Raw genomic sequence first — 60856 nt, 5'->3', positions numbered from 1 at the left:
TCTCCCTTAGCACTGACCAAAGCAGGGAACAGTTACAGAGCTCCATTCTGACTTGGCAAGACAGAGTCACGTCTTTTCCATTATCTATGCCTCAGTGGACTGTGTAACTCTCTTGTTTATTTGCCTTGAAATTCAGTGATCTGCCATCTGAATGGCTTCATTGTTATTTAGTCAGGTTGGTATGGATGCCAAAAAATGGTGGTGGGTGGTGGCTCTTAGGGTTGCAGGTGAGTTATAGATATGAGCAGTGTGCCAGAAGGACATGACTGAGCAGGGCATGGGACAGCCAGCATTCCCAAAGGAATTCTATGCACTGCAGCATGAAGTTGTCTGCACTCTGTTGTGGGCGCTTCAGCTTGTCCCCTCATGGGATACCCAATCCGAAACAGGATAAATATATCTGATGGGATTCCTCACTTACACAAGTGAGTGCTAACATATGCCCATATGATCAGGATTTATACTGTATGTCTTTGTGGGCATAGTATCATTTTCTCACCTTAAAAAGGTGTGTTGAGGGGATTAATTACATCTAGGGAACAAATACTGTGGAACTAAAATTAAAGACTTATATCAAAATAATATCTGATGTGTTGTACTCAAAATGTTTTGGTAACTCTAATCTAGCTGTAGGAGAAGTATTTATCCAAGAAGATTGTGGTCTAATTTTTTACTATGCATAAGTTACATTTTCAAGTTTCCTCCTCCTAAGGCCGCAAACATTTATGCTGACATTTTTCTTGTTGTGCACCTACTTCAGGTGACAATAATTCCACTTTACTTCTGTCAGGGTTAGTTTTTCTTCTTTTTTTCATTTTTTCCTTTGGTGAATGGATTTTATCTTTTCTGATAATGTGGAAAATGCTAATCTCTCCTTTTCATTTTGATCTGTGGTGTGAATTTCAGAATCATTCTTCCGAATTTTCAGTGCTTTTTTTCACTGTTTTACATTTAGTGCATGTCTAACTTGCAGACAGTGAATTTTCGCTCGGTGTTTTGCTCTGTTGTAACTTCACTAATTTCACAGGTGACTTAGCATGGCTCTTAGTCCCCTCCCTCCTCCCTTCTACAAAGATGCCGGGAGAGATGTTCGGGGTCAGGCGTCTCTCCGCCACCTTTGAGAACGGCTCTGCGGGCTCGTCCCTCTGTCCCAGCGGAGCCGGGGCCCGTGCCGCCCCGGCAGGGCTATGCTGGGCTGGGCAGGGCAGGGAAGGAGGCCCTCTCGCCCCCCGCAGTCCCGGCTGCCCGCAGCAGGTGGCCCCGGCGCTCCGGGGCTGCGCTGGACCCGCGGGCGGAGCGCGGGGAGCGGCGGGTGCGGGCGGCGCGGCCGCGGTGAGAGCCGGTGCACGGGCGCTGCCGGGGGACGGGCCCCGCGGGAGGGGTGCAGAGGAGCGGGGGGGTCAGGCCGGTGTGGGGCAGCAGCGGCAGGGACGGATGGCCAGCGGAGTGGGCGCGGGGCTGAGGAGAGGAAAGGGAGCCTGCCCGATGGAGAGGGAGCGAAAGGTTCTCTAAGACCTCTCCTGACCCGCTTAGGGAAGAGGCGGCGTTGTCCTGCAAAGGTGCCGCCTTTCCCCAGCAGCTTTTCCCGGCGGGGCGGCGTTGTCTGCCCCCGCAGCTCTGGGGTCTCCGCGTCCCCTCGGAGAAGCGAGGAGCAGAGCGGGAGCGGGCGGCGGAAGATGCTGTGCCTCCCGATAGCCTTCCAGATGTTGCTCTTGCTGGTGCTGTGCAGCCAGGGCACAGAGAGGTGCCCTTCAGCCTTCTGCGAGTGCTCCGACTGGGAGGACTACAAAATCACTTGCAGGGACATCCACTTTATTCCCAGCCTTCCGGAGGACACCCAGACCCTGTGAGTACCTTGGGATGGTTTAGGGGAGGCACTACCCAGTTTTGAGCATTCGTACTTTTCAGGCAGGAGAAGTTCTGAGCTTATGACCTGTGAGATGAGGAAGTTGTGAGCAGGGGAGTGCTGCAATTTACTTGGGCCCTACAGCACAGCGGGAGCGGCAGTGTGCGGACTGTGTGTGTGACAGGAAGAGGTAGAAAACTCAGCCCTTATAGAACTGTGAAGAGATGATTGCCCACTGGGTCTTAAGAGTTCTGTGTAAAATATAGGAAAATTAGTAACTGGGCTTTTAATGGGCAAACTGAGTGGAAGGCTGGATTCTGTGTGGAAAGTGCCTAGAGGGTGAGGTGTAAGAGAAGTAGATCAAGCACAATTTTGTAATTAAAAAAATAATAGGAATTGGATATGCCACCTCACAAAGAATTCCACAAAATCTTCTATGCATTTTCAGCTTCTTTGTCAGAGCCAGAAAAAAAAAAAATCCATGGGAATTGAGAATCCCAATACACTGTCTTGGAGACGAAGTACTTCAGATAAACAAAAGTGTGGAGTGTGGGATAAAGCAGCAAATTTGGAGCTTGCCAAAGTCATACAGTAATTCAGGTACCTAAGCCTAAGTGGTACCATTACAGGCACAGTAAAAAATTTTGTCTGTGTTCCTGCTGCCAGTCCAGATGAGTATCTTGTGTCTTGTCTGTCAGATAAATACTGCAGGGAAACTTAAATGGCACCAGTCACCTAAAACTAAGATGAATCATTCCTGGCTTTTACTTTGCTTATGAAGTACAAACTGTTTCTAGTCTCCAAGAGAAGGTTTCTGATAAAGTAAACAAACTCAGTTGATTTAGTTGCAAGATAAAACAGTAACAGGTTGATTGGTTTATGTCTTTATAATGATTCTCAGTATATTTTGGAAAATATGAACCATTAAGTAATTTGAACTTCTCAAGATTCTTTAACACCTGAAAGTAAAGGCTTAGCAAATTGATCACTAAAAGAAAGAAAAAATATTTATGTTATTTTCATTATTTTTACATGCCTTTATTTTTTTGATGATTAGACTGCAGTATTTCAGTTAATAAGGTTTTAAATTATACAGGTTTTCATTTGGTTATTATACTTTTATATACACAGTTTATTTAAGTTGAAATTGCAGTAATGTTATAGTATGTAACAAGTAGTATGTTCTTTGAAATCTACCATGACAAGTTAGAAAATAAAGCAGTTTCAGTTTATAGGAGAAATATGCCTTTGTACGGGCATTTAAAATAGTTAATAGAAACAATGAGATCACATAATGAAATTGGATACTTTTCTTGAAAAAATGCTGGTATGATGGCTGGGAAGTACCTCTCTACGTACAGCTTCACAAATAAGCACTTTGGCCACTGGAGTTCTAGTGTTTTAAACACCTGTATTAATGAGGGCTCTAAGATCACTATTTTTAAAAGATAAAAATAATCACTGAAGATCTTATTTCCATGGGAAAATAATTAAGAAAAACACTGAGAAATATTTTTCTGTTTATTTTGGGTGGAATTAATCATCTGTACCAACTAGAGTGACCCTTGCAAACTTCTCAAGACATGTACTCCCTCCCATAGACAAGAAAATATTCCAGGTAATGACAATTGTGATTTTATAGTGTATGGTAGAAAAGGTAGAACATGTGCTGTATAATCTTTTATTTGAAAATAAATGGGAAAATTATTTGAGGAAATAGGGAAAACAGAGTTTTTTGCTCACACAAAAAAGCCCTGAATGAACAACCAACCAACCACAACCTAAACAAAAAACCAGCAACTAAACCAAACAAAAAAACCTAACAAAAATATCCCACAACATTTTTTTACTTTAGTTTTCAGTGTTCTCTCTGGATAAAGTGTGTATATTTATTTACCTTCTATATTATTACTTGAACTCCGGTGGACTAAATCTGATTCTGTAGTCCCTTGCTCTCAGCAAATGACCTCATCTTTCTTTCCCTCCGTATGTTAAATGGGACTCATAACAGTCACTTATATGTGTCTGTTGTTGAGAGTGCTTTCAGGTGCTTCAGATTGGATTACTTGCATGTGGCAGATAACATAGCACACAGAGTTTTTCTAAGAAATTGCAAAGAATGTTCCCCTGATTCCATCATGCTTTGCATCCTTCTGCCTTACAAGTGGCAACAGTTCTGAATTAAAGACAAAAGATTCCAAAATAAGTTTCTGCCAACCTTAGAACAAATGAACACTTCTTTGAGGTGAAGTATGTAGCTGTATATATCTGCACATTGTGTATTGAAACTCTACAATTTTCCCCAATTCCAGCAACTTTGTTACATTAGGCAAAGTAATTCTGCTTGGTGGTGGTAATATGTGAACCTCAAGATTGCCAATTTTAAAACTTTCCTATGTGGCTATTCAGTTTTGTAGGGTTGTAGAACTAAGAGGCTGGTCAGACTAAGAACACTTTGCCAGCTTTTGGAGATGATGAGCTCTTTTCAGTCCACAGGATCTTGAAACTCCAATTAAAATTTCATTCTGACGAACAATCGGGACTGTTCTCATTTCTTTACCCTACTTTAAGAGAATGGGCTAAGCCTTTTTTTAACAAGCTATGCTTATAAAAAATTCCAGAATGCCTGAATTCACAGATATTGATCTTGGAGATGTCCTTTTTTCAATACAAGTTTGGTTTTTTTAAAAATTTCCATTCCTGGGGAATAAACAAATTAAGGAGACAGAAAAAGTTTTGTGTATTATAGGTAGTTCTTGTCTTGTTGCCTGAAGTTAAGGGTTATATAATCCCTACATAATATACTCATATCATACTATGGCAGGAAAGCAGTTCTAAGTGGTATTGAAATACAGTACTAAAAAATATGAAATTATATATCAATAATTTTGTTGCATCTATAGTATATTTTATACTTCTCTCTGCACAGCTGACACCTTGACTTGGTCTGTTGCTATTTTACCCCTGCCAGGTCCTCCTCCTTTGCTTCTACCTTTGCCTACCCTTGACTCCAGTACTCCTTCATGCTGTCACAGGGGCACTACATGCAACGGTACTGAGGAGATCTCTGTCCCAACCCTTGGCTGGTAGTGATTTTCTCTTTCACCAGCAAAGTGCTGGAGCAGAGCAGCAATTGGTGCTCTAACCTCCTCTCTGTTTGGTGGAATATACCAAGGGAGATTCTAGTCTTTCAGTTCAAGCAGATCCACTAGGAAGGGAGGGTTAATGACTGCAAATAATTACTTACACTTACAGATTACCAAAATCTCAAGATACAATCATCATAATGCTTGAATTATTGTAATACCCTTCTTGGCATCATTATGATGACATATTCAGATGGTATCACTATCCCAAATTCATCTCAATGCAGTTCCCAATGCTTTTCATTTTATGAGTGTATTATTAGTTGCTTTTTATTATTTTTCTTTTGGCAATAAAACTAATAAAATTTTGCTTCTTGTTCATTTGTGCACTACATCTCCTGCATTCACTTACTAAAATAATTTCTGCTCTTTTCCCTTTCTCTCTCCTTTTCCTTTTCAGAGAGGATGTTAATAAGTTTTCTGTCCTGTACCCAGGTGCTCTTTTCACATCAGTTTAATCGAATCTGATTGAAATTGAACAAGAGGGAATTTGGAAGGGACAGTGGAACTGGCATATAAATAGGCACAAAACCAGTACAGTCTTTGAAAATATGCTCTTTACATTAGGTATTAAGCTACAGTTCTGCATCTGCTCCAGGATATTGGCCATAGGTAAGATACTGCTTTTGAGCTCAGCTTTCAGGGACAAAAACCCCTGACATATGTCATGTTTACTATGCTGGTAGGGGTGAGCATGGGGATACCAGGATAACAAGATGTATTGAAAGAGCTGGTCTGTTTAGTTCCCCATGTTGTTGTCAACTTTTGATAAAGGACATATGGAAACTGTGTAATATCTTCTATGTATTTACAATGTAATACATTGTAATACATTACAATGATATTTAGAAGTAGCAATTATATGTCAAATATTCATAAATTCTTATTGATAAAAATGGGAGTTTTTTTAACTGGAGAGCAAAATACTTAGGGACTTAACTGTTTTACCTGTAATAACTGCATCACTGGCATCCACATTTTTTATATCTGTGTGTCGTGGTTTTGCCCTGGCTCAATTTACTTTTATACTCCCACATATAATTATTATCAGTTGAGAGAAGGTTTATGCAGACAAAAAGAGACTGAATTAAAAAAAAGTATGAATAAGTATGATAAGTACTTTAAAGCATTTTGATTTACAGAAGCTATAAGTAGAACTGAAGGAGATGGTGCCTCTAATTTATATTCAAAATAAATTAAACTGATTTAGAATATTTCCCCAAACCTAAGTCCTAGGAATTTTCTGAAATTCAGAGATATTCTGACTTCAGGTAATTCTAATAATTATCTTTTTATAGACTTCATTGCTTCAGAATTAAATATGGATCCTCATAAATACATCTTCATAAACAGCCTTGCAACATAAGCACATAATTATTATCCTTATTTTAATGATGAAGTACTGAGAGTCTAAAAGAACAGGAAAAACACTGACATGGTTAGAAAGGTGAAGGAAGCTAATAGGGTATCCTTCAGAAAATGGAAGTCATGCCCAGAAATGGAAATTTTTGGAAAATTGAAGTAACACAGTAAAAAAATATTTTGAAGAGAAACTTGTAATATCATGAAAACTCAGTATAACCTTTAAAACACATCAAATAGTAAGCCTGAAAAACTTTTACCAAATTAAAGTGTCAGTATGAAGTTTGTTTGAAACAAACTGAAAAATTGAATAGATTTAAATAGTCTGAGGCAAATAATACTTATATAAGAGTTCCAAAGGCAAAAAATTGCTGCATTGCCTACTGTAGTATGTAACTCACCATTTAATTCAGCCATGGCGATGAAAGAATGGAAGGTCACAGGAAAAGCATAATTCTTTTTAAAAAGTGTTTTAGAAAATACCTTAAGAACTAAATGCTTGTAGGTCTTTCTTCTTTGGAAGATTCTGAAAAATAGGAAGGAATCCATCTGATTGGATGAGGTGTACTGTTTGCTGGGTCAGTGACAGTCAGATGATTGGGTGGCTGGGCCCAAGAGTGATGGTGAATGGAGTTACATCCCGCTGGCAGCTGGTGATGTTCCCCAGTGACCCAGTGATGTTCCCCAGGACTCAGTGTTGGGGCCCGTCCTGTTTAATATCTTTATCGATGATCTGGATGAGGGGAGTGAGTGCACTCTCAGCAAGTTCACACATGACAGCAAGTTGGATGGGAGTGTTGATCTGCTAAAGGGTATGTAGGCTCTGCAGAGGGATCTTAACAGAGGTGATGACAAGCTCATGCAGCGCTACAGGCTGGGGGAAGAGTGGCTGGAAAGCTGCCTGGATGAAAAGGACCATATATTCTCTAAATTCTGGAAGTAATATAAAATGGCTACATTTTATGAAATAATGTTTTAGTTGCAATTAGTTCATTTTCCAAACAACATGGAGTTGTTTTCAGTTGTAGAAGTATTTAGCTATTTCTAAAGACAAAATCAAGTTTGAGCTTTCTTAAAATTGTTAACTTTTTTTTTTTTTTTACCAAACACCATTATATTTACCAAATCCATGAAATCATTTTATCAATTGTCTTTCAGGTAATGATTTAAATAATTCTGTGTGTACACTTCAACATAAAATGTTTCCTAAATACTGCATTTTACAAAAACCTATGCATTCTTGCCAAATCTGATGCATGTTATTATATTTACCTACACGTTTTACTTGGAAAGGCATAATATTACTTCTACAATCCTACTGCTGACATAAAAAATCCTGCATGTTGACATACAGTAGGTCCAATACACTAGGTCTAAAAAATTAGTATATATTATCCTTTCAGTTAAAATGAAATGTTAAAGTGAAAGAATTTGTTCATAATCACAATGGTAAGTTGGAAAAAACTTACTAAGGGTTCCAAAAGTTACTTACAAACTGTGCACTGCTTTACTGTACACACACCCCAACTCAAAGAAGTGAGTAGATGAAGAATAGGAATGAAGAGTAGTAGGGGACCAGAGAAACTACTGAAAATATTTTTTGAACATTAAATAAAGTATTTTTTTCATTCCTTATCAGTCACTCTATCAGTAGCATTGTATCAGTAGCATTTGGAACATTTAAATTTCCAGTGTCATGAGGTAAAATGCATACATAACATTCCCATCAAATGCTGGGAACTGTACAAGCACAAATAAAAAAGCCATTCCCATTCCTAGTAGAATGAGCATTTCTTCAGCTTTAAATACACACATAGCTTGCTCAACAGAAAAGCAGAAGTACTGCAAATAGTTCTTTTGTAGATGCTATGTAGAGGTTAATCTCAATAAGAATATCGACCTTTTTACAAGAGACACTGGTGACATGGCAGTAGAAACTTTAATTTTTTCTTTGTCTGTGAAGATCATGAGTTTTTATCGACTTAATAGCAAAAAGGTGTTTTACACAAGAGTTAAAAAACTCTATTTTTGGAGATGATTTCAACAATAGTCTAACAGACTGATTCTGTAAGTGTTACACTCCACTGAATCTTGAATTGCTACAGCAGTCAGTTTTCATTACATTGTTTTCTTTAGACATTGAATTTCCAACCCATTACACTTCAGAAGCACACAACAGCCTTCTCTTGAATTGAGAAACAGCATATTGATATATTTGTAAAATGAAAGAAAAAGCTCAAATTTTACAAAAAACCCCCCTGTAACTACTAAGCAATAGTTTACAGAGTATATAGCAAAAAGCTATTAATACCATGTTTTCTGTTAGTTGAGAGGACAACCTTACATTAATCTGACTGATACTGACTGTTTATATATTTGCAAAATCAATGGATATTTTCCACGACTTGGGTTTACAGAACCTCAAAACAGTCTAAGAGAAGGTGACTATATTTTGAAAACTGGTCTATCTCAGGAAGTGTTTTAAAAATTCTGAATGATTTGCCTTCATTACAAACTGTGACTGAACCTTCTCACGTGCAGTTCAGATGCTGATCTGTTAAAACAGGAATGAGAAAAATGAGGTACAGTCTCAGTTTTTCAAAAACTCAACTTCAAATGTGCTTTTGTGTTTTGCTGGACTCAGCTCTTACATATCCTTATGTTCACATGATACACATTAAAGAGTCTCAAAAAACCTAACAAATTATGTTGTGAAGCTACTAATAGCATAGCAGCTTGTTAACCACCCTTAGGTGTCTCCTAACTGGTAGCCAGAATTTAGAGAGTAGAAAATGTAGCTTGCTTTACTCACTTCAATGAGAAGTAACCCATCTGCAAAAAGGCCATTTTATGTCAACAGCTTCCATTCTGTTCAAAATTGTTCAATCCATCCAGTGCCCTGATACCTTACCCAAGTCAATGGGAAACAGTAATACTCAGGATTTTGCAAAATACGATGCTATGGACGCTGGTAGAAGCAATGATAGAACCTACAGTAGACTTGTTGCAATTTAAACTTCAACACAGACAATGAGCTGCTGACAGATGCTAAAGTAGGACTAGTTCTCTTTTGATCTCAAGTCTGTGAGTGTGATCTGCCTGGATGTAAAGAAACTAGCATTTTAATTGACAGTCTTTATGAAGACAGATTGAGTCACATAACACAAAAAATTTGACCTATTTTTTTTCTCACAAATAAGGAGATACTTAAATATAGAGGTTGAAGAGCCAGTAAAGGTAATTGAAATGAAACCTAATACTATAAGTAAGTTAGCATAGAGTCATAGAATAGTTTGGGTTGGAAGGAACCTTTAAAGATCGTCTAGCCAAACCACCTCTGCAGTGAGCAGGGACATCTTTAACTAGATCAGGTTGGTCAGCATAGCATGCAGTCTGACCTTGAATGTTTCCAGGAATGGGGCACTTACTACCTCTATGGGTAACCTGTGCCCATATTTCACCATGCTCATTGCAAAAATGTCTTCCTTATATCAAATGTGAATCTATCATGTTTTAGTTTAAAATCATAACTCCTTGCCCTATTGCAACAGGCCCTGCTAAAAAAGTTTGTCCCCATCTTTTTTATAAATCCTCTTTAAGTACTGAAAGGCTGCAATAAGGTCTGCATGGAGCCTTCTCTTCTACAGGCTGAACTACCCCAGCTTTCTCAATCTTTTCCCAGAGAGAGGTGCTCCAGCCCTCTGATCATCTTTGTGGCCCTCCTTCGTGGTTCAGCTTTTCATCCATTAGCACTTCTCAGCAGGGCTGCTCCTGATCTGTTCTTCCCCCAGCCAGGATTGATACTGGGAGTTGCCCTGACCCAGGTACAGCACCTTGCCCCTTGGTCTTGTCAAACCTCATGGGATTCCCATGGGCCCACTCTTCGAGCTTGTCCAGGTCTCTCTGTATGGCATGCTGTCCTTCAGGTGTGTCAAGCTTGGTGTCATCTGCAAACTTGCTGAAGGAGCACTTGACCCAACTGTTTATGAAGATACTAATCAGTACCCGACACAATACAGACCCCTGAGGGACACCACTTGTCACTGATGGCCATCAGGACTCTGAGCCATTGACCACTACTGTCTGGATGCAGCCATCCAAACAAATCCTTATCCACCTATGAAATCAATTTCTGTCCAATTTAGAGATAAGGATGTTGTGAGGGACCACGTCCAAGGCTTTACAGAAGCCCAGATAAATGACATCTGTAACCCTTCCCTTGTGCGCTGATAAAGTCACTCCACCACTGGTTTGGTTAGGCAAGACCTTGGTGAGCCTGTGCTGGCTGTCTCAAATCACCTCCCTGACCTCCATGTACCTTAGCAGAGCTTCTGGGAGGATCTCCCCAGGCACAGAGGTGAGGCTGACAGGTCAGTACTTCCCAGAGTCCTCCTTTATACCCATTTAAACAATGGATACAATATTTCCCTTTTTCCGATTGCCTGGGGCTTCACTCAATTGCCATATTAAAACATTACAGCTTCATATATTTCCTTCTATTGTGATCATAGACATACGTATTTCACAACTTTTGAACTAAGATTTTGACCTAAAACTGATACTGTTACAGTTTTTACCCTGAACTTTAAACTTTTATGATGGACTACAATAAAATGCAATAGAGAAGAACTGTGTTTCTGAAATATGGAGCTAAGATTCTATAAATGGCTACAAAGAGAGTTCAAATGGGACCATGAAATTTCAGACAAGAGCAGTCTGAAGAGGTTCACTTCCTACAGGGAAAGAGAGCAAGAAGAGGCTGTAATTGCTTGCTACTATTGTGTCTCATCAGAGAACAACTAAGTGCCTGTAATTGCTGTCAGCTGCTCAGTATAGGTCAAAAAATCAAACTGAATGTTAGTAACTATTAAGATAGAAATATAGATGAAAATAAAGAAATTTGGTTTTCCACTGATTGTGTACATAGCACCTGCAAAAGGACATTCTAAGGTACACAATTAATTACATACAAAAACCAACTACATAGCAGCCACTAGCATGTGTTTCCTCACATCCTCCATTTTTCCTCACTGGAAAACGTGCATGATGTTATGTGTTTCTCAGACATAATCTCCCTTGAACATGATGGTCATTCAAAGATAATAGAGTGGCCTCAAAATGGCATCAAACCAGTTCCTCATTGCCCTTACATGCAGCCCACCAGGTCCCATAGATTGCTCTATGCCCAGTACACTTCACTGCTTCTTTAGTCTGTTTTCTACTGCAGGTAATGCTCCGTTTCCTCAGGCTGTGCTGCCAGTGGAAGGACTTAGGAGGCCTGGGAGCAGGTGAAAATAAAAGGTGCAAAAGTGTGCTGGTTTTGACTGAGATAAGAGTTAATTTTCTTCAGAGTACTTAGCATGGCACTATGTTTTGGATTTGTGCTGGAAAGAGTTGGTAATTCAGATGGTGATGTATTAGCTATTGCTGGGTAGTGCTTAGAGAGCAAAGGCCTTTTCTGCTTCTCACACCATCCCACCAGGCTGAGAGTGCATGAGAAGCTGGGAAGGGACACAGCTGGGACAGCTGACCCCAAATGTCCAGAGGGATGTCCCATACCATATGATGTCATGCTCAGCATATTAAGCTGGGGGAAAAGGAGGGAAAGGGGGTACTTTCAGAATGATGGCATTTGTCTTCCCAAGTCACAGTTGATGGAGCCCTACTTTCCTGGGTATGGCTGAACACCTGTATGCTAATGGAAAGCATGGAATTAATTCCTGGATTTGCTTTGCTAATGTGCAGCTTTCCCTTTACCTATTAAACCATCTTTGTTTCAACCAATAAGTTTTTTCACTTTTACTCTTTTGATTTTCTTTACATTTTGAATGTAAATTAAGAAATTTCCTGCTATTCCACTTGAACAAAAAAAGCAACAACTGGTTTTGTGAGACAAAGAAAGTCTGAGATCATATGTGACAGAGAAGAAACAGGCTTTAAAAACCTCAGATGCCTTTATGAACAGTTAGAGGTACTGTAAAATACAGAAAGACCTCTGAGACCTATTTTTTTGTACATTAAAAGCACATAAAGAAGGAACATAGGAAGTTACTTCAAACCTGCTTGAATTTCTACTGAAAACACACAGAAACAGTAATTCTGGTTTCACATTCACTTCATTTAAATACCTTTCATTTATGAATTACAACAGTGGCAGAGCTCTGCCTTAGTGAAAAGAAAACAACCCTATTCCAGAAATGAGTGTATATTATATATGTAAATATACAGCTTTCTACTGCCTTACAGATGCTCATGTTTATCTATATATGCAGTCCTACATTACATTTGGAGGCAAGAACTATCTATGTCCTGTGCTCACACAGTGCCTACAGTTACAGGGTTTTGGTCCACAAATGATAGAAATATAGACAATGAATTAAATAGTGAATGTAATTGTCTTGATTTTTTCCTATTTGAGGAATGTAAAGAATGGTCTAGAGTTGACTTGTGGTGATGACAAAGCAAATTAAATATAAGTAAGATGAGAAGTGCTTCTGATATGCAAATGGACATTCAACATGTAACTTCTTTTAAAGGTTCCAGACCAAGGCCAAAAATCCAATGATAGCCTAAGGTAACAAAGTTTACTCATTCTAAGAAGTTATTAAGGCAGTAATGCTAAGAGCTGACTGTGAAGAAGGCTCTTCACAGAGGGCTCTTACAGGACTGAGTGGATGGGAAATGAAATAGTAAATGAAATTTGGTTTTAATAGATGAAATGATACCCAGTGGAAAAACCATACATAGATACATATATTAAAAATGACAAGTCCTGAGCTCATTATTTAATCAGGAGGAAATCGTGGCATTATGTTAGATCTTGGCATTAGTTCTGTGAAAACATGGACTCAGTGCTCAGGAAGAGTTAAAAAAGAAATCCATAAAACCAAACCATACCAAACCAAAACTAAATTAACAAAACCTCAAACCCAAACAACAACAACAACAACAAACCCCTCAACACAACTAAATCAAATATTAGAAAATACTGGGAAAGGAACAGATAACACTTTTACCACTGTACAAATAAGGGTTTGCCTGTACCTTGAATACCTTGTAGAGCCCTGGTATTATCCTTGGAATAGGATATTTACTTAGAAATTGAAGAAATACAAAGAAAGCAGGAAGGATGGCCAAAGGTATGGAATGGTTTCCATAGAAGATACTGGATATCCTGTGACCTTTCGCTCTGGCTGAAGAATTGCTGAATGGAGGCATAATAGAGGTCTACACATCAGGAAGGATGGGTTTAAAATGGGATAGACTTTTTACTCCTTCTTCAAGAACAAAATGTCATATATATGAAGCTAAAGGTAGGTAAGTTTGGAAAGTAAACAAAAAAAATCAAAAAAACAACAAACCAAGCCAACTAATCAACCCACCAAACAAAAAACCAAACAGAAAACCCCAAACAAAAAACCTGAAACAACTAACCAAAACCAAAAGGGAAGTGTTTCTTCATGCAACAGGAAGCAGGCCTTTAGAATTCCTTATAAAAAGACATACAGGAAGCTGATAGAAGCTCTAGGCAAAGTCAGGTGTGCAACTGAGAGAGAGATCCACTGAGAATTAGAAATAGGCAAAAAATACATTAATGAACAGATCAGAAAATTCCTTCAACAGAAAAAGGTGTGAAGCTGGAAAAGTATTAAGGGAGTATTATATGTACGTAGCCTATTTTTACCCTTCCAGTCTATCTGTCCCTCTCAGATATGGAGTACTTCACAAAATGAGTCCTTCATGTCAATCAACACAGATATTTGCATGTTCTTAATATCAGTGCTGTAGCCTAATATAATAATTGTTTCTTATTTAGATGAAAAGTCACCTCACTTCTATACCTCCATTAAATCTATTGAACTGAGTGGTGGAATCTTTGCTAATTCCATTCTACAGCAGCTAGAAATACTTTGGGGTTTTTAGGAAAAAAAAAAAAGCATCAGGAAGAGAGTGAAGGGGAAAAGACTACTTGGGAAGACACCATTGCTGAAAGCTCTCATAAACAAAACCATTCTAGGAAAACATGAAAATAGTTGTTTCTGCATAGGGACAAGAACATCTAGCTCATTAACCTTACTGTGAAAGGTTAGGAGAATAATAGTGGGAAGTATAATATCCACTTCTCTTTTTCTTATACTCTCCTCTCAGCATCTGCCAATGGACTCTACCAGAAACAAGATAGTGGACTAGGTGGACCTTTGGTGTCACCAAGTACAGTCATTCCTCTGCTCTTAAAAGGATTTCCTTTTGAGGTATTTTTTGATAGTATTTGTCCCTGGCTTCAAGATGTCATAGGCTACTTCTAAAATAATTTCATTTGTCCTATCTCTTGTTACCTGGGAAAACCTTTCAACAACCTCCTCTCAGGTAGTTGTAGAGAGCAATAAGGTCTCCCCTGAGCCTCCTTTTCTCCAGGATAACAACCCCAGCTCCCTCAGGAGCTCCTCATGAGACTTGTTCTCCAGACCCTTCACCAGCTTCGTTGGCCTACTCTGGACACGATCCAGCACCTCAATGTCTTTCTTGCAGTGAGGAGCCCAGAGCCGGACACAGGATTTGCGGTGCAGCCTCACCAGTGCCGAGTACAGAGAGGGATGATCCCTTCCCTAGTCCTGCTGGCCACACTGGTACAAGCCAGGCTGTCATTGCCGCCTTGGCCACCTGGGTGCGCTGCTGGCCCATGTTCAGCGCTATGGACCGGCACCCCCAGGACCGGGACACTGCCCCAAGCCTGGAGCACTGCCTGGGGTTGTTGTGTCCCAAGTGCAGGACTCAGCACTTCATCTTGTTCAACCATGGACAACTGGCCTTGGTCCATCAATCCAGCCTGTCCAGATCCCTCTACAGAGCCTTCTGACCCTCCAGCAGATCAACACTCCCACTTAGTGTCATCTGCAAGCTCACTGAGGGTGTGTGCCATCCCCTTGTCTACATCATCAGTAAAGATACTAAAGAGGACTGGCCCCAGTATTGACCATTGGGGAACCCCACTACTGACCAGCTACCAAGTGGATGTAACTCCATTCACCACCGCTCCCTGGGCCCGGCCATCCAGTCAGGTTTTAACCCAGTGAAGAACGTAGCTGTCCAAGCCATGGGCTGCCAGCTTTTCCAGGAGAATGATGTAAGAGACAGTGTGAAAGGCTTCACTGAAGTCCAGATAGACTGTATCCACAGCCTTTCCCTCATCCACTAGGCAGGCCACGACATTAGCAGCCTACTGTTTTGCTAGTGAATGGAAAGTAACATTCAGTATGGTCATTGCTTCCTGTAAAGTCATTTTTTTTTCACTCAAATCCAGTCAGAAGCAGTGAGTGATCACAAACTGAGCAAGGATAAGCTTCAACATTCTGGTTTGGTATTTTCTGTTTGCTATAAATTAGCAAACTTCTGTTTTGCTATCAATTAGCTCTGACAGTCTGACAGTGTCCATATGTACCTCAATTTGTAGGAAGAGGATACATTAGCACTAAGAACTTAATTTCAGTACAGAATTGTACCAAACACTGACCTACATACTTTCATTTTGTAAGGATTAAGTATTTCTTTAATGTCTTAGGGCTGGGCCAGTTTTGATGTATATTTTATGTTATTCTGTTGGACTGCTAGTTAATTGTAGGAAAGCAATCAGGTAGTATTCTAGCATATTCAGAAGCGATTCCTTACTTTCAGAGTTACTTTGCTGTGTGAGTCTCATTCCTACCACATTGGTAATACTAGCATTGGACACTAGGTGGTAATCATCTTCTGGTATGCTTAGGATGCATTTCACTGCGTAAAATGCCTTTTTATAGCTATTTCTGCATCACTGAAAGACGACAATGCATTTATTTGGGAATAAATGTTAAAAAAATTTTTGTTTGTTTAGTAGTGCTGGATTTATTTGAATATAAAAACCTAGAAACTAATGTGTCAATAGCTGTTTGCATAGCCATTAGCTTAGCTATCATGGTTATTTCTCCTATATAAAATCTGGAAGGTCATTGCTTGTTATAATTTTCTCAGAAAAAATGAAATTAGCATACAGAATTTCTTTTATGGTCTGCATAATCACTAACACTTTGAACTCAAGGAGCAATCTGTTAAGAGAGTAAGTATTTGAGGAATGACAGCTCTAATAAACACCAATTAGTCAATATGTGCCACATGCCACTGCTCAGTGGTTTGTTTATGTAGTAGGTGTGTTACATGAATTTGGAGCCTTTTAGCTTTGCTGACAATCTCTGATACTGCTTCCCCACAGAACCAAGTTTTTGTCATATAATAGGCTATTTCTTCTCTTCTCCTGCCTCTACTTTATTGTCTCTCTTTATTCTTTTTAAATCTGTTCATAAACACATCCTGTAACCCATATGGGTTTTCTGTCATATTTGCAGAATGCTGGTATATCTTTAAACTGTAGCAGATAGATAGGAAGAAATGCAATACTCCCACTTCCAGATCATATATTAAATTTCCCAGCCATTCAGTTAAAATATAACCTTAGAGGATATGCTTCTTTATCATTTCATAATACAAATAATTTGATATAATTGATTAATAAATATTATCCAGAATTTCCAGGTTTTCCTGATAGGAAGCATAAATTTCAAATATGTTAATAAAAGGTTAATGTGAGCTCATTTGATGTAGTTCATGAATGACAGGCCTGATTCCATTCATTCTTAAAGTGGTATGAATGTCTGACATAAGGGAAGGAGGTCAAGAAGAGACTTAGGATGTTGTTTAAATTCTTCTTTTTCTAGAAAATTGAATGACGTTTAAGTGATAGGTTAAGTACTAGTGTCTGTAATAGTTGCAAATGGGGAGTAAATTATGTGTGAGTCAGCATTTTGTAGGTGAACAGAGGACCAGAAAGGATAAGAGAGGTTAGAAGTGAGCTTGGATAGTCAGAAGTGACTTAAACTATATTTTTCTTGGGTTTTTAGTTCTAACAGTCCCATGTGAAAGCCTTAGAACTGCCTTTTCCTCCTAATGCACCCAGGATACCACTAGACTTATTTGCAGCAAGGGAATGTTGCTGGCTGATGTTTAACTTGGTGTCCACCAGGACCCCATGTTCTTGTCATCAAAGCTGCTTTCCAGATGGCTGACCCCCAGCATGTGCTGGGCCCTAGCTGATCCTCCCCAGGTGGAGGATTTTGCACTTTCTACTTGTTGAACTGTGTAAGGTTCCAGTTGGCCCATTTCTCCTACCTGTCAAGGTCCTCATTGTCTCTGTTCCACTTTAAGACTCATTAAAACCTGTCTGAACCAGAACGTCCATGGTCATCACTGTCAGCGTCCTCAAAGGCCTGGAAATACAGACAGATGTTGAAACAGAACAGTAAGATCAGCAGGCTGTGCTGGACTAAGCAGCTGTTTTCTACAATTTTTTTGTCTAGGACTGTGATAATAGAAGGAAGCAATAGTATGAAAAGGAGGATAGAAAAGGATGGGAGAGCACTGATATGGGTGTCACAGTGCTATGAGTGCAGGGGAGTAAGCAATGGACAATTGACATTCCCCTGATCAGGGACTTGGTTGGAGCCAGGTGTATTGAGGTCGGGAGAAACATCAGTCAACTGTTGGAAAAGTAGAAGTCTTTCTATTCTTCTTACTCATTCTTATAACAAGTATATGGAGTAGGGGAGGTAAACTTGGGAAGTAGAGACTTCCCTTGGGATTATAGGAAAGTACATTCCCTTAATTTATATTTTTATTCAAGACGAAAGTTTTAAGAATTTCTACAGATAATTTTATTTCTTGTATGCAAGTTCCAGAATCGAATAAAATTATAGTAATCAGATACTTCACATTATGAAGCAGGAAACAGAATTAGGGCATCATTGTGATTCGTTTATTTCCTTTCTCTTGAGCTGTTGTTAAACAGCTGCTATGGGAAAAGTTTGTAATTTGTTCTTGATTGTTCTTCAGACTATTCATTGACTAGAAATTATGTAAGTGCATTCCCAAACTATACTGGAAAACCAAAGATTACCTAATCCAGCAAAGACAGGTTGTGACTGTAAATTCAACAGATATCATAGGCTGATTTTCTAAAGCATTTTGTCCTTGTTTTTTTAGAGTACTCAGTCTGCTGGAGATTCATTCTGTTAAGAACTTGGTTGTTGATAACTATCTCCCTTAAATATTTCCTGCTTTTCTGAAATCTCCTGCAGATGGGGAAGGTACATGCCACTCCCACATCAGCAGTTTAGGGAGGAAGAATGTCACATTTATTACAAAGAAAATGGAGAATTCTATGGAAGTAGTATGCAATTGCTCCAATTCAATTTTGGCTGGTATACCTGAATTTCTTGCTGAGGATGAGGGATGGGATATCTTTGTAGAGCCTGAAATGATTATAAAAATGCTTCTTCTCTCACTGCCTTCAATGAGAAAATACATTTGCTGGCCATGCTCTGGAGTTTTGGGAGGTCCATCATCACCCCTGAGTTCCTAGCAGAGATGATGCAGAAGGTTGTGATTCAGATTGAGGGAACACACCACACAAAGCAAGTCACATAATGAAACAGGAGGAGAAATGAAGCAAAGAAGGCAACACTGGGAAAAGGAAAGATAAGAATAAAAATATTGGAGAAGAGCTGAAGTTGTGCAGGACTTTTTAATGTTAAATTGTACTTCCCAAAGGATATTAACTGTCAAACTTTTGTTCCTCTAGGAGGTTTATGGAGACTCACCTAAGAACAATTCCAAGTGATGCTTTTTCCAATCTCCCCAACATCTCTAGGATGTAAGTTCTGTTTCTGATATTGTTTTTTAGCTATTTTATTAAAAATCACTCTCCTTCTCTGAAATTCTGTCTTCTAAAAACTTGTGAAAAGAAAATATTCTTACACCTTTGTTACCTCATTTTACCTTACATTTTAGAACTGTGGGTAATAATTTTGTTGTTTAACAACCCAAATCAACTATAGGAAGGCATTCTAGGCACACATGGATAAGACTACACCTTTATTGAAGTCAGTGTGATAAATGAGACTATAAAACTTTTTTTTCAGTCTGCAAATTATGGGAAATTTTTTCACTCATAAAAAAATTAACATATTCAATTCCTGGTCCTGGCTAAATATTTGTTTGCAGCAGCCAGCATGATTTGTAACTCATCTCATTGGAGACCATGTGGCACTTCCAGACTAGAGGTGGACTTTCATCAAAATATTAGTGTTTGTGAGAGGGACCTCACATCAACAACTAAAAACCAATAACTAAACCAATAACTAAACAACAAAATAACAGCTTGAACTGGGCGGCTCCAATGAGAGACCCCAAACAAAGAAATCCCTGAGCTCTTATACCCTCACTGTCTGGGGTCATGTCTCCTGCTGTGCCTCTGCTGTGTCAGGTGCCCTGGCTGGCACCACAGGTCCCTGTGTCCTTTGTTGTGCAAAGGGATGGCACTCCACGGCCTCTTGCTTCAGGATCCCACCAGACAGAGCTCAGTCTGCAGCTGGCCGGCCCTGCAGCTGCACACTGAGCTACCTGCACTGAATACATTCCTCAAAATATTGAGGAATGTATTCCTCCCATAATCTTTGATCCTGTCCATGACTATTTGATGCAGGGAATTTCTCTGTCATTTCCCAGTTCACTCCCTAGAATCAGAGCCATGTGATTTGGAGGGACTTCAGGAGGCCTTTAATCCATGTTCAAAGTTGGGCCAACTTTAAGATCCAACCAGAACACTCAGGTTTTTATCAGTCTGCTGCTCAGCTTTATCTGTGGCCAATGTTAACTAAATAAACCACCCCATTCGGCAAGGCCCACTTTTTTCTTGTTCAGCCTTTTATTACTAATGTAGCAATAGGAATTCTTCTTGCCCTTGATGTTCCTTGCAAGTCTCAAATCTATATGAGCTTTGACTGAATAGCTGAGATGGACCACCATTTAAAAATTCGTGAAAAAAGACTTTGGAGGAATGTGGTCTGCCTAACTATATTTTATAGTTTCATTCAGGTGTGTTGAAGTAATGACTTTCTAAAATCCTTACAAGTAATTGTTCTTGAATATCTACAGCCTCATTTACCATCTCACTTTAATCAGATAGATGCTTTATTGTTTTGTTGGGGTTTTTTTGGGGGGGGGGGGAAGGAGAAAGGGAATATCCCTCATATGATGTACAATATCAGATATAAACATGATAAACTTTGTTTAGAACAGAATTGGATTCAATGTAAAAGGATGCCAACTCTTCTTTGTCTTTCAGTGACACCTAGTACATTGCCTAGAGGCTTTTCAGATTTTAAATCTTTAAAATTGTAATATTTATGAATTTGTAAAAGAACAGGTGTTCATCTGAAAAATTTAGGGAACCTTTCTCTAAATATGCTCCAAAACCTCCAAAACCAGCAGTTTAAATTTGAATAGTGTCAGTGCCTGTCTGGATACTTCTTATAGCGTTACTACTACCATAAAACATTAACTCCCAATTTCTTGATATGAACTTCAGGTTAAGGAACCAGTACCTGTATTTTAACTACAACTCGTATGTTTATGTCTTGGCCTCTAAGGTAACACATTTCATTTGCTTCTCCCAACCCATAATTTCCATCAGCAATGAAAATTACCAGATCATTCCTGGTTTTATAAATTCACCTAGAAAATGTTCTGAAGTTTCAATAGGGTGATATAGATTGTGTTTACTTTCCAAGTACAGCACTTTATTTTACTATAGGGTTTCTACTATACGATTTCCACAAATAAACACTTTTTTCCTCTGTACTGAATAGAAAATGTAGTTGTCCTCTTTATGAACTTAGTTCAAACAAAAATTTTACAGCTACTCATAAATGAAAGCATATATATGTACTCTTGATAGCCAGAAGTAGAGACTGTTTCCCTGCGCTGCTTTTCCACAGGAATGAAAGAAAAAGCACTTTAATTACATGCTCAACTGCAAAGCTAACTCCTGTCAGAAAGGCATTACTGAATACAAAATGGTTTTATAGGATATTCAAATGCAAGAGACATTTCTGGTTTACATTCTTAAAGATGCAAATACATTAAATTTTGGTTAGAAGGGCTTCACCTGCTGTTTCCTACTGAATTAAGGACATATTGGACATTCAGTATTTTTAAGGGCGAGGATAAGGAACATTTTTCCTGGGCTTAGGGTGGTGCTTTGGGGTCACATTAATGAGTACCTCACAGACACTTGACCTGTAGCTCCCCGAAGTGTTTTTCCACCGCCTCTCCACACAAAGTTGCATCCCACAGTGCTCTCCACCAGCAGCCCCAGGCAAAGCACATTTTCCCCCATGCACCATTTTCCTGCAACACAGGGAATGCTGAGGCTGGAAATAAGCAAAAAAGGTGGAGGGAGGAAGAATGAAGAAAATAAGGGCTGGGAGGGGGCCTTGTGGCTGCTCCATCTGACAAATCCTGTGCTCTCAGGCTCTTTCTGAATGGGCGATGGTGATTAAAGTGTTGTCTGCAAATAGACGTTCTGTGAAATTGTGCATTTGGTGTTTAAGCTATCAATGCATTCATGATGGGTGTTGAAGGCATTTTGAAATCTTGCAAATTAAACACAGCTGGTAGGCAGAGGAGGTGCTGAATAGTAACATGCATTCAAAGTGGGAATTTAAACATGCTTTCTCTCTTCTTCTGATGCAACTCCTTCCAGTTCTGATTACTATGATTTTTATTGCTTACATTTAATGTGTGATATTATGTGTTCAAGAGGCAGAGCCCACAGGTTTTTGGAGGCACTCTGAATACTTAGAAGTAAGTGTTTATGTGCCATTAATACATGTCTCTGTTTGACATCCCCATCTCAGAGGAGATTCTGAGTGTGTTTGCGTGGGGTTTGGGTGTTTATCTACATGACCCTAAAGCAAACAGAACCACTCATTTCCCTGCCATCAGTGATGGTGTGGTTTAATTAATTTACACAAATATGTATGTTTATGAAGCAGAAGAGCAGAGGTCAACACATGAAGAAAATAAGCTATTTCCTTCCCACTGCATCCCATGCTTGAAAAATATAAAACTATACCTCATTCAGGTCCAAGCCAGGCAGTAAATAGTAAAAATGTGACATGAATCATGGTGGGAAAGCACATGATGGCTGTAGGGGTGAGGGAGGGAGAGAGAATCCTCTTCTCATATGTGAGAGAAAAGCACCTGCCTGTCTGATGTGAGGTGACTCATTCTGACTACAGAACACAAAAAAAGTGCTCTCCTCCTTTCTAGCCCTGGCATGAGGATGCCATCTCTGTTCATTATCTGGTTTTAACTTCATTTTCTGTCAAACTGATTTATATATATCTGTTTGCTACATATAGCAACTTTATGTTTTATAATATGCCATTAGCATAACCTACCTTTTGGTATGTTAAAATGTAGGGTCTGTTAGAATTAAAAAGCTACTCTTCTTTCAAGACTGAATCCCCAATTTCCTAGTCAACAAACAATTATTTACAGGAGAACAAAATTAAAACATCTCACATAAACATCTAACTCTGCAACACTCCATCACAGAGGTACTGACTGGAATACTTTTTTAGTGTATTCCTCTTTTATTATCTTCCTACCTTTTGGAAGAGGCTAATAGCTTTGGAAAAACAATATTACTCTAGAAAGAGAATCTGATAGTCATGCAATCTCTACCTGTTACTTTTCTGGTGTCTTTTCAAAGACAGTTGAATACATCTCCAAAGTGACCAACACAAAATAAATCTCACAGTTAAAGAGTTAAAATTAATCCAGGTAATATGCTTTTAGCTCCAGTATGGAAAAGACATAAATTCCCATCCAGTTAGTGCTATTAGTCATTTGCAGATTGGTCAAGCGTGTTAACAGTAGTTACAATGTTATCATTCTCCTAATGATGGTGAAGAGACTCTGTAGAGCTATTTTCTCATCACATTTCTCATCACAGAGATCACCATTAGTACAAATGCAAAGCAGTCTGAACTGTGTGCAAATAAATATTTCTTAAGCTTGCTGTCTGGCTTGCTTTCTGAGCCATATTACTCCTAACATCCTCTGTGACACTCACTGTATGGCTAGAGTTTCTCTCGAAATTCATGTTTTAGCACATTTTTTAACTCAGCAATCAAAGCACCGGTTGCCCTGATGACCTCTCCCTCTACAGAAACTGCAACAGTTGTTGCAGTGGTGGCCCAAGGATCATCTCTGTTTCTTTCCTTCCTTTTTTAATTTTTTGATATAGAGAAATGTGCCAATTTTCCTGAGGCCTAGATTCCCCCTGGAGATATCGAAGGTGATCTTAAGTGGGAAAAAAGGGAAGAAATATAATACTGAACTGTGAAATACTGGTGTCTGCTTTTGCTGCTACTTAGCACTGTTGCGTGTTGTTTTGGTTTCACTGTATTCTGCAGTATAATGTGCATCTAAAGCATCAGTTAAAATCAAAATCCTTAAAAGGATTTTAAAAGTGTGTCCCTCAGATATTGTCCATGTGTCTGGCAGTGTCATGATAGGTGGATGAGAAAAATAATGAGAGGAAAAATGACGTGGTATGATGGGCACTAGCAGTGGCTTCCCAATGTCTGAGACCTGCTTATTTTTCTGTTTGTTGGTGTTTAGCTACATCTCTATAGATGAAACACTTCAGAGTCTGGAGGCCCATTCCTTCAACAGTTTAAGCAAAGTCACTCACATGTAAGTACTGTAATTAAATAAATGAATACAGCAATGAGATAAATTTGGGATGTGTGGAAATAACATTCACGATGATATCTGAGTTGCCATTCCTGTCTCCTCTATAGCTAAATATTCCTTTCCTCATTTCCTTTCTCCATAATGTGGAATGAGTCCGTCTCTTTTTTTGAGCTAATTTTATTGTGCTTTCTTTCCATACATCTTTTTTGTCTCCTTCCTCTTCTGTATCCTCCCATAGAAATGTAGGTAAATATAGTGAAAAATGCGTGGGGCTACATCATGAGATTGATGGCAAGTTGAAATAAAATGGCAGTTAAGAATTACTTCTGTCAAATTACTGCAGGTAAGTGTAAAACAGTAATATAAGCACTGGAAATAAAATCAGTAGGGCCAAAGCACAGAGCAAAATAGCTGGAGACATGAAGAATAATAAGTAATCATTCTGAAAATGCACTAATAAAATGAAGAGTGTTTATATGGTTATTGTATGGAATAGGAATAATATGGAAAAAGGCTTCTCAGAAGTGTTTTTATACCTTTTTGTTCTGATATTCCTCACCAAATGATGCACTAGGATAGTTACAGAAATAGTAGGACACCTGCATCCAGAAAGTTCCTGTCATTCATCAGGAGGACCCTGTTAAAATGAAAATATAATGTATTGAATAGAGAGCTTCATAGGATCCATCCTGTATCTGGTACTCTTCCATGTTTCCATAACTGATCCGAAGGAGGGAATGGAAAGCATGCCACTGTTGTAAAGCTCATCAGGATGAGCTACAGTTTGTCATACTTCAGAGAAGATTTCTGTTCACAGAGGCTCCATGGGAGAGCACTGTTGGTCATCATGGATCCAGAAAACATTGTCAGGGAGGAAAGGCTTCTGTGTCCAGAAAGAAAACATGCCAGAAGCAGATACATACTTTAAGGTTGTTGCAAGGGGTGAAAACTATCACTCATTTTCCACACTGATGTTTGATAAAGTAATAATAAGATTAAAGTAGATTATATGCAATTCATGTCAGACTGTAGGAAGTGTTTTTGTATGGCTGGCATAAATAAGCACTAGAATTGTTTTCCTGGAGATATAGACCTATCACTGCCGGCCTTTAAGGCTGTGTGATCAGAAACTTCATAGATCTATTTAATCTTCACTCAGAGAAAGAAATTGAATTAAATGTTCAACTTAACACTGCTCTGTTTTATGTGATTTTTTTTTTTCCTTTTCCTTTACACAGTGTGAAACAGAAAGACTAATAAAATTACAGGAGAAAATATCATTCCTGTTACTGTAGATAGATAGAAACTAATGCTGGAAAGTATAAGTGACTCCTCTAAGAGAACCTGACAGACACAGCTAGAAGTACAGTGCAGGATCCTGCAGTCCAATAACATGCTCCAGTAGTATTCCTGAAAGAGTTTCAGAGGAAGACTTTGGTGTAATATCAGTAATCTTCTTTGGTTGTAACACATTCCCTCTTCTGTAGATGTTTTTTCCAGATCTGTTGTGTTCATGTTCTTTTTCACAGTTTTTGTGCCTTTAGAATTCCTTGTTTAATACAAATGAACATTTAATGAAACATTTACTGGCAGCACATTTTTATCAGCAATTAATAAACCATTTGCCACTATGCACTATGAATTCCTCATGTGCTACTTCTTTTGTGGTTCACTTTATTAAAAGTTAAAGATAAAATGCTCTTGGGCCATCACATTTCATTGTAGGATTCTTCCATGCAATATGCAGGGTAGTAGCTTGTTGTTTTTATTTTATATGGATGCAAAAGCTTCTTGAGGACAGATTAAGGAGAAAGGAGCCAGCTGGCGAGATAGCTGTTTTCTGTTGTTTCTGTATTAGATTCCAAGTGGAGACTGAATTCATAACACAAAATTAATTTTCTTCAAAGAGTAACATAATGTAAGCCTTTGAATATACAGAACTCTTCCACAAAATGCACGCTTTTTAAATATGTGACCAATTTGACAGAGCGGTGGATGGAGCTCTGGTGTTGCCAGTGCCTCCCAAAGCACTCATTCTTGTGATATCTCTGTAACACTGCCTAATTTGCACTAATTTCTGCCACCTAGAGGGTGATGAGGAATATGAGTAGAAGCCTTTTTTCTCATCCTCTTCCATTCTCTAACAGCCTCCAAAGCACGTTTAGATTCCTGCCTGGGAGGACAGCCAGTGCCCCTTGCCATAAGCAGGACTCTGCCATGGCTCCCATGAAGGGAGGGCACACCAGAAGGCTCCAGAACCACTGGATTATCACACCCCACCAGACCCCAGGCCTGGATGTGCTGTCCATGACCAGGAAGCTGCAGGCCTAGGCAGGGATCAGCAGAGCTCATGAGCACCTACACTCACATCACCTACGGCACAGGCTGTGGGAAGGGCATGGTGAAACTGCTTCCTGATCTGGTATAACAAGGGGTGTAGTAATGTGGACCCTTTATATATCTCACAAGGCACTACTGAAAAAGCAACTGTACACAGACATACAAGATATAGTTTTGTTTTTTTTTCTTCTGCACAAGAGTCAAAAATACTACCCAGGGCAAAAGATCAGAATTCACAAAAGTTATAGGCAACCCCCAGCATTTGCAGATAGCCCATGAAGAGGGGCTCTACCACTCAAAAGCACTTTCCAGCTTTTTAAAAGATCTTTGGAAAACATGTATGATTTAATCAGGGAATATCCAGGCATCTGGTAAGTTAAATGATTATATATAACGTGTGATATAAAACGATTTATAAATTTGATCATTTTTATGAATTGCTTCCATAATTCCTGATTTGTTAACACTTATCACTGTTGGATTTGATTTACTTTCCAAGCAGCAGAACTATATGGGGCTACATTTATATGTTGTGTTACACATTTGATTAATGTTTTCCATTTGCATAGTATTTTCAAGGTATTATTGCTAAAATAATACTGGGTTAAGATATCAAGGTATTTTAAAGGAGTTTGATGTTACTCTAATAGTTTTGAAAAGTCATTTCACAGAGTTCCATTCTTACAGCTTGTTTTTCATTGAACTTTAAAGTGCAGTTTTACGTAAATTAAAATAATCTTTTTACCCTAATTTAAACTTATATTTAAAAACAAATATTTTTAAAATGAAACCCTGTGTATAAGAACTTCTTAGGAGAAAATTTAGTGTTTGTGGAAAGGAGGAACTAATTGCTTTGGCTTGAGTCAAGTGTTATGTGAACAGGCAACCTGTGTTTGTTATGGTCCCTGTCTGCCAAGCTCAGTAGTGTGCTTCTGCCTTGACCTTCAACAATTCATTTTCTTGGTCCTTCAGGTACCTCTGTCCTGATTTTCTCTTCCTTCCAGACCTCAGCTCTCTTTAAGCATAGGTCATATTTTTATGAATCTATGCCTTTCAAGTACTGAGCAACTTCTGCAAACTAAGGATACTGACCACATGCTGTATTTTAATGAACCAGATCTTATTTCAGTTATAAGTAATGGCAAAAGTCCCACTCTATGAATATGTAAATAAGGGACAAGACTTTGTTGATTCGGTTTTTTTCCCCCAGTTATGTTAAATTGGTCTCACAATGGTTTCTTGTTTCTTCTTTTTTAAGTATGTCTGTAAGTCCAACTTAACTTACAAATTTAGAACTATCTTTCCCATACAATTACATAAGTACTTATTTTTTCTAGGTGTAATTGTGAAAGTGTCTGATTAGCAGTCAATATCTCTGTGTGGTAGTTTCAGTAGTAGAGCTGCAGCTTGGTAGCATCACACTAAATAAAAACCTTTTGTAATTCGGTCTTTGTTTCTCAAGGAAACACTCCTGTGAAAGGAACCCCAGAAAAATTCATTTTTTCTTTTTCTCTCTTCTCTGTGTCTCTGCTCGCTCTCCTCTGAACTCTCCCTACTCTCTTCTCCTCACTTGAAAAGTATTCTCCTCTTATACAACCACATAAAAAGCTCTCTCAGCATTTGGGAACACGGCCAATGGTTCAAGTGGCTTGCCCTCATGTATGTGACGTCATTTGGAGAGCTGGTGGGGGACCACTCTCTATCTCTGCAGTGAGATGGAGCCAAGGGCCAGGGCAGTCCCACCATCCTCTGGGCCAGGGTTGCATCTCCCTTGGACAGCTTGTGATGCCAGGCCGTGGGATACAGCACTGCAGAAAGAAGGAGTGATTTGATGGAAATATACGAGAAGCAACTGGAGAGGAAGACTGAAGAGATTTGTGGGGGACTGCTGTATATCTGCAGTGAATTCAGGACACAGGGATAAGTGTTGTGCAGAGAAACCTTGTTAAAATCTGCAGTCTGGAGGCAGGGAATAGATTGTTGGAATAGCCTAAGCCCATTCTCTGGTGCCAGTGGTGCAAAGGCTGGACAGGCGCACGCAGATGAAATAACATAATTTGTCTGTAGGGGGAGAATAAAACATAGAAGTAGATGTAGAAGTGAAATAAGCCATGGAAGCTATAGGAAAAGTAAGTCTAAGATGGTAGAGAGGGGCCTCAAGTTATTATAAGAGAGAAAAAAAGAGCTTATTTAAAACATTTTAGAATTTCTGACCTGGATATCTTTTGTCTTTGCAAGTATATCAGGACAACATGATTATATTCCTACTCTATGGCCAGATTTGCAGTTTCTGAATACTGGGCTTAAACAAACTCAAGGATGAGTCAATATTGCAAGGTAGATATGAAAAAAAATCTGGTAAATGAAACTTGGGATGCACTTAAATATATAAATATTTGTGCTTTTTAAAATGTTACTATATTCATATAGAATGTTAAGGAGCATATTAATCTTTCTAGAAGTTACCTGGCAAACATATGTCTCAATTAATTAATTATAGTAATATTTGAATAGTTATTATTAGTTTCATTTTTAGATTCATTTGGATTTGGAACTAAATAGTTATATCTTTGTAACTGAACATCAGTTCATAATTATTTGTAAATCTTACATATGTCTTTATATCATTAAGTCACTTTCTCTGCATACCTGTTCTTGACATGATAACGTTTTTTGTATATTTTCTTTAAAAAGCAAAACTGAGTTGCTGTTCATGGACAGTCACATGGTGGTTTGATTGTGAACCTAGTACATTTTTCATTCCTAGTCTGAGTGCCAGAACATCAACTCTCAAACATTAATTGTCTTTAAGGGCAAATAAGCCAGTTTTAAATGGTTTAAGCACTTCTAAAAATAGAGCAGAAGTTAAATAGTTTGTAAAGTAACTTTGAACAATTTTGTAAATAATCCACAATAATTCTGTTATCTTGTGGATAGGTAGCAGCCTCTTTCTTTCTTATGAGCATCTCTAAGCAATTTTGGTTAGGACTGCAAAGTGAAATGTTTGTTTAGGGCCCTTATGTCTTCTTATATTAATGGTGAACAAAAATGCCTACTAACTGTGTTAGGCTTTTTATATCTTAAAAGCACTTAATTCCCAGAAGGACTCAGAACTGTTACATTGCTGTATACTATGATTAAGGTGTGTTTGTAGAGTGTGTCAAAATCGCATTGTTAAAATCAATTGTTAAAATCAATTATCATATACACATCTGGGAACTAGCTTACTAGACACTTTAAGTATACTCTTTGACTTTATCTGCATTTTAGGCAGCTAAGTCTACTAACAGTTTTCCTAGAGCTGCTTTTCAAAGAACCTTAACTTTTTAATTTACTGAGTTTCAATCTTTTCAATTCACGAATTCATAAAAGCTAAATGATAATGTGTAAACCCTGCTTAACGAATTTACTGCTAATCAACTTGCTCTTCTTAGCTTTATGGATCCTTCAGGATTAATCTTTACACCACAGGACTCTTTGGATTACAATTTGAAAATTAGTATCATATAACATTTATGCACCCTTGAGTATGTTACTCATGATGGATTACTGTAAAAGAAATTGTGAAATTCAGTTTGTGTATCAGTATCCTGTTAATTGATGACCTCAGAACTATTAAATATCTTTTCTCCTTATCAGCTTAACTTCATAGGCTCCTTTATCAATGGAGCACTAGATAGCCTTTAAATTTGTGATTGTACGGGGGAATTCCTTCCAGCAGTATAAGAGTAATGATGTTTAAGTGTTTAAAACAAGGACAGAAGTACAGTTCATTAATGGAACTGAAGATCTTTCTCTTTTTCATGCAGATGAGATGGGAGGCCACATATTCAGGCCAGTCAAATGCAGGAGGCACATTTGACTGGACTAGAAGAAGGAAATATTGGATTTTCCTCCTCATTTTTTTCCTTAAGCATAACGTTCACTTTTGTCAATTCACCTTTTACCTTTTTATACCTCTCTCTTGTCCTCTCTCTCATTTATTTTGACCAGAGACGTCTGAGCGACTGTCTATCTGCTCCATAATAGGCCCTTTTCTTCCTTTTGGGCTTTAAGACACCTCTGTAATACAAAGTGTAGGATGAAATGCAAATATAAACCCAGAATATATTAAAGCATATTTCTTTTCTAATCTTAGCATTACTGATTCAAGTAAATTGAACAGCAAGGACATAAACCTTTCCCCAGTGTTCCGTTGAATCATATTGATTCCCTTTCTCACATGGTTTGACCTCTACTCTCGTTACAGTGCTGTATCATCTGGCAGTTTAAAATATTTTATTCACAGATTAATTAGGTTTGGCTTTTTTTTAAACAGCACATATCCTCTCATGGCCCAGTTACTTAATAAACCAAAATTGTATCTCATGACATTATTTGGCTCTTTCAATTTTAGTACCATCTGCAGATTTCAAATTCTTACTTCCAGCACCCTCATCCAAGTAATTTATGCAGAATACTATGAATAGCAACAAGCCAAAACCTGATGACTCTGTAATAATCCAATGCATTATCCATTTCCAGGTTGAAGGCTGATCTGAAGACTGTCTTTCCCTGGAATATGATTGGTCCACAATAGAACAGTATCAGGCCAGGGAGCTCATGAGTCCTTTTGAAGGCAGTAAGTGATGGAAAAAACACGTCAGTTCAAGTTTACGGAGCAAGTTCCACTGCTGGTAGTGTGATAGCTACATAACTAATAAAATTATTTGAAAGAAGCAAGAAACTGATACTGAGAGGATTTATTTTAAATACAGAAACACAGCTACAGTTCAAAGTAGCTAACAGACATGAAGAATATCTGAATGCAGGACTTTAGTAGCAGTACTATAGCTATTAATGATATCATTTTAACACGCAAGTAAAAGGTAAATCCTCATTTCCCTGCAGTGTTATAGTAAACAGAATAAAAACGGAAGACTTGAAGGTGGAGCAGAACTGTTTTGTCAGTACAGAGAGGTTGAAGTCTTCTGGTATCTACTGTCTTCAGTCTCTTTTCCCACTTTTATTTCTTAGACTACTTGTCTGGGTTGATTTTATCCTGTAAAAATAATTCCAGTGGCAGAGTTAGCCTTAAACTCTGATTTTCTGATTCTTATATTGTGTAGATAAGAACTTGGCACTGTTAGGCCATGGTAAATTAAGTATTAGTGGTTTCTGCCCACTGAGTTTCTGTCCACTGGTAGCACTTCTTGGACTGACTAATGACTAGAACATCATTCACATAACCTGCACCACTGTGCCACCTGTACCTGTCATCTTCATCAGATTTCTCTATATATGTACACAGAAGTGCTTTCTTCAGCCTATTGATCCACTGCTAGCATCAGGAGGAAGACTGGCACCATTCTTTCTAAATGGTTTCTATATTAAGGAAGGCTGAGTGTTGTTCCAGTAGTGTTATAAGACCAGTGTTCAGAGGTGGTTTAAGGTAAAGAAATAGAAAAAAACATGCAAAAATGTCTGTATTCTTCTGGAGACAGTAAAGAGGCCATGAAATGTGATGGGGGAGGGTATGTGTGGCTTTTTTAATAATAGATGAAAATTCGGTAGCTCCACTGAGTCTAGACAGGGAATTCTGGCACAGTCTGATTGGTGCAGGCAGTGCTAACCGTCGTTGTGGATAGAAAAGAAAGAAATGTTCTAGAAAACAGAGAAAGATTGAGGGAAATTACATTAAGGAAAGAGACAAACATTTCAGAGAAATGTGGAAGAGTCATGACTCCAGGCAATGACCATGATGGCTGGAGCAGCCCCACCTCCATACCTATAGAAAGCACCCATCATGGCCATAGCTGTGATTAGGGTCAGGCTGGTTTTTCAACATGTGCAGACTAAAAAGCCATTTGCAGACCAAGCTGTTGCCTGGGTAGAAGTATTTAAAGACTTAACCATGGACAGAAGATGTGAGGAATGAAGCCCACAGTTATGTTTTGTGTCATTATATAGCACAGGTACACTATCCTCTGAACTGCTGGATATGGCTATACAGTGAATAATGTGTCCATTTAAAGTCTCAGAACAAAGGTAATTTAAGTGACCTGAGCCATTTTTTGAAAAATTGTGTAAAAGAGACAGGAAAATTAGCCCAAAATACTGTTAGACACATGAAGAAAGTAACCAGGAAAATAGAACATAAAATTATAAGCTACACAGGTGGTTGCAATTTGATAGGATTATTATATATAAATACTGAAGGTTTTACTTAACTTTTCTTCTTTTTACTCAACTTTGCTGTCACAAAACTCTCACCATGTTCAAAGTAATGGCCATTAACACAGGGTACTTGTTTTGATTTTAGGACCATGCAGATAAAGGATCCATAATCAAATCTCAGGTGCTTCTTACCCCCTTGCTTCAAGTAGCCAGTCTCCAGGATGGCATCTATCCAGGTGATATTGCATCACTGTAAGATTGCTCAGAACGTATAGTGGTCTGGGCCTAGTGCTGGCTAGTACAAAATGCTTGTTGCAGGAGTTAAGTCCCTGAAATTTCATTTTAACATTTCTGATTTCTGTTGGGATAAGTAATTAAATATTAATTATCAATGTTCCTCTCCTTTTTACAGTGAAATTCGAAATCTTAGAAACTTGGATTACATAGATCCAGATGCATTTAAGAACCTTCCAGTTTTGAAATACCTGTAAGTATTTAGCACCTGTAACCTGGCGCTTACATTTCACATATGATTCCTTACGTTACAGCAGTTTTGTTTCTTTGCATTTCATTTTGGAACTGATTGCCTTGTTTTTCCCTGTTGTTTTATTTTAATGACAGAAAGCCAGATAGGGTATGGGTTGGAACTTTTACTACTTTTGTAAGAAAGGAAAACATTCACAAATTCATCAGTAATTTTCCCATTTATCTTATCGATTAAATATCTAGAATACACTAATGTGCCTCGGCAAAATTCCACAGCTAGTTTCTTCTTATGTTAAGTGCTGTTATACTCTATTTTTGTAGGGAATAGTGGGAAGAAAGGACACAACAGATACATACTCATCTTTTTGCTAGATATTTACACAGGATTTTAAAGCATACCTATTGGCCAAATGTGAAAAGCCCACCTATATACACCTGATTTCATATAACATCTATGGCAGAAAGAAATTGTGAAAAATTCCCACGAATTTCTAAAGAAACTTCTCTGATTTTGAATAATGTTTGGAAGACATGAGGAAGGACTTTGTGTGTGGTGGGGGCTGGGGCAAGGAGGAAAGATTTTTCCATGTTTCTCCTACAGATGTGAAAGCAATAATTAAAAAAAAAAAGTAGAAAATTTGATTTCAGGAAAATAGTTTAAAGATTGAGAACGATGTTTTCTTAAGTTATTTCCACTATACAGGAGTTGAGAAAGAAGGAGTGTTAAGCATATTCACATTTTAAGACAGTTTCCCTTTTTAGAGTGATATGATCAGCTCTTAACCTCAATGAAAGGTAGAGGATTTGGGGGTCCAGACTATTAGCGGAAGCAGCCTTCAACTCTCAAGTGAAATCTCACAAGCTACTTCCCTCTGCAGATCTGCTTAGCTGTCTTATTAGTCTGTGTTCCCATTTTTTAGATTCTATAATTTATCATAAATTTGTTATTTTGAATTTTCTCAATTGTTCTTGCATCCTTTTATTTTGGATAGTTGATTATAAATGAATCGACTGACAATAGAGAGGATGAAATAACCATCCTGCATCGTCAAACACTTTAAATACATATTCTGTTGTTGTTCACTGATCCAGTACATGTAATTTTTTCCGTTTCTCTTTTTTTTTAGTGGTATTTTCAATACTGGACTCAAAGTATTTCCAGACCTCAAAAAAATCTACTCATTTGATGTGAATTTTTTACTGTAAGTATCCCTCCTCACAGCTGGTTAGAATAACTGCCATCCTCAGATCCCAAGAAACCTACAATGAAGGTTTCTAGGAAAAATATCAAATAATTCTGATAAAAAAGTTTTCCTCAAGCATTATTTAAATGATCATTAGTACCAAATCTGGAAAATGACAGGTCACCAATACATTTGACCTGGATTAGAGACATGGACACACAAGCACGTTCATGGTACACAACTTCTACAGGCCTTTTGCTTTTGGTTTTGTAATGCCTGAATTAATGTGAAGTCAGAACAGTGTGGCCCACAGGACCTGAGCGAGCATACATCCTGCTAACATGAAGTTGTCATGCTATCAACATTCTTCCAATGAATTTGTGCCTTCATGGTGAAGCAAATTACAGAACAATTCCTTTAAGAAAGAGAATGGGAATACAAATGGAGAAAGTTAGGTCTCCCACTATTATACTTTAAGATATTTCAGAAACAAAGAGTTCTGCTTTGAACTCTAAAAAAAGCGCAGGTGTTTCTTGGTATTCAAAAAGCAAAGACAACATCCATCTTTGTGCACTAACCTGCAATTTAAGTTCAAATTCTGGGTCATAATCAAGACAAGGAGGAAGAGCAGCTCAGATAAGACTTGCAGGCTGACATGAGATAAAAGTGTCTTGGTCACTTCTTCGTCCTAGAGAAGAGTTAGAAATCCTGTATTGTAACAGTTTTCAGATGGAAGAGGCTTGAATGCTGTATGTGCTAGGCAAAAGGCTATTAAAAATAAGCAGTGTTATGCGAGAAGGTGACTTGCAAAGATATAATCGATAATCTATCCCAGGCATTGTTTCAGTGCTCCTAAGGGGTGTTCTTGGTCAAGAACGGTCAATTCCCATTCAAGGTCTGTCACTGGCAAAATGAACCTGAGAGCAATGTAGAAATGCTGCTTGTTCTGCTAATAAAGTCTAAACTTCTAGTAAGCAAGGAGATCTTCCCTCCCAAGGATCTTCTGAAACTAGAAGTAGGCCTTGTTCTAACTCACACTCCATAACCTGTAGCTGTTATGCTCACCTGGGCTGTAGGCCCCCAAGGTTGAAACCCGAGTCATTCAGAGCTCTGAGTGAGATACACCTATATCTTAAGAACTATTAGGGAGTTTCTCAAAGACCAAAAGGGCTTTAGCTTAGATTAAGCTCTACTAGATTGTAAATTAGATACTACACTTACTAAGTAAAGAGAACTAAGAATTTAATGGGCTACATGAAACAGAAGCAGTTTATACAACCATCTGTGTTCTTACTTCCAAACAACTCAGTGCCTTTCTAAGTGGCAGAAAGCAAAACATTACTTTATTTCTACCTTGAAATTTTTTTTATAGAGATCACTAATAAAAGATAAACATACGTCTTATATGCTACAGACTTTTTAAAGAGTAGACCTATACTTTCAAGGGAGATATTTCTGTGTTGTATATTTCTAAACATCGCTATTCAAAGAAAGGTAGCCTTTTTGTTTCTTTCATCAAGAAAAAAATGCTCTTGAAAAATAATAGGTATCTAAACGATAAATAAGGTATAGCAGGGGAAAAAGCATTCATTATATTACTAATTGTCTTTGAGGTCAAGCAGCTGACAAGTAAACATTTATTTAGAAAAGTGAACCAATCCGAAAAACATCAAACCAATATAACTTCTGGTGAAAACCAACTATCAGTGAAAAGTACTTGGAATGAAAATGGCTGTAAATACTGCTCAGTGTTAGCACATATGTATGCAGATATATAGCACAGAAAAGAAATAAAATTGTTCCTGGCACATGGGAAATTGTTAGGACTTCTCAGCCTACGTACCTTATGGATTGGCCTTATTAGACCATATCTAATCCATAAGCTGAAGAAAAGAAAAATTTCCACAATATTTTGGTTTCCAGATTATAATATGATTCAGGAAAAATCAGAAGAAGGACAGTAAGACACCTTGCTCTGCCCTTTGTTTCTACCAGCTTTTTCGTCTCTCCTTTCTCCAGTTTAGTTATAGTAAATCTTTCCAGTTCTTCTTTCTATCTTTCATTATGAACAGAGTTTTGGTCTGAAAATACATAGTATTTATTAAGACTGCAGAGTAGGAATAATAAAGTATTTAAGTAATGACAGATAATGAAATAGTCATTTGGACAAGAGAAAAATCATTAGATTAGATCCCACAGTAAGTTATTTCACTTGTGCTAGATGCAGTTCTGTAAAGTGCAATACCTCTGTCCTGAGTAAGGTATTATTTGATGCCTTATCTGACCTTAGAGAGCAGGATTTCAGCTCTAAAGCCAATTGGGTTGTTCAATTCACACTGCAGCATTATTCACTCTGCTAGTTCTCTGGCTCATGAGACCAGGGACCTGTCTGTGCCATTAGCCACTATAATCACACAGGCTAGCACACCTCACCAGGACTACAAAACCCACCTACCTCACAAACTCTCTTCCTGGATGCTGGAACATGCTCAATTCTTCATCCCACATGTATATTCTGGCCTTAGATATAACTAAATAGGTTATGCTTTGAGAATTTTATCTATTTTTAAATAAATACATGCTTATTTAAATAACTTTAGATTTATAATATACAATAAACATTATTTTTACTAATTTTAATATTATTAATTATATAATATATAGAGAGCATAAATTTATTTATTTAAATAAATGAAGTTTTATTTTAAACTGTCATTTATTATCAACGCAGTGAAAAATTAATAACAAAGATGTTCTGGAGAAGCTCTGTTGGGCAAATGTTTCACTGTGATATTTTGTCTCCTTTTTCAGTGAAATTGCAGATAATCCTTACATGACTTCAGTGCCTGCAAATGCTTTCCATGGGCTTTGTAATGAATCTTTAACCCTGTAAGTTCTTCCAGTTCAAGTCACAAGGCAATGACCTCTCTTGTAATGCATATGGTAAAATGTTTAAAATTTATCCCTGTCCTATTCTCTAGTAGTTTGTAACAGAGAAACACCATAGACAGGCAGTATCCATAACTTAGTTTGCATAAATCCTGTACTTTGACAGTTATTTGAATCAGTCCTGCTGTTTTTCTTTAAACTGTCTTGATTAAAGTGGTTTTGGTTTTGTATGACCCTAATGCTAGTGAATTATTATACTGGAGAAAATCAAAGGAAAAAGTTTGCAGTTTTCCCCCTGTAAAGCTACAGCATGGTTAGAACTCTGTCTAACTCTTTTTGCAACCTAAATAGCTCATACCATGAAAACTAATGGATGGTAAACATTAGAAGAGACATATTTGAAAGAAAAATGTTAAATAAAATTCAGTTATGTAAGTCACAGTCAGTGTGAGCCACAAGAAAGGGCTGAAGGGAGTGAAAATTACTCTAATGAGTTATGACCTGAACTCCTATTTCATTCTCATAACTCGTTCTAGAGCAATAGAATGCAAATGAATGACTTCTAAAGAAACTATAAAAAAACTCATTTGCTCTAAGGGAGCAAAAGAATGAATTCTAAAAATTCAGGTAGGCCTGATAGTAAAATCAGACCTATTTTGCTAGTTGTTGGTTCCTTTAGCCTTCTTTAATTAGTCCTAGTAGGATTTTGTTTCCTTGCTTTTAATGTGATGGTGGGAAAGTTATAGCACAGTGGTTTATCATTCTATCATTGCTGTAAAAAGATGTAAAAGACGGCACACCTGCCACGTGGTATCCTTGATTCAGGTACATTCAAGAATGCTTGTGGGCATTTGGTTTGACCTTGCACTATAACTACTTCTTCTATAAGAGATTAAAATTAACCCATCCATAAATGTGCTGTTGCCAAGAAAAATGATACATAAGATGTTAGGTATTCAGGTATTGAAGCAACCCAAAATAGGTTAATTTAGTTGTTTTTTTCCTTGCAGCAAACTCTACAATAATGGTTTTACCAGTATTCAGGGCCATGCTTTTAATGGAACAAATCTGGATGCTATGTAAGTAGCAGATCATTCTCCTCTTTCAGAAGAAAAAAACAACCTTTGATGCTTATTCAAGGTTCTTAAACACATATCTCATTCTAATTACTTTTAAGGAGTAAAAAGAGGATGTTAATTTCAGCTAGCAATAAAAATATTGTCGCTTAATGTCTTTTGCAGTGTGTTTTCATTTGGTATGTATATTTATAGCTCAGAAATAAAATCATGGCAGATTTCACAGAAATCTCTTGCAAAAAAAGAGAGTTGTGTAAGGTGCTGGGAGCAATTCAGAGGAACCAGTCACTTGCATCAGAAATGAGAGATGCACATCTCAAAAGTATGAATTAACCATTTCATATTTCCCTTCACCTTCTTACTGTATTCTCTGGAAAATTAATACTTAGTGAGTGAATATCCTCTTTACACCATACCCCCAATCATCTGCCCCAATCATTAAAACAGAATAAGTCTCAGTTCCAGAGGATCCACTCATTTTGGTAGAGCTTACTCTGGTCCTACAGTGGCTTTACTGAAGAGTCTGGTTGTCAATCTCATGAGCAAAGAGATTTCTTCATCATGAGCTCTTAAATTAACCAGAGAGACAGGGAGATAGATACGCTTATTTTCAGTACTTTATTTTAAATTGGGCTTAAATTCTGTAAGAATTCCATTAGAGCATCCTTCATATGGTCTTAATTTTTCCAAACTTCCTTTTTTTTACCCTAAGAGCTAGCTAGACTTAAAGTTTGAAAGGTTTGAGTTAAACTAAAGATGAATATATCTTATTTTACTCATATTAATTCACTTACTTTGAACTTTCACATCTCATGATGACACAGTGTTTGTACTAGTGCCCGCAGAAATCGCAAGATATAAAATATGGCAAAATGAATCCAGTGTCTTGACTGAATCCCTCTAAGCTGTATGTAGCAATACTTAAAACCTTTCTAATCCAATATATGAACTGTGTTGGCTCTTCCATTTCTTACATTTTGATGAAACAGGTTGGAGACTATTTTGTACCAATTTTTCTTTATGCTTCTCTGATAGTGTGAAAGTGCTATTGCTTCTGGCCTCTTTGGAATTCTCATTATTATTAAAGAATTTCTCAAGTGAAAATGTAGTTTTAGAAGATCTAGAGTCCTAAATATGTTACTGGACTGAGAACTAGAGAAGCAGACAACATATACTAGCTTCTATAGATACTGCTTGCTTCCTCGTAGAAAAAAAAGTTTTTAATTAATATTCTTTCAGGATATTTAAGTATTCTTTAAGGGTTTGAGAGAAGAGGGCAGAGAGATTGGGATAGACTTAAGAGCTGGGCAATCACCAACTATATTAAATTTAACAAGAGCAGTTGCTGTATTCTCCATCTGGCACAGTGTAATCCTGGTCATACATACAAAGTGAGGAATGAGAGGCTGGAGAGCAGCCTCACAGAGGGAGATCTGGGAGTTGGAAGGTGAATATGAGTCAGCAGTGCCCTGGCAGCCAGGAGGGCCAACGAGTCCTGGGGGCATCAGGCAAAGCATCATCAGCTGGTCGGAGGAGGGGATTATCTTGCTCTGCTCTGCAGTGGTGTGACCTCACCTCTAGTGCTGCGTGCAGTTTTGGGCACCACAATATGAGCTGGACAGCAAATCATTAGAGTGTGTCCAAAGGAGAGCAATCAAGATGGTGAAAGGCCTTAAGGGCAAGACCTTGGGGTCTTTGCTTGTTCAGCCTGGTGGAGAGAAGGCAGAGGGGTGGCCTCACGCAGCCAACAACTTCCTCAAGAGAGGCAGTGCAGGGGGAGGTGCTGATCTTTCTCTGGTGACCAGCAATAGGATCCAGGAAAATGGAACGAATCTGCATCAGGAGAAGTTCAGATCTGACATAAGGAGAAAGTTCTTCACCGAGAGGGTGGTCAGATCACTCTCATGGGGAGTGGCCACAGCACCAAGACTGTCAGAGTTCAAAGAGCATCTGCATGATGGTCATAGTCATATGATTTCGTTTCTGGTCATTCTGCGAGCAGGGAGCTGGACTCCATGATACTTATGGGGCCTTCTAACCAGATACATGGATATGTCTTATGATCCTAAGTGAATTTTCCAGAAACTGGCTATGATGTCCTAGTTAATCAAATTTAAAAAAAAAAAAACAAAACCAAAACAAAAAAAAAAACCACATACCAATGAACTAGACTTATGTTCATGGCTTTATCTACCCGCGGTAAAAATGGTTTATTACAATAAACACTTTTCTCCTAACTAAATCATATGACATTTACTTGGAGCAAAGCAGTACTCCAGATTTGCAAGGCAAACTACGGAGCTGAACATCAGTGGTAAAGACTTGATCTGTTTGATAAACTACACTGAAATTTCAAAACTAATTTTCTAAAGTAGTTTGGTTACCATAGGACAAGATAAGGTATAATTTTGCTAAGTGCAAGCTTGGAGATTTGTTGTTTCTAGCAGCAGCATTAAGTTAACGTAAAAGACAAATATTTAGTTTTCTCTGTTCTGATATTTCTAATTTGAACTCCTCTCTATCTACCACTGTACAGTGAAGGAAGTACCTGTTTTTCTCTGTGTCTGATTCAAGGGCCTTTGAACTCAACAGAAATAGGAGCGAAAAGAAACTAACAGAAAAAGGCTGAGGGAAATTTGAATAGGTTTGGAATAATGATCTTGAGGAGGAAAATAAGTAAAAAAGGAAAATAATAATAAATTTTTGACAAATTATTCAAAGACTCCGTGTTCCATCCATAAATCAGAAGACATTTTGGGAATCTCTGAGGCTATCTTCTCCTGTGCACTGTGCCTTTCTACCACTCTTGCAGTAAAAAATGCCTATGAAATTCAAAGTAAAAAAAAATCAATGCAGATAAAGGTTTGAAACCATGCATAAGTAGTTACCATTATCATCCTGAGTAATGGCAATACCTAACTGATCTTCTCATCCAACAAGGATGTGTGTTTTGATAACAAGCCACAGTACTGCTGTACAAGTTTTATAAAGGCAGGGAAGTAAGAAACCAGGAATGAAGGGCTAAGTGACACTTTTACCAAAAAGCATTCATCTGAAACTTGAATCCCTCATTCTAACCCATCATTAAGGTCCATAAACTGCATTACTCCTGCAGACTTCTGCAAGCAGTGCTGCTCTACCAGTGTTTATTTCTGTAAGGAAATTGGTGAGGAAAGAAGAGATTTTAAAACATATTTTCAGTGAATGGCAAAATATATTTGTGATGAGCTTTTACAGAGCTGTCTAAATTACTGAAATGGAAAGTGTGCGATCTCAAAATCTAATTACAAAAATGAACTCTAAAAGAATATATTTACTTCGGTATACACTTTCAGGGTTCACTTATAATGCTTGGCTCAGCTCAGAGTCAAGATAAACAACTGTGTGAAAAAATCATACGATGAATCCTTAGTACTGCTCACTTACTAATACATCTCTTTTGCCTGTTCTCCCTTTCTTTAACCTTAATTTCATAATCCAACCAGATGCATAGATACACTAACATGTTACATGTCCAGAGCCCATTTAATGCTGTAGTGGTGTTACTTAAATATGTGGCCAACATACTTATCTTCTCCTTGTTTCTTAAGCTCTCAACTCCTAATTTTAAAACTAGAAGCCAAAAGCAAGCAAGCAGATAATACATAATTCCATCAGACAGTGAGATGTTCCAAGAAGGAACTTGTAAATTTATTTCTTTTTAAACTAAGTGACTCTTTGTAAGAAAATTTTGCAAAATCTCCCCTTTTCCCTAATCTGTCTTTTCATTCTTATTCTGTCATACCCTGTGCACATAAAATTGGTTGTCGGACTACAATAAAAACTTATCAGTGAAATAATCCAGCTTAAAAAAAAAAAAAAACACCAAGAAAGGTGTGTCCAGCTGCAACACAGGGCATGGTATGAATAATTTTGGACTATGAAATAAGAAAAATAGAAATCTTTCACACTTCAAGAAAGGTATGTGGCACTCACATGCTCTTTAACTGAAGGTAGCTGGTCAGCATTTTTCATTCATATCTTTTATCTCCAGAAGAAAGTACACTTTTGGTAAAAATAAAATATTTTGTAAAATTATCTTCAGATTTTTCAATATTTTTCAGTTTTTCATCTCAGTTGAAGATTCTGAATATTTTGAATATTCAGGATCTTGTTTTTCTTTTGCCAAGTCTTGCTTTTCATGTTTACTCTGCATATCCAAAATAGTATCCTTAAAGAGCTCCCAGAATGCTCTCAATGATGTAACTTTCATACTTTTGTTTATTTTTAAAGGAAGTTTTGTCATATATATTTATTTCTACTTTTTGGAGACTACAGCTGTATTTGCCTCTTCAGCTTTTTTGGCCATAGAGAGTTGCTAACTGTCAGTACCTGGTGGTTGTTCTAAAAGAGACTTGAGGCACTAACATTTTGAAACAGAGCATGCATGCCACTCAAGATGAAACCATGTGGACTCTATTGCTTTATGAAACATGCACTAGTAATGTCTGAATACTCAGTATCTCTGTCATGCCCTGATATGACATTGTCCGGTTTTACATAGCATTTGAAGTGTCCTGTTAGTGTTTCATGCTCTCAGAAGGTCCTGCTCAGCACACTGCAGTCATGTTGTTTTCTGGTCGGGCTGAAACTTAACACAATATTCTTCTCACTTGCCCCAGGATCTTGAGCCCTTAGAGACTCTGTATTAGTCACTGGTACGCTTAGCTTACTAATAAGACTGGATTTAAAAAAGGGGGAAAAAGCCTTCATTTACTTACAGCACCACGAAACCATCAGCATCTCCTACTCCAGATTCAGCACTCACTACTACAGTTTTCTGGCATACTTTGCTCTGGGGTATCTATGTCTATCTGATTGCCATCCACAACTCTCCAAAACAACTATTATTCTAGTGTCCCCACTGAGGTTAGATATTACACATCAACTATGTGATTTCTAAGACTTCAAACATTTGTTTAGACGTGGATACCACTGTTGTGGTTTTCTCTTCTGCAGCGTTTTTAAGTGATGTTCTATATCATTTAGCTATCGCTAACGACAGGATTAAAGGCAGTCTCAGAAGGAACTATACTGGCTCTACATAAGCTTTCTTTCTCAAACTAATATCTACCAAAGTCTTATTCTTTCCACTTAAAAGCAGTACCTATCAAAATAAAAGAGCTTAAACAACTGAAATCAATTAGCATCAGGAAACTGTACATTCTGATGAGTCTGACTCATCGATGTGAAAACTGGCAGCTAACACTGAAGCCCCTCCTTAGTAACACATGGTTATGAACTTCCCAAAGTCTCTAGCTGTTTCTATTTGTAAGTTTGAAAGGTTTTTTTGTGTAGATAGACTATTATATTTCAGGTTTATTACTTACCATGGTGCTCAAATATCAGGGGAAAATATTTCAAGATTGGACAAGCAATTATCTGGTTGTATAATAGTATCTAGTTACTAAAGCAGATAGGTTTTTTTAGGTCAAGCAGGTTTTTGTGTCCTTCAAAACTACAACCTAGATGTTGAAATCTTGGATTAATTCTTAACTCTTGCTCTGATTTTAATTTTTGTATTTGTTTTGCAGATAAAATAATGAGGAAATTTGTACACTGAAGGAAATGTTCACAACAATAGTGTGCCATTTTCAGAATAAGAAAGTCAGTTCTCAGAAAACACAAACACCAGGCAATACTAGAGTGCCATATATTTCTAAAGAATAAAAGCTTCTTTCAAACAACAATAGCTCAGAAGGTGACATAAGCTATTTTCCTCTGCAAGAAACAAGGCTTAAGTCATGGGCAGTGTCCAATGAATAACATGCCAGAAACATTATTCTGATTTGGCTCCTCAAGACTTTCTGTTGTGTAACACAGATGAAGTGCATTTACTTCTCATTTCTCGCTATGGTGATCAATATAAACTTATATTCAGTGAATGTTATGAAAAAATTGCCAATGACTTCAACCAGGAGAGATTAGAATCTTAACTTGATTTTTTCCACACCCTGGCTTGCCAGCTAGTCAAGGTAGGTGACTGTCCTGCTCTGCTCTGCTCTCCTGTGGCCTCATCCTGAGTACCATGTGCAATTTTGGGCAACAAAAGATATAGAGCTATTAGAGAGCTACAAAGGGCTATAAAGATGGTGAAGGGTCTAGAGAGGAAGCCTCTGGAGGAGCACCTGAGGTCACTTGGTCTGTTCAGTCTGTAGGAGACTGAAGGGAGATCTCACTGCAGTTGTAACTTTCTTATGAGAGGAAGAGGAGGGGCAGGCACTGATCTCTCTGGTGACCAGTGACAGGACTCCAGGGAATGGCCTGAAGCTGTGTCAGGGGAGGTTTAAGATGGATATTAGAAAGAGGTTCTTCACCCAGAGGGTGATTGGGCACTGGAACAGGCTCCCCAGGGAAGTGGTCACAGCACCAAACCTGACATAGTTCAAGAAGTGTTTGGAGAATACTTTCAGGCGCATGGTGTGACTCTTGGGGCTATCCTGTGCACAGGCAGGAGTTGGACTTTGTGATCCCTGTGGGTCCCTTCCAACTCAGAATATTCTGTGATTTTCTGAACATTATGGACACTCTCTTAAATTTGTTGTGACCACCTTTCTGTTGCACTTTTTGCCTTCCTAGTTACATCACCAGTTCATTTGTAAATGTTTATAACAAAGTACCAAACATCCCTCCCTGCTTGAGGCATTACTACTTACATAGATAGAATCATATTCTTTCTCCTTTTATTTTACTTAATTTCTTTAATAGATCTGGTCATCTTATAATTTCTGTGCCAACTGCACTCTGAAATTTTATGAAATTACTCTACCCTGTGAAACATTACCTCCATAATGCAGCCTGTCTGCATTTCTTGCAAAGTTTCTGTCCTTTAGTCGGACTGAGGACCACATTGTTTTCTCTTGAGCAATGTTTCACGGTCATCATCTGCAGCCATCTTTTAATTCATTCTTGCCTTACAAAGCCTCCACCAGCCCTGTGCCCTTGCTGGTAAAATGTCAAGTAATCCTGAAGCTTGTGGTTTACTGGGTCTGGGTCATCCACTGTTGCCATGCTTTTGTCTCTATGAGTTCATCCTCCTGCTTCTCCTGGACCTGAGCTACCTGTAATATTGCAGTCTGTGGGCCCTGTTGCTCTCCCAAACTGCAGCCTCATGCTTTCATCTGCGGTTTGCTACTGGGGCAATTACACTTTACCCTTACCACTAGGTTGAAAAATGATAAAATTTATAAATGGAATAGTCAAAAGTGCTACAAGTATCGCCTGCCTAAGCACCCTAGTCCTTCAGAGCCTTTACAGGATTGATCATTTTGCCATTATTTCATCAAGGGAAACAGACATGTTCCTCTAAAATCTCCCTTGACAACTTTCTGTGTTCTCCTCCTTAATGGGTTGATTGCATTTCTGACCCGAAATGTGGTCCTGGAACTGTACCATCCCTTTTGCTGCCTTGGTTCAACCTTCTCTCAGAGGTTCTTTCTCGTAATAGTACAGAAACAAAACACTTGGACTGTTGTGTCTTCCTGCTTCTTGTCTTCATTCCTCTCAGCCAAAGGAGCTAGATGCTTCTCCATCCTCCTCCAGGGACTACTATATTTGGTAAATGATTCTTAATCTCATCATAAGATTTCAAATTCCATCTAAATTAAGTTAAAAGGCATGACTAGGTTTCATGTCTGCAAGTTGTTTCTCTTGTAAACATTGTGACAGAATTTGATTGAATTAAGTAAAAACACCACCCAGAGTTTAATTGCTGTCTTAGGGAAAGAATTATCACAGTAGTATCCACGTGTACGTGTATAAGCAGACACACATGTATGGATTATATATACGATGCAACCTAATCTTCAGTCTCTTTTCTTTGCTCAGTTAATTCAACATATTCCTGTCTGTGTGTTTAGGAGACCCAGCTGCATATAACTGCAAATCCTTCTCCCTCCTAGATAATGAGGAGAAATCACCTCATCAAGGAAATTTACATGCGTGAAGTACATTTTAGTTGGACAATTGTTCCAAACCCACATTTTTAATGTGTCAAATATACCCAACTAATGCATATTTGTATATTTGTCCTTTTTTCAGCTGGAATAGTAATAATTTTCTTCCTAGTAGCTGGTACAGTACTGTGTTTTGGATACAGTATGAGATTGTTCTCATGTTGATAACACACTGATGGTTTCAGTTGTTGCTGTGCAGTGCTTACCTTAAGTCAAGGCCTTTTCAGTTTCCCAGTCTCTGCCAGCGAGCAGGTGCACACAAAGCCGTGAGGAAGCACATCCAGGACAGCTGACCTGAACTGGCCAAAGACCACACAAAAGAACATCATGCCCAGCATATGAACTGGGGGGGAGACTTGGTTGGGAGGGCCCAAGCACTGCTGGGGGCCTGGCTGAGCATCAGTCAGTGGGTAGTGAGCAATGGTATCATGAAACACTTGAGGCTTTGGGGTTTTATTGCTGTCTGCCTTTCCACTACAATTTTTTTCCCAATTATTAAATTGATCTTATCTCAACATGCTGGTTTCTCCTTCTTTCCAACTCCCCCTTCACTGGGAGGTGGGGGCATACGAGTAGCTGAGTGGTTCTTAGCTGTCAGTGGGGGTTAAAACACAACACTGTGCTTCTGCAGCACGTTTTTTTTTGTACACCTACAATTGTGGAGCCAGTAAAGCCAATTATTTCTCCCAAGTCTTTTCACAAAAACTATAAATTCTACTATGCATTTCTTCAGACAGAAATGCATAGCCCCTCAGAAGCAATTTGGAACTTAACTGAATTACCTGCAATAATAATCCATGTAAGTTTCTCAAACGACCGTTTCAGACCATGGTAAATAGGAATCCAGCTAAAAAACAACAACAACAAAATCAAGATTCATTCTAGATCAGTAAATTTTAAACCTAAAACCCCATAAATTAATTTAACATGGATTGTGCCATTTGGGTTATGCTAATTTTTTGAGTGTTCAGTAGCCTTGCATTACCTGTTTTTAATCATGCACCTTTAATTCAACTCTAAATTCCCTACCTCCCGAATCCATACTTTATTATACATCGGTTTACAGAGTGATGGGAATTAATGTTGGTCTTTGCTTACCTCAGTCATGTAATGATAGGAGAAATTTGCAGCTTTACATATGTCAGGAAAGCATGGGTTGGATACTCAGGAAATTGTTCATGATTTTCCCAAGACTTTAGAATTATTTTTTTTACTTTGAAGTTACTCTCTATACTCCCACTGTTGCTCTTCTTATAACACAACTTCAGTCTTAACTTTTGACCTGTAAAAGGAAACCTACACTTCACTATGGAGATTTTAAAGCATTTAAAACTTTTATCAAACTCAAAACACAGAGGAAATTATTTTCTTGCTTGTTCGTAATTTGCTAGCTTCGTTGGTTAGAGCATGACACTAATAATGTCAAGGTTGTGGGTTCGATCCCTGTATGGGCCTTTCTCTTAAGAACTGGACTCAGTGATCCTTGTGGGTCCCTTCCAACTCAGAATATTCTGTGATTCTGTAACAATGTAATTCCCCATACCTCATTCTGATAAAAGAAATCAAAACTATTTCACCTCAGCATCACGCATATGTACCTGAAGATACAGTGTGCATCCATGTGTCCTTATTATGTGTATGACAATGAGGAAAAAAAAATTAGGAAGTTTATTAATTGAAGAATTTAATTTCTTTTCAAAACGGAAAACCTGTATTTTGTTTCTTGGGTACACAGAAAATGAGCTAACTGATTATGCTTAAATATACTATTGGGATAGGATGACCCTTATACATATTGATTTTGTAAATCTGTTCAGGCAAGTAAACTGGAGATCTTCTGTAACCTATGGATAACTATTTCCGTATCACTGTGTTTTGTTTGTTTCTGCAGCTATCTGCACAAGAACAAATACCTGGAAGTTATCAATGATGATGCATTTCTGGGAGTGCATAGTGGACCAACTCTACTGTAAGTAGGAGAAAATGAAGTAGAGAAATCTTTAAAAAATAATACTATTTTAGGTTGCACTTTTTTTCCAATCACTAGAAGCAGAGCAGAAGGGATGGGAATAGTATATTTACAAAAATAATACCAGGAACAGAAGCTGTGCTTTAGGGAACTGATTTATGAAATGCTTGTATCTTACACTACATACACCATTCCTACCAATTTTTCTTTTGAAAGATTCCATACTACAATCTGTTTTATGACTGTACAACTGTAATATAAAACAAGGACCCTAGTAGCACTCATGTAAAGGAAATTGAAAGAGATGGAAAAGTAATTTTAGAAAGAAAAAATACTTACTTCTGGTGCTGTCTTTTCTTCTTTCTCATGTAATTTGCTTCCAGTCTGATTTTATAGTTCTCCAAAGAACTTTTCACTAAAATTAGGAATCACACTACAGAATGAAAATAGAAGCTTTAAAGAGGCTAAGGACTTCTTGAAGAATCATGTTCCCTGGCTCAAATCTTGTAGTATGTAATGTAGAGCATACAACTGATCACAAGGAGAACTGAAATAGTGAAAGAGGGACTTCCTCCTCCACTGCAAAACCAGATGGTGTTGGCAGTGCTCAATCCATGTAAGAATAACTTTTACTTTCTGCTCTTCAGGAAAATAGTATATTCACAGCAGAATAACAGTATAGTGTTCACAGAAGAATCCTAGCAGCTAGCTATAATAACAAAAAGTGCAGAAGATATTATTTTTCTTCCAGAATCTTTCCAACTCTAGAACATCAGGCTAGCTACCAGCAACATAGGAAACTCACAAAGCTCACAAAGGGGCTGTTCAGCTTCCTGTCTGTGGTGGCTGTTGCTCCTCTTCCTCTCTGCTAGTTGCATCACCTTAATTTCCACTGTTTCTGCTTTCAGGAGGGGTCAGGCTACCTACTCCTGAACTAGAATGGTCATGGTCAGACAACTGTGACAGAGGCTGGGTTGGTGATATGGCAGCCTTTTTTTAATTAGTATTTGGATAATAAGGCCTTTACCTAAATATTGCAGATGACATCAGAGAAGCCCTTTCTCATTTTGTTCCTGGACAGAAAGACATTTTTCAGTTGATAGAACTTTACCTGGATTTCCATTACATATTTCCATTATGATATTACATGGTCACAATAAATACAGTCTCCAAGCAAGGTGCAATCTTCTGCTATATTTTGGGTGTCATACAGCCTCCAAACATAGCATTGCACATCTTCCCTCTGAGGCTACAGGTGGCACAATGGGTTGAAAACCTTCTTCCTAGAGATGGCAGAAGACCAAATACTGAGGATCTTAAGTTAAAGGGAGATAAGAGCTTGCAGCAGCACAGATTTTTGACTCTTGACTCCAACTTTGGTTACCGTTGGTATTTAAAGCACCAATGTTGTTATTGTTATGCTAGACAGGTGAACAAGTTAAAATGCTGCTAAGGGTTGTGGGTTAATCATATGCTGTAATAACATTGCCAGGTAAGCTCCTCTGCAAGGGCTAACTCTGAGGCATGTGAGCTACATGAAACCTCTTGGTTTAGGAGCTAGAGATGACTTCCTAGGATATGCCTATCTAACTGTAAAGAATTTCCCTCTTATTCTATGTTTTTAAGTTAGATCTCCCAAATGACTTGAATTTTTTCCAATCTTCTACAATTATTGTGCTATCCCAGCTACCATTGATCCTCAGTCTCAAGATGTTTTATATTTCAGTCTAAACAGCCAGCTATCCATCTCCTACTCCATGGCTAATAAGAGTCCTAGTAGTACTTACAACTAAAGAGAAATAGTGTCATTACAGAGAGAGGTATCACTTCTCAAAGGCAGAAAGCAAAAAATGGCATGTAAGCATAGTAAATCAACAGTGATTTAAAAAGCCAGAGCATTTCACATCATGGTAGCTGTGATATACTAGTCCTAAGCTAAAGATTTTAATACAGTGTCACAGTTTAACTCTGGTCTGAATCTCAGCTCCTCACAGTTGCTTACTTAGCCCTGCACCCAGTGGGATGGGGGAGAGAACTGGAAGGGTAAAAGTGAGAAACCTCAGGGACTGAGATAATTACAGTTTAATAATAAAAAACCACACAAATAAACCCAACCAAAAACAAAAAATACAAAAAAACCCAAAACACAAACCAGAGGAAAGAAAGCAAACCAAATCCAAGAACAACAAGTGATGCAACAAAAACAATTGCTCACCACCAGCCCATTGATGCCCAGCCAGTCCCCAAGCAATGGCAGTCCTGGCAAATTTCCACCCAGTTTTTAATCACTGAGCATGATGTGATAAGGTCTGGAATATCCCTTGATCAGTTGGGGTCAGCTGTCCTGGCTGTGTCCCCTCCCAAATTCTTGTGCATCCTCAGCCTCTTCGCTGGTCAGATGGTATGAGGAGCAGAAAATGCCTTGGCTCAGTGTAAGCCCAGGGATAGCTGAAATATCACTGTATTATCAACACAATTTTCACTCACAAATCAAAAACGTAGCCTCATATTAGCTGCTGTGAAGAAATTTAACTCTATGCCAGCCAAACACAAAAACTGAGTGGAAACCTAGTATTTATTGTTGTGTCATGCCAATGCCCATTAACATCTCCCACAGGAAACAGAGGTGTCCTTGGAATTAGTGCTTTAGTATACACTCCCCACTACACCATCATGATCAATACTAATGAGTCATTTATAGAAAGAACAGAGATTTGTTAACTTGCATAACAGTCTGACCAATACAGCCCTTCCATATTCCTTGGGCAGTGTAAACAGCTTGGCTTATTATAAGAAATAATTTAAGTAATTTTTGGTTCAGACACTTAGCTGTTATTAGCCGGCCATTGGATATTCCTCAAAAAGAAAGTTCTACTTTCAAAACTGTTTTGTCTTGAAAATTAACTCTATGGGAAATTATCGTGAGAATATTGCTTTTTTTACTGAAGCAATGAATGGTATTGTTTATAGTGGGAGCAGTATGCAGAAAAAAAAAAGAACATCTACGGATCTCAAAAGAGAAACTTTGTCTTGCCTCCCTTAGCAAGCTGGAAGAACTAATTATATGGAGTTCCCTTTATGCACTCTTAAATCAAGATAAGAATTTATGGTTGATGGAACATCTGCCCCACAAATGGCACTTATTTCTGATCAGAATTTCAGCAGCAACAGCAACTTAAAGAATGAAATACAGATTATGGATCCACCCTAATGGGGTAATATTACATTTGACTTTAAAGAAAATCAATGAGAAAAATTTAACTACAAAGAATTGTGCCTGTTTATATCTTTGTTGTGTTAGCTTGGCCATGCTTTCAGACCCCCTAATTAGACGTTTTATTTAAACAGGTATTGAAAAGTTTGGTTATTTTTTTTTTTTTCAAATTTTCAATTTACAACGGCAAAAGGAGGAGGGAGTCAGTAATTCTGGTGCCTTTGTCACTGATGTATACAGCACCTGCATAGATGTATACACAGACTATTCCCTTTAGAAAACTATTTTAACAGGATAATAACATTGCTCTTCATCTGAAAATGAAATCTTGGCAAGGATGCAGCAACTCAGTGGACCTGATTTACTAAATGCAATGACAGCTGCTGCCTAGAGCAAAAGTTCGACAGAGTACAACAAAAATACAATCAGGCTCATTAGTCAGTTAGCTTTTACAAAACACACAGTCCAAACTCAAAACATTACAGTCACACAAGATATATATGATTAGTTAATTCTCTCCAGAACGCAGAATTGGTCTTTAAAGCATCATTTCCCAATCTAAGAAAGGGTCATACCTCAGGAGATTCTGTTCCTGTTGCTTGGCACAAGCAAGTCTTCAAGCAACAGGAGCACTCTGTATTCTGCTAATCAAGCAGTGCAAATTTGTAGATTTAAAAAAATCTTTCAGAAGAGAATAAAATAATATCTGTAGTCTAAGCCCATCTATTATATATTTATTATATATTTTATGCTTTTTTAACTATTGCAACGTTCAGAAATCTGTATATGATTCGGTAAAAATTCTCAACTGTACTATGATGCAATCACTCTCTTTTTCTTAATTATCTGTCTTTGAAATAATCAGTATTACTTGATTTCATACTACAATTGCATGCTTACAGCAATGAAAAGGATTGTTGGCAAAACTATTATCTGTGACTTCATAAAGCCAACAAAGAATTAAGACCAAAAAATAATAACCCAGGAAAAAAGAAATAAAATTTGGGCAACTAAATATCTGTTAACACTTCTATTATATATACAGTTGGTTCAGAAAACAACATCTCTGAAATCATAAGCTGTATTTTATTCCCACATTTATCTGAAGATCTATAGAGTCTCTTTTAACATTTAATCTAATGTGTAAATTTCATATGAGATAAGCAACAGTCTAGAATTGTCACTTGAGATTTATAAGAAAACGTGAGGACAAAACAAACCAGCTATCAAGCCAAAATGTTGAATTTGGTTGAGAGCACTTTGGTTGCTGTTACGCTTCACAGTGTAGAGCTCTACATTGCCGCAGACAATTTCCAGCACCTGAGCGACCTGTAGACCAAGGCTATTTAAAAGCTAAAGTCTGGTCTGGATCTAGGCTAGAAGTGAATGTTGCTTGCCTTCACCATAATCCTAAACATTTGACACCTTCCACAAGGAGTGTGGTTGCCCAGTTTCAGTATCAGCCTTGTGGGCATTTGTCAAAGGCCTATGTAGAAGTCCCAGGTAACTCTGAGGAGATAGGCACAACACTCAGAGCAGTCTGCAAGGCAGGTCTGCAATAGGTTTAATCCTAAATCAACAGGAATGTCAGTGCAGCTGTGCCTGTAACTTTTACCCAAGCTCCCCAGTATAAAGCAAGTAGAGTGCTTCAAAACAACACCTGCAATACCTAACTGCTTAAATACACACCTCTATGCACATACACAAAATACTTCAAAGGATTCAGTAAGATAGAAAAGAAATTACACAATCTTATTAGTAATTCTTCCAAGCTCTTTCTTCTCACTGAACAGATCTTTCTTGATAACATTCTAAGTTGCCACAAACTTTGTGTGTTCACCTCTGCTCCCTGGGAAATTGACTCCTTCTTAGCCCTGGGCTCGCTGTTCCCTTCTGCTCGCAGCTCTCCAGAAGCTGCAGTTCCCTTCCCTGTGCATCCAGGGCCCTGGAGAAACTCCTCTCAGCAGTTGTTTCCAAGGCAAGAGCCCTTGTTCCCTAGGGTGTTCCTCCTGACCCAGTCATTTCTGATGGGAACAACAAAACAAAGAGGTATATTGTTCTTCTTGTTACTTTGGTTTTTTGACCTGCACAATGAACCACAGCAATGACTTTCACAATAGAATGTGCAGTTTTGTGAAAAGATTACGCCTTTTCTCATTTTTAAGTCGCATATTCTTAGGTCTCCCTAAAACTCATCTCACAAGAGTGAATAATCATTACCAATATGCATGGCACTATAGTCTACTACTGCTTCCAGTCATAGCTCTTCCCAAGAGAAAAGTCTTTATCTGCTCCTTATCACTTCATATATAAACAACTTGCTACTTTTATCATCCTAGCTGTAGCTTTTCATGCTCTAATTGTAAGTGCATATAGTATTTTCAGAACTGCATATATTTGTTACAGTCAGATTTACAAAGTGAAGTTCTTCTGTTCTATTTTCTAGATCTTTCCCAAAACTTCTTATCATTCTATTTCCCTTCAACATTACTAAAAGCACTGACCTGACATTTGCAGAGGACTCAAAGATCTCTCCAGAGTGCTAGCTAAATTAAACCCCATTGTCATCCTTGTACAGTTAAAATTGCTTGATCATAAATGTACTTTACATTTATCAATACTGAATCATATCAATTATTTTACTGCTCAGTCACACAGTATTGCAGGACCCTTCTGCTTCTTTAGACAATCACCTTCAGCTTTCACTACCTTGTATTACTTTGTATCAGAAACAAGCTTTGTTGCAGCTGGTCTCATTTTCTTTCCAGACAGTTCATGAGTATTTCAGTAGTACCAGTGCTAGCCTAGACTCTATGGACCCTGTTGTAATGACCTGTATATTCAGATATCAATTAATTTCCCATTCTTGCTGTAGTATGAAAAGTTGTCACATCTTCAGGCTTTTCCCCCACTCTTTTATTTTTTAATTAATTCAGGAGAGCCATTCCCTTTGACACATAACAGATTAGTTACCTCAACAGCCCTTGGTATTTGATTTTGTAAAGGCTTTTCAGAAATCCCAATTCTTTGCACAAACAGGATCACCTTTCTCCATGGCTTGTGTCAGTACATCTCTAAAGAACTCCCAAGAGTTTGTGAGGTATCACTTCCCTTCCAAAAAGTCTCAGTATTTCCCATCACACAGCATTTAACCACATTACCTACTTGCAGATAACTGCCACCACCATGAGGACTTGATGGACACCTGTGAGGGTTGCTGAAAGGTCAGTCTTGTCTTGGTAAGATCTGTTCCAAGATCTAGTTTACCAAGATGTTTTGCTCCAGAAGGAGAGTTCTGTAAAATGACTCAAAAAGTAAAAAGGATCTTAGCTCAGAAGTTAGCAGGGGGAGCTTTAAACTACATTTGAAAGGGAACGGGGACATCGCCAAGCTTAACAGAGATAAGGTATGGGGAGAGCTACAGCAATCACCCAAGGAGCAAAGGGATACTTAAGAGGGAATACAAGTATCCAAAGATATAACCTCAAGACAGGACTATGGGGCATCCCTTTGCACCCCTCCTGGGATACTGACACAGTCAAATACTTCTATAAAGGGCCTGTACATCAACACACGCAGTGGAACAAACAGGAGGAACCAGAGATCTGTGTGCTGTCACAGGGCTTTGATCTCATTGCGATTGCAGAGACATGGTGGGACAGTTTGCACGACTGGAATGTTGCTATTTAGGAGAGACAGACCAGGAAGGCATGGTGGTGGAGTTGCCCTCTATGTGAGGCAGCACTTGGAATGTATCGAGCTCTGTCTTGGATGGATGATGGGCAAGTTGAGAGCTTATGGGTTAAGATAAAAGGGGGACACAGTAAGGCTAACACTGTTGTGGGTGTTTGCTACAAACCATAGAATTAGTACTAGTTTTCTTTTAGGTGCAAGAAACTAGCCAGCAGGCAAGACTTCTAGAGGGATAAGAACAGCACTCTTAAAAACCAATGCAAAGAAAAAAGATGAATTATTGTTTATTATTAGGGTGTTTATGATGAAAGTGCTCAATGTTTCTATACTAGAACCCTTTTTACAGGTTATTTTTTCACAGAGTGTAACTCTTGAGAACATGTTGACCTCAAGAGTCAGTAGAAGAGGTTCTGGGACAAAACAAAACCTGAGCAGAAAACACTGTCAGGACCAGATGACATTCAACTGGCTGTTCAAAAGGAAAGCCACCTTCCCCATCAACTGTCTGCTGAGGTGGTACTGACTCTACCTCAGCAAGCAAGTAGAAAGTAACAAACATAATACTCAATTTTCTGAGATATTCAGGATGGACTAATATAGAAGATTTTCATTTCCGTATATAAAGAATATTCTTTTAGTAATTGTAATACTTTCTACTGAAGTGTGCTTACAGATTAAAATGAGTCTAAGAAAGTCTAAGGGAATATACCTCTTCCAATAGAAGATGTGATTTCTTTAAAGAATTTTTAAAGCTTTGTGTTTGCATATGCACTTGTATCTGGTTGGCTTTAACTGTGTAATTTTAAAAATTGTGATATTCCTTTATAATTCATATTCTGCATTATGAAACATCACAGACAAGAGTTTTATAAGATAAAAAAATCACAGAGAAATAATAACTTACTTGAATTTGAATGGTATCAGAACTTACCAAGGTGATATGCAATCTCCACCTCCTCTGGATTTGATTTTTGCTGTAGAATTCTGTGAAACTCCTGAAGTACTGTAAGAATCTGAAGAAATTCTGATCCAGTCAGTGAATGTTCTGGCATTTGTTTTTTTTTTTTTCTTCCTTTACCTAGGGATGTCTCCAGAACAGCTGTCTCTAACCTTCCAGCCAAAGGACTGGAAAGCATAAAAGAACTAATGGCCAAAAATACATGGACTTTAAAGAAATTACCAGCTGTAAAGATATTTCTTCAGATAATGCGAGCTGACCTATCATACCCAAGTCACTGCTGTGCTTTCAAGAGCTGGAAAAAAAAAAGTGGGTGAGTTTCACTGTCATTCTTTTTTTAACCTTGAAAGTGAAGGCAATGCTTTATTATTAACATAAAATTACATCTATTGGCACTTCTATTACCATTTTTTCTAGGTAAAAACGATGCTCTTTGAAACAGAGATTACAATTGCAAACTGGAAGGAAAAAGAATGTTTTGTAGGATCTTTTCTAGAAGTTTATCCTCTTGTTGAGCCCAGAATTAAAGTGAAACTAAAAAGAAAAGGGTACAGTGCTGTAGCAAGACCTGGAGAAAAGTGTGGGAGGGATTATAGCCTCAAGTCTCATGATTTCAAACTGAAAAGCTTTTGACTACTGAAAAATTTTTCACTAGAAATACAGCTGCATCACACCACAAAGTACAGTATTCCAAATCACTGCACTGCTAGTTAGCTGTAAAGAACCTACAGAACAGATACTGAACTGATGGAAATTCTGGGAGAAATTGATTTGTGAGCAGCATTGAAAAAAGAAAGCAATACTGTGTGTACTATCTAAGAAGTGATAAACAGCAGATAAATGTCATTACCTACTAAGAATGTAGAGCCCAAACAGGAAGAGGAATTATGGACACCAAACAAGTCAAATTACTACCAGGGATAGCTGACAGCAACAGAGAAAGTAAAAATATAGTAAAAAAAAAAAAAAAAGTCCAGAAATGCTCAAGCTTATTGTACACATACATTGTATGTTCTGTTAACAGAAATACATCCCTTCACATTTTTATAGTTATGTTTTCATTTGTAATGATTTGAAGTGTTCCCTTTGATTACTGTGCTCCAGTCAGACTGTAAATGCCAGAAATTATTTCCCCTGCTACTCTTTCAGGATCCTGGAGTACCTGACTTGTAACCAGAGCAGCAGCCACAGCTTTCATAAGAGATCAGTCAAAGCTCTCAGAGGTCCATTTTACAAAGACTATGCAGAAGAATACACAGACCACACTGATGCTGTGTATGACACAAACACCAAGTTCACAAATTTTCACGAAAATCCTCATTATTACATTTTCTTGGAAGAACATGGAGAAGAAAATCTTGGCTTTGGCAAAGAGCTCAAAAACCCTCAAATGGAAGATGTCCAGACCTTTGACAGTCATTATGACTATCCTGTCTGCGGAGGCAACGAAGATGTAATATGCACCCCAGAGCCTGATGAGTTTAATCCCTGTGAGGATATAATGGGATATCAATTTCTGAGAATTGCGGTGTGGTTTGTGAATCTGCTTGCCATCCTAGGTAACATTTTTGTCCTTTTCATCCTTCTCACCAGCCATTATAAACTGACTGTACCACGTTTTTTGATGTGCAACTTGGCCTTCGCTGACTTTTGCATGGGGTTATACCTCCTTCTGATCGCTTCAGTGGATCTCTACACCAGGTCAGAGTACTATAACCATGCCATAGAGTGGCAGACTGGGCCCGGCTGCAACACAGCTGGCTTTTTCACAGTCTTTGCTAGCGAACTTTCTGTGTACACGCTGACTGTGATCACCCTGGAGCGCTGGTACGCCATCACATTCGCCATGCGCCCAGATCGGAAGATTCGCCTCCGGCACGCATTGGTTATCATGCTGGGAGGGTGGCTCTCATGCATTCTGCTTGCCTTGTTGCCACTGCTTGGGGTCAGCAGCTACAGCAAAGTCAGCATCTGCTTGCCTATGGACACTGAAACACCAGTGGCTGAAGCCTATGTTGTCTTCGTTTTAATATGCAACATTATTGCTTTTGTCATCATTTGTGCCTGCTACATAAAAATCTACGTAACTGTGCGAAATCCTCAGTACAAGTCAGGGGACAAAGACACCAAAATTGCCAAGAGGATGGCTGTGTTGATTTTCACAGACTTTCTGTGCATGGCTCCCATCTCTTTCCATGCTTTATCTGCCATTATGAACAAACCACTGATAACTGTCACCAATTCCAAAATTTTGCTGGTACTTTTCTACCCCCTCAATTCTTGTGCCAACCCCTTTCTTTATGCGATTTTCACCAAAGCTTTTCGTAGAGATGTGTTTATCCTGCTAAGCAAGTTTGGTATATGTGAGCATCAGGCTCAAGTCTACAGAGGTCAGACAATTTCAGCCAAAAACAGCAGTGGCTCATATGGGCAGAGAATCAGCCGAGGGATAGGTCAGATTCTCACAAGCATTCATGACGCAGGCAATGATTACCTTCCTGCTGTGACAGTGCAGAACCAAATTCTCATGGAAGAATGCAAACAAACTGAGCTATAATATCTTAAAGTATCATAGCCAAAATCTGGTCAAGTGGTGATTGTGCACACAGTGAATCGAGTGAGAAGATAACATTCTCCATATCCTTTTTCCATAGAATATCCCTTGCTATGTCTGAAAGTACCTTCAGTGCGGTCTTCTTTTTGACAAGCCACTCATTTGAACCTCTTGTTTCACACTTTGATCAGTGCAAGTCAAAAGTTGCTGTTCTGATGATAATTCTGGAAGTAGATGTGAATACCTCATCTCAGTAGGAAAATTTATATATATAAACTGAGCAAATATAAAGCATACCCTAATCTAAAAAAAATTAAGGTAGCAGGAGACTAACAATAAGACTTGGGGGTACTTACATGACTAAAAAAAGGACAAAGTTTTATGATTACAATGAGATTTAAAAAAAAGTTGACATTCTCAAATGCCTATGTATCAAAAGGTTCAGTTTGTTTTCTAAAAGAAAACTTCTAAAACTTTCACTAAGCCTAAAATAGAACAGATTTCTTCTGCTTCTGTCATCCTGACCTAAAACAAATCTAGCCTTTTGTTCGTCATTCTTGGTTTAGCTGTGTGAGGTGGAAAAAGAAGCTTCTTCATATGGCTATATGGTGGTAAAAGGCAAATATTGATTTTTCAGGTGTTTGTAAGATAACAGGTAAGAAACACTAGGACATTGGTGTGCTGCAAAAACTCCCTTACTATTACTCTCTCACTTTTTAATAAACCTGTTTAGGAAATGGTTTAATTTGAATTTATTTTGAAGATCAGGCTATCCAGTCAAGTTAATAATGTTTGTATTTTTATTTTTTGATGACTGACACAGTTTTTACCATACTTCAGTGCTGGAGTTTAATCTAAGCATGTTTATTGCTCTAAACACCCTGTAACTCCTGCTTTCTCACCACTACTGCTGTCCCTGCTTACCTCTCCCTTACAGGGCTAGAATGACTTTCCCTTTAGCACTTACTATATTGAACTGCCTCACATCTACACTTAGACCATGGGAGTGGATCACCCCTTCAGGTTACTTTATGCCATACAGTTGCTGAATTGAAAGCTGACCTGTAGCTCCTCCAACATGTTTTAAGAACATCTGCCTTGTAGTGAGATCTGTTATCTGACTTCTATAATGTCTGCAGTACAACTACACAAATCACATGGTTTGCTTCTGTTTGGCCACAGCCTCTGTCTAACTCGGGCACATACTTTCCACACTGTGCTTAAAGAAATCCAAGCTCAGATACAAGAAACAACTTATTTGCTCTGGTCTTTTGCTCCAGTGAAGCACTAAATCATCCTTCTGCCATACCTGCTGCTAAATGGGGCCAGACCAAGATATAGCTTGGCTGTGCTCAGTTCATTCATACACCACAAACAAATGAACTGGGGCCTGCCTCTCTACTCCTCCTGCAGACATCAGGACTCAGGGTAGGAGCCACTCTGCCCAGCTGGTTTGTCAACACTTGTGTGGCCTGAGTGCCAGGAGGATCAGATCTGTTCACAGCCAACTGTACAGACTAGCTCTGTAAGACTGCTACCAAGATTACCACTGGTCATTTCACTCAGCTATCTGAAAGCCTTGCCGTAAGAATGGAGAACACTGCATGAATATTTGCCTTCAAGCAGGTATTGCAAAAATCATTTTGTAACATCTATACTGGTTTTAATGGAATTATAGTCTTTGAGGAACTATAATTAAGGTGCACAGACAATTGTCAGTTCTTTTATAATGTGGGTTAGTAGTATTCAAAAAACCAGAATGGTTAAGCCCTTCAAACTGCTAGTTACTACAGCTGGAAACTGAATGATTGCAAATGCCATGCACATGCTCTAATTCAAACTCAGTTTGATTCTGTATTTCTGATTATAAACAAAGACTGCTTCAGTGGGCAGAAACAAGGGCCTAGATTCACCATTTCCATGAGATGGTCTTATACAAAATAATTAATCCGTCATTGTTAATGCCATAAAAAAACCTACAATATTGAATTATAGATTAATTTAGCTGCTTATTCTGGGGGAGGGGCATGCTTCCATTTTTTTGTTTGTTCTCAGCAAACTTTGAAACCAATAATGATTTATGACCTCCCCTTCTGCAATTTGGACTCACCCAGTATTAAATCAGAAACATAAACATAGCTTCTTAAGTGTGCAGATCAGCAAAGGTCCCTACTTTTAAAACAGCTGCACTTGTGATGCTCTGGCTGTGCTGGAGAGTCCCATAGCAACATTACGTTGAAATGCAACCCCACCCCCAGGTTCTGCCACCCTTCTGATACTGGAATATTAAAGGGAAAAAAGGTTTCCTGAGTGCCCTTAGTATCTTAGCAGCAGCTAAGACAATCAAGTTCTAACATT

General features: G+C 38.2%; 1 protein-coding gene and 1 long non-coding RNA gene across 5 annotated transcripts; one reads left to right on the top strand and one right to left on the bottom strand.

Moving 5' to 3' along the window:
- The first annotated feature begins 1648 nt into the window (after positions 1–1648).
- TSHR (thyroid stimulating hormone receptor) lies at positions 1649–58739 on the top strand. 4 transcript variants are annotated; one of them, XM_050336018.1, is made up of 10 exons: positions 1649–1846; positions 19019–19090; positions 23911–23985; positions 32894–32968; positions 34095–34169; positions 36963–37040; positions 38051–38119; positions 48002–48079; positions 56069–56257; positions 57094–58739. In XM_050336018.1, the coding sequence occupies exons 1-10, from the start codon at positions 1677–1679 to the stop codon at positions 58499–58501; spliced, it is 2289 nt and encodes a 762-aa protein (XP_050191975.1). In that variant the 5' UTR covers positions 1649–1676; the 3' UTR covers positions 58502–58739. The 4 variants fall into 4 exon arrangements, with proteins under 4 accessions (XP_050191975.1, XP_050191976.1, XP_050191979.1 ...); XM_050336019.1 differs by lacking the exon at positions 23911–23985; XM_050336021.1 differs by lacking the exon at positions 36963–37040 and having other exon boundaries at positions 1665–1846; positions 57094–58522.
- LOC126650799 (uncharacterized) lies at positions 46327–48538 on the bottom strand. Its single transcript, XR_007631503.1, has 4 exons — positions 48419–48538; positions 47209–47392; positions 46893–46957; positions 46327–46409 (listed from the first exon to the last, which is right to left on the bottom strand). It is a non-coding gene; the product is annotated as an uncharacterized LOC126650799 (long non-coding RNA).
- Positions 58740–60856: the final 2117 nt, after the last annotated feature.

This window comes from Myiozetetes cayanensis, unplaced genomic scaffold (genome assembly GCF_022539395.1).
Source record: "Myiozetetes cayanensis isolate MyiCay16 unplaced genomic scaffold, myiCay2020 scf6-25, whole genome shotgun sequence".
In the NCBI taxonomy this organism is placed as follows: Eukaryota; Metazoa; Chordata; class Aves; order Passeriformes; family Tyrannidae; genus Myiozetetes; species Myiozetetes cayanensis.
Note: the sequence above shows the minus strand (reverse complement) of the source record. Positions and strands in the feature narration are given on the sequence as shown.

Coding starts and splice junctions, on each gene's coding strand:
- TSHR (XM_050336018.1), top strand. CDS start 1,677: ATGCTGTGCCTCCCGATAGCCTTCCAGATGTTGCTCTTGCTGGTGCTG. Junction 23,986..32,893: donor TTAAGCAAAGTCACTCACAT/GTAAGTACTGTA, acceptor TCCTTTTTACAG/TGAAATTCGAAATCTTAGAA. Junction 34,170..36,962: donor TTTGATGTGAATTTTTTACT/GTAAGTATCCCT, acceptor CTCCTTTTTCAG/TGAAATTGCAGATAATCCTT.